Source organism: Maniola hyperantus, chromosome 28 (assembly GCF_902806685.2).
Source record: "Maniola hyperantus chromosome 28, iAphHyp1.2, whole genome shotgun sequence".
Lineage (NCBI taxonomy): Eukaryota > Metazoa > Arthropoda > Insecta > Lepidoptera > Nymphalidae > Maniola > Maniola hyperantus.
In genome coordinates this window covers 2,707,436-2,779,167 of record NC_048563.1, presented here as the reverse complement: position 1 = coordinate 2,779,167, position 71,732 = coordinate 2,707,436, and the positions used below count along the sequence as shown (strand labels likewise).

The 71,732-nt window shown below is 36.9% G+C and overlaps 6 protein-coding genes and 1 pseudogene across 6 annotated transcripts; 4 read left to right on the top strand and 3 right to left on the bottom strand.

Moving 5' to 3' along the window:
* Positions 1–11,411: 11,411 nt before the first annotated feature.
* Positions 11,412–12,135, top strand: LOC117994932 (death-associated inhibitor of apoptosis 1-like). The gene has a single exon (XM_034982908.2). The coding sequence runs from the start codon at positions 11,562–11,564 to the stop codon at positions 12,114–12,116; it is 555 nt and encodes a 184-aa protein (XP_034838799.1). The 5' UTR covers positions 11,412–11,561; the 3' UTR covers positions 12,117–12,135.
* A 1,410-nt stretch (positions 12,136–13,545) lies between these two features.
* Positions 13,546–26,628, bottom strand: FeCH (ferrochelatase, mitochondrial). Its single transcript, XM_034983218.2, has 10 exons — positions 26,357–26,628; positions 24,804–24,922; positions 23,842–24,007; positions 21,334–21,451; positions 19,611–19,712; positions 18,035–18,197; positions 16,415–16,570; positions 15,767–15,883; positions 14,405–14,532; positions 13,546–14,076 (listed from the first exon to the last, which is right to left on the bottom strand). The coding sequence occupies exons 1-10, from the start codon at positions 26,370–26,372 to the stop codon at positions 13,980–13,982; spliced, it is 1,182 nt and encodes a 393-aa protein (XP_034839109.1). The 5' UTR covers positions 26,373–26,628; the 3' UTR covers positions 13,546–13,979.
* A 452-nt stretch (positions 26,629–27,080) lies between these two features.
* Positions 27,081–36,188, bottom strand: LOC117995221 (zinc finger protein 271-like). Its single transcript, XM_069508462.1, has 8 exons — positions 35,834–36,188; positions 34,463–34,637; positions 33,875–33,967; positions 33,122–33,256; positions 32,523–33,011; positions 32,317–32,411; positions 32,157–32,218; positions 27,081–31,849 (listed from the first exon to the last, which is right to left on the bottom strand). Exons 1-8 carry the CDS (start codon positions 35,911–35,913, stop codon positions 30,171–30,173), a joined length of 2,808 nt encoding a protein of 935 aa, XP_069364563.1. The 5' UTR covers positions 35,914–36,188; the 3' UTR covers positions 27,081–30,170.
* Positions 36,189–36,844: 656 nt separating this feature from the next.
* Positions 36,845–48,180, bottom strand: LOC117994930 (zinc finger protein 84-like; annotated as a pseudogene).
* Positions 48,181–48,471: 291 nt separating this feature from the next.
* LOC138404386 (zinc finger protein 271-like) lies at positions 48,472–57,343 on the top strand. Its single transcript, XM_069508117.1, has 10 exons — positions 48,472–48,856; positions 49,828–50,002; positions 50,213–50,305; positions 50,725–50,859; positions 51,214–51,678; positions 52,360–52,454; positions 52,582–52,643; positions 53,970–54,795; positions 55,423–55,466; positions 55,537–57,343. Exons 1-10 carry the CDS (start codon positions 48,777–48,779, stop codon positions 56,301–56,303), a joined length of 2,742 nt encoding a protein of 913 aa, XP_069364218.1. The 5' UTR covers positions 48,472–48,776; the 3' UTR covers positions 56,304–57,343.
* A 1,380-nt stretch (positions 57,344–58,723) lies between these two features.
* Positions 58,724–63,907, top strand: LOC138404443 (zinc finger protein 271-like). Its single transcript, XM_069508360.1, has 8 exons — positions 58,724–59,017; positions 59,176–59,350; positions 59,516–59,608; positions 59,721–59,855; positions 59,960–60,418; positions 60,544–60,638; positions 60,767–60,828; positions 61,384–63,907. Exons 1-8 carry the CDS (start codon positions 58,938–58,940, stop codon positions 63,306–63,308), a joined length of 3,024 nt encoding a protein of 1,007 aa, XP_069364461.1. The 5' UTR covers positions 58,724–58,937; the 3' UTR covers positions 63,309–63,907.
* A 1,315-nt stretch (positions 63,908–65,222) lies between these two features.
* On the top strand, positions 65,223–70,449 carry LOC117994929 (zinc finger protein 182-like). Its single transcript, XM_069508399.1, has 8 exons — positions 65,223–65,515; positions 65,674–65,848; positions 66,014–66,106; positions 66,218–66,352; positions 66,460–66,951; positions 67,077–67,171; positions 67,362–67,423; positions 68,325–70,449. The coding sequence occupies exons 1-8, from the start codon at positions 65,436–65,438 to the stop codon at positions 69,122–69,124; spliced, it is 1,932 nt and encodes a 643-aa protein (XP_069364500.1). The 5' UTR covers positions 65,223–65,435; the 3' UTR covers positions 69,125–70,449.
* The last annotated feature ends 1,283 nt before the right edge of the window (positions 70,450–71,732 follow it).

Below are 71,732 nucleotides of genomic sequence, written 5' to 3'. Positions count from 1 at the left end.
GTCAATAACACAAACCAATATCTATTTGACGCACGCTTGCTTTGCTCTTGTAACTCTACGTGATGTGTTTGCGAACGTCTTAATATAATAGAAAGTGTTAAAATTACGAAACATTCGCTTTAGTAACTTAACATACAACCAGGGGAGACCTATATAAGGGCTTCAGGCTGCAACCCAGGGCCCCCATTGAAGACATCATCATTATTATCACCCGATAGACGTCCACTACTGGACATAGGTCTCTTGTAGGGACTTCCACACGTCACGGTCTTGCGCCGCCTGAATCCAGCGGCTCCCTGCGACTCGAGTAGTAGGGGATTCGCCGGTTCTGGCCCACCTCCTGGGCCCCCTCCCAACCTCGGCCCCCTCCGCCGGTCGGTCAACTTCGAAATCTAAAAAAAAAAAAAAAAAAAAAAAAAAAGGTTTTGGGGTGCGCTGAATCGTTTGCGCTCACTCCCGTCTTCGTATCTCTAACCGTTTAAAAGTTAGCTTTTCGTCAAAATTAATCCCTAGTTCGTTATCTACTTGCTAATGACCTACTAATCACCCTCTATTGTTCGCATGCTCACTGCTTCATTTCATGGGGATTACAAAGGAAAGTCTTATCTCTCATAAGTACTGTTTATTGGCCTCCAAATATTGATTTAAATAATTCTAACAAAAACATATCATTCTCTAGTGTATTTTTATTGAATAAATCTAAAAAATCTGAACTTGTATAGTAGCCCGTAAACATGAAATACAAATACATTATACAATATTCGCCGCAAACTGCTGTATAATCATTTTTAATCCTCCTTGTATTGAAAAACTTTGAACTTGTATAGTAAGTAACCAGCACCAATCAACCTGACTGGACATGGGCCTTCCCAAGAGTACACCACCACACACGATCCTCTGCCTTCCTCATCCACCCACTTCCCGCTACCTTCACGCTGAGCGACTTTGAATTGCTAATGACCTACTAATCACCGGTCTATTGTACGCATGCATGGGGATTTCAAAGGAAACTTCTTATATGTCATAACTACTGTTTATTATTCTTCAATATCTACCACAAAAACAAATCATTCGGTACAATATTTTTATTGAATAAATCTAAACAATCTGAACTTGTATTGTAAGTAACCAGTACCAATCAACCTATTTAGCGTTCACAGCTGGACATAGGCCTTCCCAAGAGCGCGCCAACATACACGTTCCTCTGCCTTCCTCATCCATCTACTTCCCACAGCTTAACATATTATTTTGATGTCATTTCGTACAGACTTAGCTTACATCCTGGGATAGGACGCTACTTTTTATCTCGGAAAATCAACGAGTTCTCATGGTATTTTTAAAAACCTAAATCCATGCGGATGAAGTCGCGGGCGTCATCTACTCAGAAATATATTCGTATTACACTAACGATTGCTTTTCTGCATATCGGGCATAACATTTTATCCAATGATAAAGCACATTTAGTACACGTTATAGCATGACCACATGGTCTATAACACATGCCTACTTCTTCTACAAGACAAATTTTACAGCAAAGTTTAAATGTTTCTTCAGCATTTTCTACACATAATATGTTTCTGCCTGCAAATTTAGAACTTATTGTATTGTTATTTACAAATTGTTCAGAGTCTTTTGATGTACCACAAACATCTTTGGCAATAGTTTGTATGTATGTTTCACCCATCACAAGTAAAACATAGGGGCAGGACGGAAACCAACGAGCGTGCTCCGACCATGGAAGATCTTCGATGTCCCAATCTTTGAGTCCACCATCACAAAAGTAACAAATCACTCGATCACTTTTTCCTGTATAAAAAAAACCAGCGTCTGCCATTTCTTGAGGTTTTTGATTTAAACCTTGAGGCCAGGCATCAAAACTTCGCAATCTTGCGATTTTAGTTGCATAACTAGGATATTTGGGATATAGAAACTCCATTTCGATCTACGAACAATGGATTTCGATGTTAATAAAATATATTATAACAGATTTTTAGTAAGGTTTGCAAGCTTATTACACATTATTATTTATTGAAAATTAATTCTTTAATAACGATTTTACACACATTTACTGCTATTTAAGTATATTTCGATTTTTAACATTTTTAACATTTTATATCTACCTATAAAAAAAAACATATTTAAGGTGATGGTGGATAACTTAAAATAAAACAAAAAATATCTTTTAGCATTGTTTTATTACAAACCTTAATGAAAATGTAGATACAAGTTTTGGCTTAATCTATTTACTAGATTTTCTTAACTGCTAGTATATATAATATGATAATTTTTAAAGTTGAATGAGTTTCTTTGTAAGAGTTCCTTACATTCATTTTAGCCATTTTTTTGATTTAATCATTCTTTAGTTTTAATAATTTATCAAAGCTACTAAACCGAACAGAGTGTTTTTGGTCATAATATTATTCATTTCTAATAAGGGGTCCATTTTTCCCAATCAATTTTTTTCTTTATTTTTTTAATGTGTTTATCACCACTACCCTTTGGAGTCTTTAAAGTTCCTTCGTTAGATGTAAAATTCCCTTCGAGCGATTTCATCTGCAGTTGATGAATAAAATCAGACCTTTTAGAATTTCCGATGTAAGTCAAAGGTATTTTAATTGCATGTAATGTCTTAGCAAACTTTTCCCAACCTATTGGATCACTTTTTTTTAGAGGTCTCAATGTATCATTAATTAGATCAACAATATTACTGCCGGGAATTTTTTCATTGTTTATTAACACTGTACCATCAGCATTGTGACGTTGTAAATTTTGAACTACTAACTAGCGTTTCGCTTTTAATAAAAATCAATTTTGTTCAAAGTATGTTGGTGCCACCTAGCATCAAGGTGCAGAACTACGCGTGGGTCGATGTTCAGAGTTCATTCGAGCCACAATAGATGGCGTTTGCTTCGTTGTCAATTGTCGTAAAAATAAAACAAAAATAATTAAATAAAACCATAATATCATTTGTTTATTGTTAAGTCATTAACAAAACGGTTCTTATAATATATCCTTAGGTTCCGCAAATATTCAAAAATGAATTGGCTTCATGATCAATCTAACGGAGAGCGGCCACACTCGGGTTGCGTCTGGCAACACCGATTGGTGAGATTTAGAATTTTTCTGGAGTCAACATGTGAAGACGAATTTTTTCGTTCCAGGAAAATCTCACTCCTTTTCGCCCATGGCTTCGCCTGGGAAAATACAATAGTTATAAATTTAGTCATCCTAACGTATTTCAAGGTTTCATCAATTATGGTGAGTGAAAAATCAAGTAATGTGGATTCGACAAAATGGCGGTTTGGTTAGAGAAAATCCTAATTTCATGATTTTCCCTTTCAGTTCCAGTTATTTTACCTTCCCAAATAAATGAGGATAATGGGTTGTGGGTGGACTCCTGAAAACCATTGGTGGCCAGGAGTTCAATAGGTGAGTTGTGTTTGATCGGGAAAATTCCACGTGTCGAAATTTTCACACAGCACAAATTATAATCTTGTTTTTCTTTGTTGCAGGGTTTCCGTTTTCCGTTTGCGTTTCCGTTTTTAGTTTTCGGTTTTCGTATTTATTTCTTTTGCACATTCACGTTGGCAACTTAATTTCTATGGATAAGACTTGGTGAAAATCTTTGTAATGAAACATTTCGGTTGTGAAGAATCAAATAAATTGAGTTTTGGATCTTGGCCAATGCCGTCCAGCTACCTTGCAGTCTTCGCACCTACAAGTAAGCAAATGTTTGTATCCTGGAACAGTTTAGTGAACCTTCTTAGTGTATGTGTACAGTAAGAACCCTGTCTTTACTACTGAGCTTTTATTTTGAAACAATTTTATGAATTTTACTGTGTCATTGTCTATTCCATGCCAATGGCATCTTAAATTTAAAACATAGATTTTATGTACTATCTACCTAAGGCATTCTAATGTATCTAAATTAAGTCTTGGCATTAAGCTAGAATAACTAAGCATTATTAGCCATCATTATGTATTAAGCGACCCCGGTAAAAGTTACATTAAAAACAATTTTGCCTAACATCTAGCAAATTTCATTTATAACACCTCATATACATTACAAGGGAGTCGACGGCTAGCTTCTATTCTTTACTAGGTAGATAGATCAAGTAAAGTAAATTATTATTTTCCTCTAATCTTTGTAAGGTGGTAGATTATTCCGTATCCGGGTATATTTCCATTCCGCCCAATTTACCACCCTTACAGCATGATCCCAATAAATTGCATTTTTACTCAAAGAAATCGAGTTTAATAACAACTCACCTTTTTTCAAATATGATTTTGGTATCAGACTTAAAATTTGAGTTGTTGTGTAACGTGGTTGATTATTTTCTTTTTCTGTTACATCATCTGTCGGTGTTTTGAATGACATTAAGTTTTCATTTTCTGTGTCTTTATTTTTGTAACTCTTATTTTCATTAATACTGTCAGTAATAATTGGTAACAAGATAGGTTGACGTTCTTCCTCGGTGAAATGTAGATATCTTTGTAGAATTTGTAAATATAAAATACATTTTTTACGATCTTCAATATTACTATTTAAAATCTTTTGCATTTCTACATCTAATCGGGACATGGGATTTTCAACATTGGTTTGCTGTTTGAGTCTTTCTATAAAACTAGGCTCAACAAGCAACATTTTTTTTGCATTTTCCATATTAAACTAATCCACTCAAAATAAACTCCAAAATGAAAGGTAAAAATGCTCCTACTTTTTGTATCAATATATTTTTCTTTAGTTTTTTTTCCCTTGTGATACAAAGTGCGAAGTATACTTTTAAATTTTTTAAACTTTTTCTTTTGTACATTCACAAATGCAATTTATCTCTTCTTCTCCACACGATTTTAATAATGCTTTTTGACATTTAGGTTTAAGTATATGCAATGCGAGTAACAACTTTTTATGTGTCTTCAGACTTCAGTGCATTATTTGTAAATAATAGGAATTTGACGATTCTTTAAACTTTTACTATTCTTTGTTGAAATATTATATTCTACACAAAATTCATCACAGGTAAATATTTTTGATTTAATTGGACACATCATTTGCATCTTGTTTAAGATCAATCATTAAATATCCATGTGCTTCTTTTGTTGCATCCTTATAGCCATCCTCAATGAATTTTAAATTATCTGGTGACACTTGTCTTGATAAGTATCGTATTTGGTTTTATGATATCACGAGGATTTTTAAAATAAATAATGTAGCTTTAATTCAAAGATATAATATCTATTTAATCTTTTCCATGATGAAAAAAAAATTTCAGTAAAACAAAATGACTTCCTTTAGTGAATTTGTTTTTGAGTTTAATTATTTTTTAAATAAGTTTTCAACTTTTATTTCATTCATTGAATTTTATGGAACGTGAAAACAAAGTTTTATCTCTAAATATTTTTTTGTGTTTAATTATTTTTTTAAATAAGTTTTCGACTTTTATTTTAATCATTGAATTGAATTAAATTTTAACTTGTTTTACAGAACTTTTATTTCTTCATAGAATTTTATGGAACGTGAAAACAAAGTTTAAATCATATAAATTTAAATTTCTCCAAACACATTATATTGTTAGAACGAACATCGCAAGGATTATTTCAATAAAATAAAATTTAATTCAATTCAATGATTAAAATAAAAGTCGAAAACTTATTTAAAAAAATAATTAAACACAAAAAAATATTTAGAGATAAAACTTTGTTTTCACGTTCCATAAAATTCAATGAATGAAATAAAAGTTGAAAACTTATTTAAAAAATAATTAAACTCAAAAACAAATTCACTAAAGGAAGTCATTTTGTTTTACTGAAATTTTTTTTTCATCATGGAAAAGATTAAATAGATATTATATCTTTGAATTAAAGCTACATTATTTATTTTAAAAATCCTCGTGATATCATAAAACCAAATACGATACTTATCAAGACAAGTGTCACCAGATAATTTAAAATTCATTGAGGATGGCTATAAGGATGCAACAAAAGAAGCACATGGATATTTAATGATTGATCTTAAACAAGATGCAAATGATGTGTCCAATTAAATCAAAAATATTTACCTGTGATGAATTTTGTGTAGAATATAATATTTCAACAAAGAATAGTAAAAGTTTAAAGAATCGTCAAATTCCTATTATTTACAAATAATGCACTGAAGTCTGAAGACACATAAAATGTTGTTACTCGCATTGCATATACTTAAACCTAAATGTCAAAAAGCATTATTAAAATCGTGTGGAGAAGAAGAGATAAATTGCATTTGTGAATGTACAAAAGAAAAAGTTTAAAAAATTTAAAAGTATACTTCGCACTTTGTATCACAAGGGAAAAAAAACTAAAGAAAAATATATTGATACAAAAAGTAGGAGCATTTTTACCTTTCATTTTGGAGTTTATTTTGAGTGGATTAGTTTAATATGGAAAATGCAAAAAAAATGTTGCTTGTTGAGCCTAGTTTTATAGAAAGACTCAAACAGCAAACCAATGTTGAAAATCCCATGTCCCGATTAGATGTAGAAATGCAAAAGATTTTAAATAGTAATATTGAAGATCGTAAAAAATGTATTTTATATTTACAAATTCTACAAAGATATCTACATTTCACCGAGGAAGAACGTCAACCTATCTTGTTACCAATTATTACTGACAGTATTAATGAAAATAAGAGTTACAAAAATAAAGACACAGAAAATGAAAACTTAATGTCATTCAAAACACCGACAGATGATGTAACAGAAAAAGAAAATAATCAACCACGTTACACAACAACTCAAATTTTAAGTCTGATACCAAAATCATATTTGAAAAAAGGTGAGTTGTTATTAAACTCGATTTCTTTGAGTAAAAATGCAATTTATTGGGATCATGCTGATGGTACAGTGTTAATAAACAATGAAAAAATTCCCGGCAGTAATATTGTTGATCTAATTAATGATACATTGAGACCTCTAAAAAAAAGTGATCCAATAGGTTGGGAAAAGTTTGCTAAGACATTACATGCAATTAAAATACCTTTGACTTACATCGGAAATTCTAAAAGGTCTGATTTTATTCATCAACTGCAGATGAAATCGCTCGAAGGGAATTTTACATCTAACGAAGGAACTTTAAAGACTCCAAAGGGTAGTGGTGATAAACACATTAAAAAAATAAAGAAAAAAATTGATTGGGAAAAATGGACCCCTTATTAGAAATGAATAATATTATGACCAAAAACACTCTGTTCGGTTTAGTAGCTTTGATAAATTATTAAAACTAAAGAATGATTAAATCAAAAAAATGGCTAAAATGAATGTAAGGAACTCTTACAAAGAAACTCATTCAACTTTAAAAATTATCATATTATATATACTAGCAGTTAAGAAAATCTAGTAAATAGATTAAGCCAAAACTTGTATCTACATTTTCATTAAGGTTTTTTTTTTTTTTTTTTTTTTTTTTCCTACCATAAAGCACCATTATAAAATGGCAGCTTTATTACTACTACCATCTAGCCTATGGGCTAATTAGTAATATTATTCTAGCTTAAACTTCTACTTATGATTAATTTTTAAATCTAATTTACAGTCCAATAACTGTCCTTAGTTTATTCTAACAGGTACAGTTTACAGTTCACTATGTTCTTGTGACCTAGAAAAATAAAGTAGCACAAGCACTATTACACAAACGCTGCACTTATGTACTTTTTAACACTAATTCGAACGGCTTGGTTCTTTTGAGCCTCCTTTTGATATCCATGTTATCTAGAAGCTTCACAGCCTCCAAATTAACATGATGGCGAAGTCGATGTTGGTGAGCTTCTGCGTACTTTTGGATGATTTTGTTTACGAACTCTATCTTAAGGTCCCTGTGGAGATCGTGATTTCTTACATACCAGGGTGCATTTGTTATTTCCCTGAGTACTTTGTTCTGGAATCTCTGTATTACTTGAACATTGGTCGGTTTAGTACACCCCCAGAGTTGTATACCATACGTCCATACAGGCATCAGAACTTGCTTGTATAGCATAAGTTTATTATGTAATGAGAGCGTGGAATGCCTTCCAAGCAGCCAATACATTTTTTTGTAGCGTAATTCTAACTCCTCACGTTTCTTTTTAACATGAGCTTTCCATCGAAGCTTTGCGTCAAGCGTCATACCCAAGTACTTCGCTGTATTTACGTAGGGAATAAGTTGCCGATTTAGATAAATTGGGTGATATTTTGGTAACTTATTGGTAAAATCTATATGCATAGATTTCGACTCGTTTAGCTTAATTCGCCACTTTATAGTCCAATCGTTGACTTTATTTATGGCAGCTTGAACTTTTTCTACTGCTTCTTCGTGACTTTCTCCAGTTGCTATTATGGCAGTATCATCAGCGAATGTTGCAATAGTGTTATTTTCTAGTGCTGGAATATCACAGGTGTATAATAAGTACAGGACCGGACCTAAGACACTTCCTTGTGGTACCCCAGCTTTAATTTCCTTGAGTTCAGAATACGCATCTTCTTGACGAACTCTAAACCATCTATTTGAGATGTATGATTCAAGAATATCTGCAAATGACTTTGGTAGCATATTTCTGAGTTTATAGATAAGCCCTTCGTGCCACACTTTATCGAAAGCTTGCGCTACGTCTAAAAAGACTGTAGAACACACTTTCTTATTTTCTAATGATTTCTCTATTATGTCAGTAATTCTGTGGACTTGATCTATCGTTGAGTGTTTTTCACGGAATCCAAATTGGTGATCTGGTATTAATTTTCTCTCCTCTAGTATAGGTTTTATTCTTTTGAGTAACAGTTTTTCAAATAATTTTGAAATAACTGGTAATAAAGAGATTGGTCTGTATGATGTTGTTTCATGGGGTGGTTTCCCCGGTTTAGCGATCATAATAACTTCAGCAACTTTCCATAACTCAGGTACATGTCTTAGTCTAAATGATGCATTTATGAGATTGGTAAGTTTCACTAAAGCTTTCCGAGGTAGGTTTTTTAAAATTTCTCCGGTAATGAGATCATATCCTGGAGATATTTTTTTGCTTAAATTGAACTTTATTTCTTCAGATACTTCCTTTGGTGTCACAAGTCTGATATTTTGCAGGTCATCTTGTCTTTCTTCATTCTCACTGAAATCAATTGTATGGCCCTCATTTGGTTGGAATATATCTTCCAGATGCTGAGCGAATCTATTAGCTTTTTGAATGTTATTGATAGCCCATTTTCCATTTGATTCTTTAATAGGTGGTATATGTGTGATAGGTCTTTTTAGATTACCTGTTACTTTCCAAAGAGAATAGTCAGTTTCTCGGTCATTGGTCAAGCTTCGTAGGTAATCATTTAACTTAGTGTCATTATGACTTTTGATTGCTTTCTTGATTGTTTTCGCGAGTTTGTTCAGTATTCTTTTGTCTTGTGGCGATCTCGAGGCATGCCATTTTTTTCTCTGCTTTCTCTTTGTTCTAATGAGCTGTATAATTTCCTTAGGATAGGTGGTACCCTTACTCCTTTTTTTTATCGTTGGCGTATTATTCCAGGCTGATTTTTGTATGTCTGTTATAAATTTAGCTACTTCCATATTGAGCTGGTCTTGGCATTTTAAGGGGACCTTTAGGTTTATAGTACTGTCTAACTCTATTTTAAAGCTTTCCCAGTCTGTATTGTTATTCACTAGAGTTATCTTGGTTTCTTTGAATGCAATGTTATGTTTATTCAATATTAACAATATTGGTGAATGGTCCGAATTCATGTCATATTTTCCTTCAATATTTAGGTACCTTGGTGAGATGTTCTTAGTTATAAAGAAGTCTATCAGATCTGGGGTTTTTTGAGGATCAGTAGGCCAATAGGTCGGCATACCTGTACTGATCGCGTCGCATCCCAAGTCTTTGATCGCACTCAGCAATTCTTTACCTTTTGTTGTTGTTAGTCTGGAGCCCCAGAAAATATTTTTGGCGTTAAAATCTCCACCAATTATAAATCTGTGTCCATATTGTCTCAAGAAACGCACGTATTCATATTTTTTTAGAGAATGCCTTGGTGGGCAGTATATGGCTACAATTGTAATTGGGTATCGTTCTGTTTTAATATTTACTGCCACTGCTTGGATTTCAGACTCTTCGTATTTACTTTCTTCGTAGTGACAAATACTCTCTTTTATTATAACAGCACTACCTCCTCTGGCTGAATTATTAGGATGTAGGGCGTGATATACTTTATATCCATTAAATTTGATGTAGGATTCTTTTGTGAAATGTGTTTCGGAGATCAAACATATGTCGATATTTTCAGTATCTAGGACTACTTGTAGCTCATGTTGATGTTGGAATAGTCCATTAGAATTCCATGCCAATAGTTTTAGTTCTTTTTCCATTATTTGGTTTTAAAAGGGGCTTTGTTAGTGCCATTTTCAAGTTTTCGCAGGCGATCATCGAATGATGACATAAATTTCAAGATCTCGTCTAGTTTATTTAAGGTAGGATCGCTCGTGTTATTACTGTTGGACATTTTGCTTGAGGCTACTTGAGCATATGTTACCTTTTTACTAGGATTTTCTTTGTTAATTTCGGGAAGTCGCACATTTTTAGCAACTGGAGTTTGTTTTGTAATACCACTTGTTGCTTGAGTGTTTTGAGAAGATGGTTTTTTGTATTTCCTGTTCCTGATGGATTGCATTTCCTTGGCTACTATGCAGCCTCTATAGTTAGCTGGATGAGCTTCCCCACAGTGTACACATTTAGGTTTCTGCTCAGCTGGTTTTTTGCATTCAACACTTAGATGTTTTCCAGTGCATTTGACACATCTTGGCTCTCTGGAGCAATACTTCTGGGTGTGCCCATACGTTTGACATTTTTTACACTGTGGTATGAGCTTCGATGATCTCAGTGGATGTATTTCCACTTTGCATCCAAGAATCGAGGTGATTCCATAAATTTTGTCGATGTCTTCCCCATTCGTAAAACTTAGCAGGAACATGTTTAGTGGTTCCTTGTTTTTCCACCTTAGCTTATTGACGGCATTTTCAACCTTAAACCCTTTATTCTGAAGGTCTTCGATTATTCTTTCTGGCTTACAGGTAAAATGCAGCTTTTTGGCCATGACTTTAATGGGCCTATCTTGCTTGTTTTCAAAAGAATGCCACAGGAATTTCCCTGCAGTCAATGTTTTAGTGATTGACCGATATGTATCTTCATTGTTAGCATTTATTTTAACATTGTTGCCATTTAACATTTTAATTCGAAAAGAATCTCCAGAAGGACCTTCTGTTAATAAGTCATAGAATGACTGATAATTTGTTACGTCATCTACATAAGGTTTGTAATAAAACAATGCTAAAAGATATTTTTTGTTTTATTTTAAGTTATCCACCATCACCTTAAATATGTTTTTTTTTATAGGTAGATATAAAATGTTAAAAATGTTAAAAATCGAAATATACTTAAATAGCAGTAAATGTGTGTAAAATCGTTATTAAAGAATTAATTTTCAATAAATAATAATGTGTAATAAGCTTGCAAACCTTACTAAAAATCTGTTATAATATATTTTATTAACATCGAAATCCATTGTTCGTAGATCGAAATGGAGTTTCTATATCCCAAATATCCTAGTTATGCAACTAAAATCGCAAGATTGCGAAGTTTTGATGCCTGGCCTCAAGGTTTAAATCAAAAACCTCAAGAAATGGCAGACGCTGGTTTTTTTTATACAGGAAAAAGTGATCGAGTGATTTGTTACTTTTGTGATGGTGGACTCAAAGATTGGGACATCGAAGATCTTCCATGGTCGGAGCACGCTCGTTGGTTTCCGTCCTGCCCCTATGTTTTACTTGTGATGGGTGAAACATACATACAAACTATTGCCAAAGATGTTTGTGGTACATCAAAAGACTCTGAACAATTTGTAAATAACAATACAATAAGTTCTAAATTTGCAGGCAGAAACATATTATGTGTAGAAAATGCTGAAGAAACATTTAAACTTTGCTGTAAAATTTGTCTTGTAGAAGAAGTAGGCATGTGTTATAGACCATGTGGTCATGCTATAACGTGTACTAAATGTGCTTTATCATTGGATAAAATGTTATGCCCGATATGCAGAAAAGCAATCGTTAGTGTAATACGAATATATTTCTGAGTAGATGACGCCCGCGACTTCATCCGCATGGATTTAGGTTTTTAAAAATACCATGAGAACTCGTTGATTTTCCGAGATAAAAAGTAGCGTCCTATCCCAGGATGTAAGCTAAGTCTGTACGAAATGACATCAAAATAATATGTTAAGCTGTGGGAAGTAGATGGATGAGGAAGGCAGAGGAACGTGTATGTTGGCGCGCTCTTGGGAAGGCCTATGTCCAGCTGTGAACGCTAAATAGGTTGATTGGTACTGGTTACTTACAATACAAGTTCAGATTGTTTAGATTTATTCAATAAAAATATTGTACCGAATGATTTGTTTTTGTGGTAGATATTGAAGAATAATAAACAGTAGTTATGACATATAAGAAGTTTCCTTTGAAATCCCCATGCATGCGTACAATAGACCGGTGATTAGTAGGTCATTAGCAATTCAAAGTCGCTCAGCGTGAAGGTAGCGGGAAGTGGGTGGATGAGGAAGGCAGAGGATCGTGTGTGGTGGTGTACTCTTGGGAAGGCCCATGTCCAGTCAGGTTGATTGGTGCTGGTTACTTACTATACAAGTTCAAAGTTTTTCAATACAAGGAGGATTAAAAATGATTATACAGCAGTTTGCGGCGAATATTGTATAATGTATTTGTATTTCATGTTTACGGGCTACTATACAAGTTCAGATTTTTTAGATTTATTCAATAAAAATACACTAGAGAATGATATGTTTTTGTTAGAATTATTTAAATCAATATTTGGAGGCCAATAAACAGTACTTATGAGAGATAAGACTTTCCTTTGTAATCCCCATGAAATGAAGCAGTGAGCATGCGAACAATAGAGGGTGATTAGTAGGTCATTAGCAAGTAGATAACGAACTAGGGATTAATTTTGACGAAAAGCTAACTTTTAAACGGTTAGAGATACGAAGACGGGAGTGAGCGCAAACGATTCAGCGCACCCCAAAACCTTTTTTTTTTTTTTTTTTTTTTTAGATTTCGAAGTTGACCGACCGGCGGAGGGGGCCGAGGTTGGGAGGGGGCCCAGAACCGGCGAATCCCCTACTACTGACTCGTCTAATGTCGTCCATCCATTAGTGGGGGGTCTTCCAACACTGCGTCTTCTGATGCGAGGTCACCATTCCAGCACCTTGGGACCCCAACATCTATCTATCTCATCTATCTGTCTATCTATTCTGTCTACCTATCAATCTTATCTCATCTATCTATCTATTTTTTTGGCACAAATTCTGCCCTTTGATTGGCTGTGAAAATATGTAAACAGCGAATCAACCAATCAAAGGGCAAAATTTTTTGGCGTTTACGATAACGATGAATACGTTTTTCTTACACAATCGGGGGACTGTGCGTCTCGGACGTGGCACGGCTCGGGCTCGGCACGTTCTAGCATAAATCATCCCTTAAATAAAACAAATAATAAACCATCAAAAACAACCATTTATTACACCAAATAAAATCTATCATAGCTGCTAAAGTAAACATAGAACAATTATAAAGTTATACCTAGGTATATACAAAATAACTTAGAACATAAGACAGTCAGTAAATGCAAATAGTCATCATAAATATAAAAGGGTTGACTGACTGACTGATCTATCAACGCACAGCTCAAACTACTGGACGGATCGGGCTGAAATTCGGCATGCAGATAGCTATTATGACGTAGGCATTCGCTAAGAAAGGCTTTTTGAAAATTCAACCCCTAAGTTTTGCATGCCTTTTAGCCTGATCCGTCCAGTAGTTTGAGCTGTGCGTTGATAGATCAGTCAGTCAGTCAGTCACCGTTTCTTTTTATACATTTATATTTAAGATTCTATATTTACTATTCATTTATTACTTTTTCTAGTCAGATCTCATACATTTAGATCGGGTTCGTACTCTTTGAAGTTACATAACTTTTTGTAGAACTCTTTTGAAGATTTACACCTCTCACTGACGCAGTGTGGACATCTGAAAATATACAAAAAAATATAAATAGGTATATTGTCAGCGATACAGAAAAAAGAAATTGCTCGGCTAGATAATTGCAGCTAGAAATTGCCAAGTCAGCAATACAGACCAGAAGTAAGAATGTCGGTAAAAATTGCTCGGCTAGATAATTGCAGCTAGAAATTGCCAAGTCAACAATACAGACCAGAAGTAAGAATGTCGGTAAAAATTGCTCGGCTAGATAATTGCAGCTAGAAATTGCCAAGTCAGCAAAACAGACCGAAGTAAGAATGTCGGTAAAAATTGCTCGGCTAGATAATTGCAGCTACAAACTTGCTCAGTGTCTTACCTAGACAGGTATTGCCTGCTCACACTGGGCCCAACGGTTAGATGTTGTGAGACCACGTCCGCCATTGCCGCTATGAAGGTGGGATGGTCGTTTGGTGCCGCCGCTCTTTCGATTTGAGTTACTCCAGCCTGAAAAAAAATCATCATGATCATCATCACGATCAACACATCGCCGGCTCACTACACGCCGGAGCACGGGTCTCCTCTCAGAGTGAGAAGATTTTAGCCATAATCTACCACGCTGGCCATGTGCGGATTGGTAGACTTCACACACCTTTGAGAACATTATGGAGAACTCTCAGGCATGCAGGTTTCCTCACGATGTTTTCCTTCACCGAAAAAAAAATCAAAATTGTCTAAATATATACAAGGACTAGCTTATACTCGCGACTTCCTCCGCGTGAACTACACAAATTATGTCATGTGTCAAATTATGAGCCTCAATAGCTCAACGGGTAAAGCAGTGGACTGAAAACCGAAAGGTCGACGGTTCAAACCCCGCCCGTTGCACTATTGTCGTACCTACTCCTAGCACAAGCTTGACGCTTAGTTGGAGAGGAAAGGGGAATATTAGTCATTTAACATGGCTAATATTCTTAAAAAAAAAAAATTCAAATCTCTATTTCACCCCCTTAGGAATTGAATTTTCAAAAATCTGCTATCTGCATGCCAAAAAAGCTGTGCGTTGATAGATCAGTCAGTCACCTGTTCCTTTTATATATTTAGAAATACATTTATATTAATATTTTTATATATTTTAATCGAATGTTCCCATACGAGGTCAATTGTTCGCATGCGAAGTCAATTGTTACCATATGAGATCAATTGACCTCTTGCCCCTGAACACGTACCTCTTTGGCTACCACATCATACGGGGTCTATTGTTCCCCTATGGGGCCAAATGACCCTTGCCCCTAAACACGTACCTCTTTGGCTACCTCATCGTACGGGGTCAATTGTCCCCGTACGGGGTCTATTGTTCCCCTATGGGGCCAAATGACCCTTGCCCCTAAACACGTACCTCTTTGGCTACCTCATCGCAGTACTCGATGTCCAGTTAGTGGAGGATCTCAATGTGTTTCGTTCACAAACGCTAAAGACAATAAATTGTTTTTTTCTATATCATGCATGTCCTCTACGTGAAGATAACATCATAATACTTACACTTTAGTATAAAAAATGCATCATGCGGTTTTTATCCATTGTTCCCCTAAGGGGTCAATTGTCCCCGTATGGGGTCAATTGTTTCCACATGGGGTCAACTGACCCGTTGCCCCTAAACAGGTACCTCTTTAACTACCTCATCATACGGGATCAATTGTTCCCCTATGGGGTCAAATGACCCTTGTCCCTAAACACGTACCTCTTTGGCTACCTCATCGCAGTACTCGATGTCCAGTTCGTGGAGGGTCTCAATGTGTTCGTTCACAAACGCTATCGGCACCAGAATCATGTGTTTGCACCCTTGTTTCGCGTATGCCTGTAACACAGAAACGAAATGGGCTATAGAAATTGCACATCTTCATGGAAGTCTTTTTTTTTAATTCAGATACAAGTTAGCCCTTGATTGCAATCTCACCTAATGGTAAGTGATGAAGTCTAGCCGGTTTTGTAGTATAACTAACGACCCGGCCCAGCTTCGCACCGGTAGCTTCCTACGATCTTTCTGAATGCGCTTTAGAATTGCAGCATCTACCTGAAAATTAGCTGGCTATAAAGCCTAGTAGCTACCACATCAAAACTGTTGACAATTTAGCCCGGCAGCAAAAGTTGCAGAATATTGCCCAGCTAAACATTTGCAGCAAAAATTGCTGATAAATAAAAAAATATTACCTTACAAGCAGTATAGCCAGCTAGATAATTATAGTATATTGCCCGGCTAGACAATTGCCGAAAAACTAGCCGTTATTTACCACACTGTCTCGCTGTTAATGACTTTAATTTTCTCTTGCCAGCAATATAGCGGGCTAGATAATTGCAGCGAGAAATTGCCGTAAACCAAAAAACTCACCTTTATAGCGTCGTCCGTATAGGGCTGCAGCCATGGTAAGGGCCCCACTTTGCTCTGCCACACCAGCCGGTGAGGGTTGGCCACTGAAAGGTGGGCCATAGTGGCCGCTACTGACGCGGCCACTTCGTGCGGGTATGTATCGCCCCGTGACACTGCCTGGAAAATCCATAGTAATATTTTAATACGAAAATGTGTCTATCTATGTGCTATCCTTTTTACGGCCCATCCGTCTAAAGCTCATTTCAGTCCGATCAATATGGGCGTTCCCAACATTCGTATAAATTTTTAGCTCTATGCGAATTATTGTAACCTTGGATATCCATTTTACCATTGTAAAAATGGTGAAATGGCGGCCTTGACTAGGCTGTTCTTCCCGGACGTTTATGGCGCATTCAAAGTTGTCAGAAAGACTAAGTTAACACCGATTCACGTTCAAGTGCTGACGGGACATGGAGGCTTTGGGCAGTATTTAAAACGATTCAAGTGCAAGGATGATTCAGCTTGCGACTGCGACCCAGCAAACGAGGAATCGGTGTTACACTTACTCTTAGACTGTCCCATATATGGGAAGGAACGTTTCGAACTGGAACAAAAGACAGAAGTGCAAATAAGGAAAGAAACGCTGGAAGTACTGCTAGGAGACAAAAAGTGCCAAAAAGCATTTTTAGAATACTGCACTAAAATAGCGAAATGTACTATGAAGAAAAATAAAACTAAGTAAAACTGTAAATATTTTAATATATATAATACCTGTAAATATAGATCTATAGTTGTATGCTTATTATAAGAATAAATGTGTATACTTTGATAAAAATGTATAGGTATAATATAGTTAATATAGAAAAACAAACTGTAAATAAATAATGTAAGAGACTAACAAAATGTAATACCCAAAAAAGAACTCTGACACAAATCGGAGGATTTCCGATGATTTTAATTAAAAAAAAAAACCTTGGATATCTATTTGGACCGGACTATAATATATATATTACTAGCTTATGCTCGCGATTTCATCCGCGTGGACTACACAAATTTCAAACCCCTATTTCAGCCCCTTAGGAGTTGAATTTTCCAAAATCCTTTCTAAGCGGATGCCTACGTCATATTTGCATGCCAAATTTCAGCCCGATCCGTCCAGTAGTTTGAGCTGTGCGTTGATAGAGAGTAAGGGTTCCTTTTTAGGGTATCGTACCTCAAAAGGAAAAACGGAACCCTTATAGGATTACTTTTTTGTCGATCTGTCAAGAAACCTACAGGGTACTTCCCGTTGACCTAGAATCATGAAATTCGGCAGGTAGGTAGGTCTTATAGCTGACATTTGGGTAAAAATCTGAAACACGTGAATTTGTGGTTACATCAGACAAAAAAATTAAATTGTGGTCATGAACTAATAATTAGAATTTTCAATTTTGAAGTAAGATAACTATAGCAAGTGGGGTATCATATGAAAGGGGTTTACCTGTACATTCTAAAACAGATTTTTATTTATTTTTAGGCATAATAGTTTTTGATTTATCGTGCAAAATGATGATAAAATACGATAGCAGTACGGAACCCTCAGTGAGCGAGTCTGACTCGCACTTGGCCGATTTTTTATCGTAATTTCGCTTGTTAACTTACCTTCAAAGGCAAGCTATGCGCTGTGAACATGATAAGCACTTGGTCTCGTATCTTTCTGTGGAACAGCTCCAGTTTCTCCTTGATCCTCTCAGCGAACACTTGCGCCAAGAGACGGTTGGTCGCCCACCTCTCTATCAGACTGAACCTTATGTTTGGGAGCTGCCTGGAATTGACAAACATACACATAATATAGTACACCAGCTTATGCCCGCGACTTCGTCCCCGTGGAATTAGGTTTTTTAAAAATCCCATTGAACCTCTTTGATTTTCTAGAATAAAAAACCGGCCAAGTGCGAGTCAGGCTCGCGCAATGAGGGTTCCGTACTACAGTCGTATTTTTTCGACATTTTGCACGATAATTCAAAAACTATGATGTATAAAAATAAATAAAAATCTGTTTTAGAATGCACAGGTGAAGACCTTTCATATGATACCCCAATGATATAGTTATCTTACTTACAAAATTGAAAATACTAATTATTAGTTTATGGCCACAATTTAATTTTTTTTGTGTGATGTAAGCCTAAATTCACGGTTTTCAGATTTTTCCCCAAATGTCAGCTATAAGTTCTACCTACCTGTCAAATTTTATGATTCTAGGTCAACGGGAAGTACCCTGTAGGTTTCTTGACAGACAGACAGACAGACAGACAGACAACAAAGTGATCCTATAAGGGTTCCGTTCCTTTTGAGGTACGGAACCCTAAAAGTAGCTTATGTCACTCTCCAAATCTTTATCTATACCCATGCAAATAATCACGTTAATCCGTTGCACCGTTGCGACGTGATTGAAAGACAAACCACCAAACAAACAAACACACATTCGCATTTATAATAGGGGTACTGATTGTATTGGATATTCCAATCCACGTTCAAATAAAGAATTATTGTATTGTATTATAAGAAGCTGTGATAGTCTAGTGGTTAGGAAGTCTGCCTTCTAATCGGAGGTCGAGGTCGATCCCGGGCACGCACCTCTAACTTTTCGGAGTTATGTGCGTTTTAAGTAATTAAATATCATTTTGGTGAAGGAAAACATCGTGAAACCTGCATGCCTGAGAGTTCTCCATAATCTAAATATATAAAAGGAAAAGGTGACTGACTGACTGACTGACTGACTGACTGACTGACTGATCTATCAACGCACAGCTCAAACTACTGGACGGATCGGGCTGAAATTTGGCATGCAGATAGCTATTATGACGCAGGCATCCGCTAAGAAAGGATTTTTGAAAATTCAACCCCTAAGGGGCTTAAATAGGGGTTTGAAATTTGTGTAGTCCACCATATATTATAGTCCGGTCCAAATAGATATCCAAGGTTACAATAAGTCGCATAGAGCTAAAAACTGATACAAATGTTGGGAACGGTGAAATATCGGTTTGAAATTTGTGTAGTCCACGCGGACGAGGTCGCGAGCATAAGCTAGTGTTCTCAAAGGTGTGTGAAGTCTACCAATCCGCACATGGGCAGCGTGGTAGACTGTGGCCAAAACCCTTCTCACTCTGAGAGGAAACCCGTGCTCTGTAGGGAGCGGGCGATGGGTTGATCATGATGACGATTGTATTATAAATACCTATTTTTATAGAAATCTGCAATAGCGTTGAGACTAGAGCCTGCGGTCGCGCAACTGTACTGCGGGTACTGGGAGAATATTACTGCTCTCTCAACACCGTCCCTGAAAAGACAGAACTAGTATTATAATAATCTATCCATCCATACTATCAGTGGCGTGCACCGTGCCAGGGTAGGCATTAGTTGGTTGGAGTAGAATGGGAGACTTAACAGTAGAAAATCTAATAGAAAAAATGCTAGAAAATGAGGAAAACTGGACAGCTATAACAGACTTTGCCGAAATAATAATGAAGGAAAAGGAAGAAGAAGAGAAAAGGAGAGGAAAAGAGTAAAAGACAAGAATGTTGCTGTGTTGTAGGCTGAAAGGCGGGTACACGGTCAACAAGAAGACAGCAGGGGTTTTTTAGCCGGTAAGAGTCCGGCTCTACCTACGGGTGTCTATGAGGATTTTCCCTCTGCTGTATAAAAAAAAAAAAAAAAAAGGGTAGGCATTAGTTAGGTAGAAACCAGTGGCCCTACCGCGGTTGTTTGACAGCTACAATGTAACGATCGCAATCATCTCTGATTGGTTAATGCTCGCTCACTATTGGCCACAATGCATTGTTGCAACAAGAATCGCACAAATACAGCCAATCAGAACAATTGAGATTGTAATAATGATTGATGCAGGTTTTAGACAATCGCCCTACTGTTTACTGGCAGGTCATAATGAAAAATATGCATTGAGCTATGAGCACACACATACACTCATACACACACACTCACACACGTATTTTTAAGTTTCATATTCATATCATATCACTAAATTTAGTTTTGTATAAGTGTTTATTTGTTAATGATGGAGGAGGGAGAGCGGGGACCCTGAGATACAGGTTTTGCAAACTTACTTCAGGGTCCCTGGCACAATTTTAAAAAGACCCTTTAAAACAAATAAATCATTTCATTTCAGCTATTACAACTGGGGTAAGCAGTGCATTTAAGCCACTGCATACTATACAGGGTGTAACAAGAACGCTGCCAAATGATGATATAGTATGACAATAGTGATGATATAACAGGAAAAGGTGACTGACTGACTGACTGATCTATCAACGGACAGCTCAAACCACTGGGTGGATCAGAGTGAAATTTAGCATGCAAATAGCTATTATGACGTAGGACATCCGCTAAGAAATGAATTTTGAAAATACAATCTCTAAAGGGGTAAAATAGGGGTTTGAAATTTGTGTAGTCCACGCGGACGAAGTCGCGAGCATAAGCTAGTCTATAATAATATATATAAAAGGGAAAACTGACTGACTGATCTATCAACGCACAGCTCAAACTACTGGAAGGATCCGGCTGAAATTTAGCATGCAGATTATTATGATGTAGACATCCGCTAACAAAGGATTTTTTTAAATTCAACCCCTAAGGGGGTGAAATAGGGGTTTGAAATTTGTGTAGTCCACGCGGACGGAGTCGCGACAATAAGCTAGTCTTCATCATCATCAACCAATAGACGTCCACTGCTGGACATAGGTCTCTTGTAGGGACTTCCACACGCCACGGTCTTGCGCTGCCGCCATCCAGCGGCTCCCTGCGACTCGTCTGATGTCGTCCGTCCACCTAGTGGGGGATCTTTCAACGCTGCGTCTTCCGGTGCGAGGTCGCCATTTTAGCACCTTGGGACCCCAACGTCTATCGGTTAAGCTATCGGAATAAGTTAGTAAAAATTAAATTACTTCTCCAATGCCGTCAAAGCCTCGTCAGTGAAAGGTGGCACATATCTGAACGCTATATAGTGCTTGTGTGGTGCTGACTCTGGCAACATTTGGTCTAGGGCTTTGGTTAGGAGCGTTCCTGTAACAGACAAACAGACAAAACATTTAAAGCCTAGTAATAATGGCCGCACCTCTAACTTTCGGATTGCGCGTTTTAAGTAATTAAATATCACTTGCTTCAACGGTGAAGGAAAACATCGCGAGGAAACCTGCATGCCTGAGAGTTCTCCATAAAGTTCTTAAATGTGTGTGAAGTCTACCAATCCGCACATAGCCAGCTTGGTAGACTATGGCCTAAACCCTTCTCACTCTGAGAGGAGACCCGTGCTCTGTAGTGAGCCGGCTATGGGTTGATCATGATGATGATTGATGATGATTAAGGGATGAGACGTATTTACGCTACCAGGTTTTAAAACCAGGGCTTTGCTTGGAAGTAGGGCGCCCTGGGGCGGGTGGAATTTACTTGCAAGTAATTCTTCACAAATAGGATTGTGCTCCTTATACATATGGAAACACGGACCGAATTTCTATGCAAGTATTTTTGCAAGTAATTTCCACAAATAGGAATGTGGACTTTATATGTATGATGACACGGATCGATTTCATATGTCATAAAAAGATTTCGACCTTCAACGTATTTTTTACCTGACTACGGCAAAGCCAAAAGTAAGGGTTATGAGAACGGCCGGGGCTTCGAACTTGCAAGTCTTTCTTCACAAATAGGATTGTGCACCTTAAACATATGAAAACACGGTCCAATTTTCTATGCAGTAAAAAAACTTCGAACTTGCAAGTATTTCTCACAAATAGGATTGTGGACTTTATATGTATGACAACACGGATCGATTTCATATGCCATAAAAAGACTTCGACCTTCAACGTATTTTTTCCCTGACTACGGCAAAGCCAAAAGTAAGGGTTATGAGAAGGGCCGGGGCTTCGAACTTGCAAGTCTTTCATCACAAATAGGATTGTGCACCTAATACATAATATGAAAACACGGTCCGATTTTCTATGCTTTTAATACTTTAAAGTATTTTAAAACCTGGTTTTAGACCCTGGTATTTTTACGTACTCTTACTTGGAAGCCCTGGTATTGAATTTAGCAAGTATGTCTCATCCCTATGATGATATAATATGGACGCCATTATTTACAGTTTTTTAAGGCGTTTCAAAAATTACAGATGTATAGTGCAGATATGTAGGATAATTTTGAATTTCACTGTATATTGTATAGTGAGGGAAGCAAATACTATCCTACCTGCTACTAATTGTGTATTTCCGACTTGTTCCTTGAAATGCTTGAACCAATATAATACCTAAGGGTGCTATATGATCGCGCAATTTTATTTAAGACAGCGACATCTATTGTCGGGAAAATCAACCACGCGTTTTAATGGCCAGGATATTCAGTGTCCTTTCATCGTAACTTGACGCGTGAGCGTAGATAGAATAATAGGTAGATGTAAGTACTGTGTAACCGCGTATGAGATAGCGATAGCACGACGTAACGATGAATAACACGACAATTATTATCATTGTTTAGTAGTCAATATTTGTATTAACCGATCAACAATATTTGTATTAAATAAACGTTTTTTATGTGAAAATAAGTAAATAACTAATGAGACAACTACGCCACGAGTTCTCAAAGTTTGTTTTGCAACTAAAGTTGCATTCCTTGTATGTATTCTTGAAAAAAACCAGTTACACGATAAGGGACAAAAAATAGGTCAGCTGCGTCTCTGTTTATCACATTAGTAACTTTATCTGTGCTCTCTTTTTAGTGCGAATGAGAAAGCAAATGTTCCTGCATCTACCTTTATTACTCTATCTACGCGCGTGAGTAATATGTTGGCACCATTGCTTTGTTTGCTTATTCCTTGGAGGGTAATTTGCAACGGTGCCAACATAAATGCGTAAAGTTACGATGAATTAATGACAATATTAAGTAGGGCAATGAGGAAGTTTCAGGGCAACGTTCGATAAAATTTTCATAGATACTAATACCACATAGATAGCGTAATAAAGGTAGATACAGGAACGTTTGCTTTCTCATTCACACTAAAAAGAGAGCACAGATAAAGTTACTAATGTGATAAACAGAGACGCAGCTAACCAATTTTTTGTCCCTTATCGTGTACCTAACTGGTTTTTTTTCAAACTTTGAGAATTCTGGCGTAATTGTATTTCTCATGAGTTATTTACTTGTTTTCACATAAAAAACGTTTAATACAAATATTGTTGATGGGTTTATACAAATATTGACTACTAAAACATAGTAACAATTGTCGTGTTATACATCGTTACGTCGTGCTATCGCTATCTCATAACTCTATCTACTCTACTCTATCTACATAACACCACTAAAAACGAAAAATATTACCTATATCTATATGGTCTATGCTTATCACGTGCCCGAAGAACCAGGCACACATAATTGAGTAGTAGTAACTAGTATGACAGTACCTTGGAGGTCGGTCCACTTGTAAATGGGCGAGCCTCCCCCGATCTCAGAGTACTTCTTCTTCACCTCCTCGGTACGCCTGCTGGCTATCCAAGGGCCCAGCTTACTCTGAACAGGCAGCTGGATCATGTCGCGATCCGTCATAATACGCAGAAGGTAGTCTGCCACCTGTAAAGCACAAACATACAAACATACCAGAAGTAAAGTTAAATATTAATCACGACGCGCACATGCTTATCGAGAGTTTTATAAACTGCAATATTAACTTGATTGGGGCCCAAATTGCTATTGCGACCACTCAATCAAAATATGGCGACCGCACAAAGCGACACAAAAAGCGTTTACTAGTCGTCGAGTCTAGCGTCGGAAAGAGACTAGCTCAAAAATCATCAACCACCCGTATTTATACCATCGAATCAAGATGGCTGCCTCGCCACACAATTAGATCACGCGACTTCGTTTCAAAAGCCGCCAAATACAAGTGCGATAACAAACAAGCCTTTTAAATCGGGACCCTATTACTAAGCCTCCACTATCCGTCCGTCCGTCTGTCTGTCAGCGGTAGAGGTTGTATCTCGTGAAACGTAAGAGGTAGAGAGTTGAAACTTTCAAAGAATGTTGTTGTATAACAACACATAATAAAAATTTCAAAATGGAAGCTATCAAAATTAATTTTTTTTTAAATCCCTTTGTTGTCTGTCCCACGTGTCGGACGAGAAAACCTATGGGATACTTGCCGTTGATTCCCGTAGGTCTTTTAAAGAATATTTTATGGTACTGAGTTTGTTGTGGGCTCTTCTCAGACCTGGGCGCGTTTGGAACCCTCGTAGCTTTTGTTTTTAAATTCGCGTAAAAATTATCACCACTATATCATTTTACAAATGCAACAACTGACTTGCAAAAAGTGTAATTTATTACCTATTTTGAATAAACCATTTGATTTGATTTGATTTGAACAGCTTACCTGGTCTGTGGTTTTTGGTCCGCCCATGTTTAGCATGACTATAGCTGTTTTTGGTTTCTGGACATTTTGACTCACTGATCGAATTATATTTGACCATTGCTTTGCTGAATTTCGACGGCCTGAAAGGGATTGTTTTAACTATATATCAGTCAAATTACCATACCAAATTAGATCGCCTCTTTCTCGCCTGCTTTTGAGGGTGCTGAGTCCAAATTTTATGGTTACTTATATAATATAAAATAAATTCTTTAAGTATAGGTACAGGTGTGCAAACACTTATTTTGAAATTCAAATAAAAGAATTAAGTATTTAAATGAAACAAACATGAATACAATGTTACTGCCCTGTGTATTACATATTTAATTGTTTTCTACAAGATATATTTTATACTAGCTGACCCTGCGAACTTCGTTCCGCCTAACAGTCGATTCAAATTTTTTATTTTTTTTTAAATCCCCACGATTTAGGACTTCAGTACTTTGCAGCATCAGGATTGAGGAGTTAGGATCCGAAGTTCAATGATGTAGCCTATGCTTGGTACCTAAAATAATTTTGCATCATCCGCAGTTCCTGAAACATTATAGTTTAGGAGTGCTGTACCCTACATCATCAGGGTTGAGTAGTTGAGACTTGAAGTCTGAGAATAAAGTCGTTGCTTGGTACCTACAATATGAATTCACTATGAACACTTCCTGAATCTTGATAACTCAGGCGGGCAGTAACCCTGCAGCATCAGGATTAAGGAGTTGAATCCAGAATTTTTTATGTGACCACCACGAAAACTTTTTTTGTTGATTTAAAAAAAAATCCAGAAACCTCGAAAAAATCGATGTAGAAAAAAGAACCACCTCATTTTTGACAGTCGGTTAAAAACGGATTACCTTGAAATATTTACGGAACAATTTTTAAAATATCCCCTTTCTAACAAAAAAAGAATGAATGAAATCGGACTACGCGTTAATGAATTACAACTCAGTATACATTTTAACTTTCATCCCCTCTCCTACGGGAACCATGCTGAATTTCGGGATAAAAAGTATCCTATATTCTTCCTCATAGTATGACCTCAAATCGTACCAAGTTTCATTGGAATCCATTCAGTAGTTTCAGCGTGGTGCGCGGCCGTGATACAGACAGACAGACAGACAGACAGACAAAAATGAAAAAAATTACAGTTTTGGGTTCAGTATCGATTATAGAGTGCCCTCGAAAAAAAATTTTCAAAATATCTTCAATGTACAGAATTTGACCTGTTACAGTTTTATTATAATTTTATATTTATATTATATTATGTGAGGCCACTTTAAAGCGAAGTTAACAGGGGAGTTTCAATTTTTAGGTTGTCGAATGCCGATTGTGAAACAATTAAAGTTTAGTTAGATAAATATGTGAGTAAGTACCTAATTATGAAGATAAGTATTAGTAATACGTCTAATCTTTATAATTAGGCACCAGTGGTAAAACAACTAGTTGACTACTTGAATTCAAAAGCACTTGTAAAAGTTTACTTGAATAAAAATATATTCTATTCTAATAAAATATAGTACACTTACATATGGAATTCAGCATTTTTGGTGAATTTATTTGATGGATTATTGAAATTTATAATTGTTTGATCTCTACAAGCATGCTCCAAGTTGAACTCTCCTTGTTAGTATATTGTTATGTATTTTGTGGTTGAACTACGACAAAATACTTTAGCACAAAAATAAATTAATTAAAACTTGGTTGTTTACAAAACGACTCACTTTGAAAAACTAACCTAAAACCACAGACCACTGACCAAATGTCTACGCATTAACCCAAGTTCGTGCCACACAGACAGAGGGAATGCCACGAACTCAGGTACCTATTTATTCTGAGCACGAACTGAAAAAAAATCAAGTAATGCTTCTATACACTCTCGCCGAACACTATCTCTTCTAGTATTGAGGACGATTGGTAAAGTAGGTATGGCAGTAAGTAATATACTCAAGGAACATATTATTATGTTTCTTATTATTTGGTGCTTATTTCGCTCAACGGTTGAGCCTTGCCGTTCAGCGAGGTAATAGCGCCAGTGTTTTGGGCACAATGCCCATAAATGACCATTCGGCCGGCGAATATTTTTTGTAAATATAAATTATTATTTTTTAGTGATAAGTTTTCTGTATGTATAATTGTATATACTTGTATGCCATTTTAATTATAATAATTACACTTCAAGTTTGTAAATGCCAAAAAAATAAAATTTTAAAGATCAATAGTTCAATTAATAAACAATTGTTTCTAGCAGTACTGCAGTAGCGGCCAAGCACCAGGAAAGTACAGAGTACAGCTAAAGGAGCTAAAGCATGAGTAGCGTAACGGTCTCAATTACATTAAAATATCAGCTATTATAATTACAATTTAAGAAACCCTGACTGAGCTATCAATGGACGGATTGGGTTGTTTAGCTTGCTGTGCTAATGGTATACAGTGCGACAATTGCTCTTGGCACTTGAATAACATTGACAGGGGGGCGCTGTTGGTGAACAAAGGCTTAGAATATTCAAATAAGAACAAAGGGGACACTTGACGGCAACGTTAGTTCCGATTTTCCCCACGCGCCAAAATAGCCTTGTCGAACTGTATACACTTTAATGTCGACACAAAAAATTGGTGCCGTGTGACCCAAAGAGTATTATAATGTACAGAGAATGGTGTGACCTTAGAGGGTGTGACGCAATCGACAATAGTGTCGACTGTCAGTGTCGCCGTGTATCTTTAGCTTAGAGTTCTCCATAATGTCCTCAAAGGTGTGTGAGGTCTGCCGATCCGCACTGTGCCAGACTATGGCCTAAATACTTCTTGTTCTGAGAACGAACCCGTGTTCAGTAGTGGGCCGGTGGGTTGATCATGTGACGATGAAGTAGTAAGTAGGAACAATGTGTAAAAAAACAAGTATATTTTTGAAATATAACAGTTTTTATTAAGTTCTATTAGTTACAAAAAAAATATATTAAGAAAAAACTTTAAGTGTGAAATTGTATTAAAAGATTTCGGATTTCGTCCTACTGAAAGAAAAGCACCGAATTTTGACAGCTACTTTAAGACGAGTGACAGATTCGCATGAAATGCTGATGCTGTCAGCAGAAGTCACGAGTTATTCCCGTTGAGTCAAACCCCCGTGAGTAACACTGTGACTCGACAGGATTTCTTAGGAAACGTTGTCCCGTTGAGTAACACTGTTACTTAATGCGATTTTTTTGAACGTAAGCGGCGACTTCTACTGACATCATCAGCGTTTTTTCGATGCGACTGATGCGATTGAATTGACAAATGTTTAATAATAAAAGTAGATAGATACAATAAATATACTGTTCGTTGCTATTTTATATGCTTAGCGTCATGTGGCTATGTACCTACCATTATTTACTTTTTGTTTTCCCCAAGCAAATGATGCTATCCCTCCAAGCTTCTATCCCAAAGGGGATAGGAGTTTGGAGCTACACGTATTGACAACGTAATCTTTTCCCAAGGTTAGTAAATTTACTCTAACAGTGGTACTGATTCTGAGCACAACCAAATTTTAGAGTATTCGCATCTTCTTCTTACTAATGTAATATGAAAAGGACAGACGCAGTTTGACCGTTTTAAATTTAATTTTTAGATGGTAAAACCCGTGATTTTAGCGCACAGTCACGAGCCTACTGTTTAAATTTGTAGCGTGCACTAAAATTTAGTCTTTAAATGTAAGTTCATGTTCTGTCCCTTTTAGCATTGTTAAAAAGAAAAGGATGCAGATACACTAAATTTAGTTTAGAGAAAGACAACGGAATCGGTGCCCATATTATTCACTGTGTCCTACGGAACTTCGAGGTTTCCGAAACAACTATTTGTAGAGTAGACGTCAACATAATGTTGCATGTCAAAGTACAATGGCTGCAAGGCCCTTGGAGATTATCAGAAGGTTTAAAGAAGGAAAAGTTGTATTGGCTCTATGCAATGTGTTATGTCTCGAAAGGACGATCTCATGATCCTTCCATATAATACGTTCCTATACCGGAACACACACTTGGCTCTATGAAATGTGTTCACGTCTTGTGATTCTTTCATATTCTAATGATCTTTAATAAGTACTGTAACGCATTACGCATACTTGGCTCTGTGTAATGTGTTACGTCTCGAGAAAGCAGTCTCATGATCATGTTTTAAAACGGTTCTATAAGCGAACACCCGCTTTGTTTTTTTTTTTCATTTATCTATCACCAACAACAAAAGACCATAAAAAATTTAAATACACTACGGTACGGTTGTCAATTACAGGTGAAAAAAATAATTACCTACTAATAAACTAACATGCACTAACTTAAGGTTATTTATATTGATACAAAAATTGAGCAACAGAGAGTACCTACAACATTTAGCTATTAACAGAAATTACACCTTTTACACTCTATAACAAAAACTAAGTTACTCATACAAATTGCGTTCAATTTGTATGAGTAACTTGGTTTGAGATGATGATGATGATGATGATGAGAACGGGCATTTGTCTAGACTGCCCAAATGCTTACTAAGTATTGATACGCGAACACCCACTTCCAATACGCAAACACCGTAAAGTCGTTTCCGTAGAGCCTGATGAACGCGATTCAATACGCGAACGCACACTTTGAATTGAACGGGAACGGGCATTTGTCTTGTCAGACCAAATACTTAATTAACGTTATACTCGAATACCCACTTCCACATACGCGAACTTCGTAAAGTCGTTTCCGTAGAGCCTGATGAACGCGATTCAATACGCGAACGCACACTTTGAATTGAACGGGAACGGGCATTTGTCTTGTCAAACCAAATGCTTAATTAACGTTATATATACTCGAATACCCACTTCCACATACGCGAACTCCGTAAAGTCGTTTGGGCCTGATGAACTCATTATTTCCGATTCTCTAAAAGATGTTGGTTTATTATGGACACAACATTTCAAGGGGTCTTACAGCTATACGATACACGTGCCGGGCCACTTTAAGGGAATTAATTTAAAACGTTCTCCTACTGTTTTACTCTTAATTTGATATTTTATTCTATTTTTAGTTCTTCTTTGTATGAGTAACTTGGTTTTCAGTTATGGAGTGTAAATAGTGTAATTTCTGTTAATAGCTAAATGTTGTAGGTACTTTCTGTAGCTCGAACTTTTGTATTAATATAAATAATTTTAAGTTAGTGCATGTTAGTTTATTAGTAATTTTTTTCACCTGTAATTGACAACCATACTGTTTAGTGTATTTAAATGTTATAGGGTATTTCATGCATGGAAGTTGTTGGTGATAAAAAAAACGTAATCTTTAGAAAGACCCCAAGGAAAAACAGGGTAGAGTTTCTAAGGACCCCGCCAGTTCAGTTACAAATCCTCATGTGCCTCACTAAATGATGCTTATAAGCAGTTTTATACTCGCATAACTCACAAGTATAAGGTATTCCACCAGTGTGAGTCCTCATGTGACTTACTAAATTATGTTTATGAGCCGTTTTATATTCGCAAAACTCACAAGAAAAAGGTTTGTCACCAGTGTGAGTTCTCATGTGTCTTATTAAAAAATGTTTATGAGCAGTTTTATACTCGCATAACTCACAAGAAAAAGGTTTTTCACCAGTGTGAATACTCATATGACTAACTAAATTACTATTTCGTGTAGATTTATATTTGCATAACTTGCAAGAATAGGGTTTTTCACCAGTGTGAGTTCGTATGTGACTTACTAAATTAGCTTTACAAACAGCTTTATACTTGCATAACTCACAAGAAAAGGGTTTATTACCTGTGTGAGTTCGCAAGTGGCTCACTAATAGAGTTTTACTAACAGCTTTATACCCGCATAACTCACAAGGAAAGGGGGTTTCACCAGTGTGAGTTCGCTTGTGACTTAGCAAACAACGTTTATAAGCAGTTTTATACTCGCATAACTCACAAGAAAAGGATTTTTCACCAGTGTGAATACGCATATGACTAACTAAATTACTATTTCGTGTAGATTTATATTTGCATAACTTGCAAGAATAGGGTTTTTCACCAGTGTGAGTTCGCATGTGAGTTACTAAATTACCTTTACAAACAGCTTTATACTTGCATAACTCACAAGAAAAGGGTTTATTACCTGTGTGAGTTCGCATGTGGCTCACTAATAGAGCTTTACTAACAGCTTTATACCCGCATAACTCACAAGTAAAGGGTTTTTCACCAGTGTGAGTTCTCAAGTGAATTACTAAATTATGTTTTTGACCAGTTTTGTAGTCGCATAACTCACAAGAAAATGGTTTTTCACCAGTGTGAGTTCTCATGTGCCTCGCTAAATGAGCTTTACTAACAGCTTCATACTCGCATAACTCACAAGAAAAGGGGTTTTCACCTGTGTGAGTTCGCATGTGAGTTACTAAATTAGTTTTAAGATCAGTCATATACTTGCATAACTCACAAGGAAACGGTTTTTCACCAGTGTGAGTTCTCATGTGTCGGCTAAACTTACTTTTATAATTAGCTTTATATTGGCAAAACTTGCAAGTGAATGGTTTAATGTCAGTGTGTATCTTAAGGTGTTTAACTAAGAGATTTTTTCTTTGAAAAGTATTCCTACATAAGTCACAAGTAAACATTTTCTTCTCAATAAATAAATAATTTTTACAATTGTCACTTTTGGAACATTCGCTTTCACTTTGTAAAGTTTTTGAAACACAATGCTTATTAACTTTCACTTTATAAGTGAAAGGAGCAATATCTTCTATCGTATCTTTCATGTCTTCATTCTGACTGTTGGAATCTTCAGTAGTTGTTCGTTTATTCACCAGCGTTTCGTCTCGTATTAGTAAATCTTTGTCATGTGTCTTGAAAATATCATATAACTTGACTACACAATTAGTTAATCTATTAATGTTTATCTTACTATTGGTATCGGCACATTGGTTAACTAATTCACTACTGTTAAGTATCAACACTTGTTTACTTTTCTGCACTGTACCGGCGTCTTCTGATCGCACTTGGTGTTCGTTGTTCGTCGCAAGTCCCGCGGATAAAAGAGCATCTGAAACAAAATATATCTCTCATTATATACTAGCAACCCAACCCAGCTTCGCGCGGATGCAATTTAGTTTATAATATATATATAAAAGGAAAAGCTGACTGACTGACTAAATGAATGACACCGCTCAAACTACTGGATGGATCGGGTTGAAATTTGGTATGTAGATAGCTATTATGACGTAGACATCTGCTAAAAAAGAATTTTTAAAATTCAACCCCTAAGCGGGTAAAGTAGGAGTTCGAAATTTCAGTAGTCCATCCATCGCCGGGATAAGCTAGTGCTATATAAAAGACCACTGGTCTCTTACCTGAGGTTAGAGCTGAGTCTGTGGAAGGGAGAGAGTCATCGTTCAGCTTCTGAATGTCCTGCCTGTAAGATATATCAGAATGTATCTAGAGTGCACTGCAGGGCAGCCGGTAGAAAAACGTTTATAGTACAATACTTGTATAATTGGTAGGTATACTGACTTGTTCTCAGTGAGGAGTGAAGAGTGTGAGGAGCTAGAGCTCACAGCTATATGAGGCTTGCACACTTGAGACGTGCCACAGTCACTATCAGCATTCTGCCAAATACAAAACAAACTCATTTCTGTCTTTCGAGTGTGTGAGTCCTCCGACTGAACAAGCTATCATATGAACTAAATGAAAGTGTTTCATAGTGAAGACTGTCTCACCTGGATATGTGTGCTCGTATGTCGCATGTACTCAAGTTCACAGACAAACTCCTCAGAACACAGAGTACATTGGAAGGGAACACTTTCACACTTTACCGACTCCTGTGTTTCAGCCACTTGTTCTGCAACTGCTTGCTGTCTCCCGAGGGCTTCGAGAATAGCTTCATCCAGAAGTTTTGATGCCAACTCTATGCTATCGTCAGATAAGTATCCCTCGTAAGACGCAGCAAACTCATCATTAACATTGTCTGCATTATTGTCATCTTCATTTGCCACTTCCACATCTTCATCAACCGACATACAGTCATCACTTTCCTCTTCCCCTTTCACTTCAACTCTGTGTGTGATTGCCTCTGATTCTGTCTGTTTGTCTTCTGAGAGGTCTGATATGTATAAGTCACAGGGGTTGGGTCCTAGTGTTGTCACCACAAAATTACTCTTTAGATGGTTTTTTGTACGGTTTATCATTTTTACAAGTTGTGTTGTAATCTGTAGGGAAACAAATTTACTATTGAATTAAAACATCATTTCCAGTCAAGTGGTTCAAAAAAAGAATGCAATGCTGGAAACTTATGAAGTAGCATGCATTAAGTACTCACAAATTCATGTTTTTCAACTAACTCCATCATCAGTGCACGGGCTCTCAAGCTCTTGTCTCTGAATCGACTAAAGTTTATCAATCTCTGAGCACATTGTACACAAAGTGTTTGTTTTAGGTTTCCTTGATCACACAACTGAAAAAACAATATGTATGTAAACAACTTTGTTTATATGATTCTATTCTGCATATAATATAGTGAAGAATAGAATAGAATATGTTTTATTCACTTATCAAAATCTGGTCTTTGGTCTTAAAATCTAACTTAAGTAGGTCTAAAAAATATGTTGAGCCAACAAAAAGACCTGAAGTTAGCTAAATGTATTATGTTGTAGATACAAAGTGTAAACACGACGCTGTTATTCTATTGGAGCCTAAACGAGGGAAGTTCTGGCCTTAGTAACTGTTATATATTGTTAAAATTAAACAAAAAATTACACAAGATTACAAAATAGAAATTTGTGTTCTTTATCTAAAATATTAATTGTATTAAGAAAAAAAAATATATAAGCTAGTTTTTTTAGTAGGTTATGTTGATCAGATTGGCACAATTAGCTTACTGACTTTTGAGCTTTGAGTAATCGGGCACTAGCCACTGGGGCTGATTCTCTTGAACACGTACACAATCTCTAAACTAAACTAAATTAACAGGTCTAAATCTAGTGCTATCCCCATTGATTCTAAATTTATATTCAAAAAACTAATGTAGAGAAAAGGTGGGAGATTGCTACAGATGAAAAAAATAACAACTTACAGGATGTCCAGTTAAGTTTTCATATGCTTTTTCTAATTTGTGTTTACGCAATACAAACATCTTGCTGTCAGTGTCTAGGCATATCATGCAAACCTGTGAATATACTACTAGTTAATTCTACATTACTTTTCATACAATGCTGCAACGTGTGAGAGTTGAGAGGGAAAAGGCACATTCAGATTCATCGAACTGCTCAGCCATATAATATTGGTAACTTTAATTAAATTCATATCTATGCTAATATTACAAAATATGCGAAAGTGTGTCTGTCTGTCTGCTAGCTTTTCACAGCCCATCCGTTCAACCGATTTTAACGAAATTTGGTGCAAAGATAGCTTGAATCCCAGGGAAGGACACAGGCTACTTTATATACTAGAAAATTAAAGAGTTTCCACAGGATTTTTAAAAACCTAAATTCACATGGACTATGTCTCTGGCATCCCTTAGTAATAAATAAAATAAAAAAACTTTTATTCAATTAAACTTTTACAAGTACTCTCGAATTATCAAATGAATCTACCACTGGTAGATAGATGGTAGGTTTAGATTTACTTACTAATACATAACATGACATTATGAAGAAGTTACCTGCACCGTTGAAGGAATAGCACCAGTAACTATCTGCTTTAAGCCACTTTCCGTTTCGTAAATGTCATCAGCTAGAAAATGCTGCGAGCAGACCACAGCAGGGTCTGGTAGATGACTGTCTTGTTTGCCGAGGGCTCTGAGCCAAGCGGCACGGAGACCCACATCACTCGGGAAACTGGAAATTACCATTATGTTATCATTGCTGTAGCCAGCATCATGAAGCTTTCTCAACAATTAGTGTTCTACATAACAGTGAAACTCTCTCTAACTCTAAGGGGCTTCAATATAGTTCTCACACTGACTCTCTCCTTGGTGTGAGTGTAAACTGACAACACACCAAGGCCTCAGTGTACGCTGATGTCGGTCGCGCGTACTATTTCTACTGTGGTCAGCGTCGCAGTGTGACGTGGGCACGTACGCGCGACCGACAGCAGCATAGGAGGAACTTAATTACCACAGAACACTATTACTTTATTTAAATTCTGGAATTTGACAAAAACAGGTGCAATTCTACGACTTACGAGTCAACTGCAATCAATTACATATCTACACTAATATTATAAAGAGGAAAACTTTGTTTGTTTGTTTGTTTGTTTGTTTGTTTGTTTGTTTGTTTGTTTGTACTGAATAGGCTCAAAAACTACTGGACCGATTTTAAAAATTCTTTCACCATTCGAAAGCTACATTATCCACGAGTAACATAGGCTATATTTTATTTTGGAAAAAATAGGGTTCCGTAAGATATTTGGGTTTTTCGGACACAAGGTGTAAAAAATCAACCAGAAAAGTTACTTATTTTGCGTACGCTGCCTAAACTATAAAAGATAGAACCATAAAATGTTCTAATTAATTGTAGATCTTATAAATATCTACAAAAAAGTCCGCGACACACTATACCCATCTATGTCGAGTGAGGCACAGCAACCATTTTTTTATTTAAAAATCTTGAAATTTTTTTGGACTACATTTAAACGCGTTTATTTTACTCATGCTATTAATCCTTATCAAAATAAATGATTTCATCACTAAGAACAGTTTATGGAGATAATATTTGGTCTTTGAATGATTAAAATTGGACGTTTGGTTTTGAAGTTATGGCGAAATTAAAATATTACGATTTCTGCTGCACGGCCCGTTGTATTATATAAAGAGGTAATGTCGTTAAGTTTGTTTGTAGGGGGTAATCTTTAGAACTACTGAACCGATTTTAAAAATTCTTTCACCAGTAGAAAGCTACATTATTCCTGAGTGACATAGGCTATACGGGATCTTTAAAAACCTAAATCTACGCGGGCGAAGCCGCGGGGATCAGCTAGTAATTTATATAATGCTCTTTGACAGCAATGGGTAGTAAGTATAGAAAAAACTCACGCGTGAAAAATAATCCCTTTCCTCTCTGACGGGGACACATCGTCGGAAGTGTTTTTGCAGAAAGGCACAGAACACCGCATTTTCAATGTTTACCGTTTACCATAAAATTGTAATGGTTTTGTTTTGTGCGAATTTTACTTTTCATTCCTTTTAGTAGTTACCTTATTATTATTAAACTATTGACAATTCCATATTCCACCACTAAATACTTGGCACTTGGAAGCAAGCAAGGAAGATTAATATCTTATTATCACCTAGGTACCCGAAAAAAGGCCATTAATTCTCGTCTCGTATGTAAAAATAACGAAAGAACTCTGAGAAAAAGACAATGCAAAGAGTATAATCCAATAATCATGTATTTCACGTATTTATTCTATTATAATGGTACTCTTTGGAGTTTGAACAAACCCATAGATTAATATGTATACCTGAAAAACAAACCACAGAACAGTTCCACAGAGTATCGCAAGTACATCGATATAGAAAGTAATAATAAAATTTCTTTTTTATTTTATTTTACGGCACTGAATATCAGTCCTTTAAGGCCTTAAAATCCGTCAATGTCTTCATCGCGCACATCCAGCAAACAATCCATACTAATATTATAAATGCGAAAGAGTGTCTGTCTGTCTGCTAGCTTTTCACGGTTCAACCGATTTTGACGAAATTTGGTACAGAGGTAGTTTGCAACCCGGGGAAGGACATATAGGCTACTTTTTATCCCGGAAAATTTAAGAGTTCCCACAGGATTTTTGAAAACCTAATTCATAGCAAGCCTATTCACGGTCTTTTTGCATCGTGCATCGTGCATGGCCTTGGCGGGACGTACAACAAGATGGATGGTAAATGGATTTACGTTATCAAATCGTGTTGTTACCCTAAAAGAAAAAGACACTCCAATTTACTAGTTTTTGGCGTCTCAGTGCACAATCATGTTTAGATAGCACGTCTACTAGGGTTCTTCTTAACTTTTTTCTTTGAAATTCAATAGGTTTAAAATAAAAGAACAGAAACACAAAAAAATGATTTTATTTATAGTTATAAGACTTCATTCAGTAACTAAAGGTCCTACTAATCACCTAAGGTATACAGCTTTCAAATAAACATCATTTAGAATAATATTAATTCATTTGAAATTAATATCCAATCCAAATATCTATATATATAAAAGGAAAAGGTGACTGACTGATCTATCAACGCACAGCTCAAACTACTGGACGGATCGGGCTGAAATTTGACATGCAGATAGCTATTATGACGTAGACATCCGCTAAGAAAGGATCTTTGAAAATTCAACCCCTAAGGGGGTGAAATAGGGGTTTGAAATTTGTGTAGTCCACGCGAACGAAGTCGCCAGCATAAGCTAGTATTATATCAAACGTCAAATCGCGCACTTAGTACCTATGCGAATCTATGAAATACATATAATGTGACGTCATATCATAATGACGTACTTTTTTAGAGTGATCGATAATTATTCAAAATGGTTATTACACTTAAAACTAACGAAGGACGTGGATTTTACGTATTTTGGAAGACCCACTATTTAATAATCTCTGAGAAATCATTTATTTTTGATGTAGTCAAATACCGAATTCACAAGAATAAAGCATTTCACCACTATGAGTTCTCATGTGTGTAGTGTTTTGCCGCACATGAGCTTAACCAGTGTGAGTTCTCATGTGCCTCACTAAATGACATTTGTGAGCGGTTTTATATTCACATATCTCACAGGAAAAAGGCTTTTCACCAGTGTGAGTCCTCATGTGCCGTACCAAATTACCGCTGTATGTGCATTTGTATTTACATAACTTGCAAGAGTAAGGTGTTTCACCAGTGTGAATCCTCATGTGTCGCACTAAATTAATATTTTGAGCAGTTTTGTACTTGCATAGCTCACACGAGTAAGGCATTTCGCCAGTGTGAGTTCTCATGTGTGTCACTAAATTAGTTTTCTGAGCAGTTTTGAATTCGCATAACTCACAAGAAAAAGGTTTTTCACCAGTGTGAGTTCTCATGTGACTAAATAAATGGGATGTCTTGGAAGTTTTATACGCACATAGTGTACATGAATATTGTTTTTCACTAGTGTGAGGTTTCAATAGGCTACTATTACTGTTTGGGATACTCTTGGTATCGGATGATTGGTTGCCTATTCCGCGATTGTCAATTTTAAACACTTGTTGACTTTTGTGCACTGTATTGGCGCCTTCAGCTTGCACTGTGTTTTCGTTATTCGTCGCAAGTCCCGCGGAAAAAGGAACGACTGAAACAAAATATATTTCTTATTTTTGACTAGCTTATGCTCGCGACTTAATCCGCGTGGACTACACAAATTTCAAACCCCTATTTCAAATTTTCAAAAATCCTTTCTTAGCGGATGCCTACCCGTGGTCACCTGATGTTAAGTGATTACCGCCGCCCATGAACATTTTCAGCACCAGTGGAACCGCCAAGGCATTGCCGGCCTTTCACGAATTTGTTGGTCCGCCCCTTGAACCCCATGTTATAATCTAGTGGAAACACTACCAAAGGGAATTGAATAAAACACCTTTTATTTCTTGCGCCGGCGGTGGAGTGGCGCGTCAGGTGCACTTGATAGCAGCTCATCACCAGTGTGAGTTCTCATGTGTTTCTCTAGATTAACCTTTTGACCATACTTATAGTTCCACAACTTACAAACAAAAGGTTTTTCACCAGTGTGCTTTCTCATGTGCCTCGCTAATTTGTGGGAATGAGTGTAATATTTTATAATAAAATTCCACAAACAATTTTAGACTTGCCTTTACACAAATTTAAAAGATGTGTTAAAAGTATACTCCTAAAAAAAGCATATTATACAGTCGAAGACTATGTAAATGATAATAAAGCTTGGATTTGACTCGCTCGACTTTGAGCGACTCAAATCCTTTTTTATCAGCAAGCTGCAATGGCTTGTATAGTATGGTATAATAACATTGTAAATTGTAAAATTAAAATGAGCAACCGCAGAGTTTCTTGCTGGTTCTTCTCGGTAGGAACAGCATTCCGAACCAGTGGTAAATTAAAACTACCCAACGATCGAAAGCGCTTATAAAAAGTCTACTTGAATAAAGACATATTCTATTCTATTCTATTATAATTGCTATCTTGTGCACATTTGTACTCATACACCCCACAGGAAAAGGGCTTTTCACCAGTGTGAGTGTTTACATGCTTCAGTAATTGAGCTTTACGAGCAGTTTTGAACTCGCATAACTCACAAGAAAACCGTTTTTACCAGTGTGAGTTCTCATTTTGTATCCACTATAGATGTATTTGTTGTTGTTATTGTTACTAACACATAATGGATCAATTGTTGTCCGATTTAATAAATAAATTGAAATTAAAATTTTACGATTCAGAAAGTACTTGTAAAAGTTTTTTGAATCAAAAACCTGTCTGCAGTGCGCGGCCGAAAGTAGTGTACATCGACCTTTAGAAGGAGATAGCAGATTTTTTTAGAGCGTTGTCCCTGTCGTTGAGACCGACAAAACGTCATATGAGTGACAGAGACAACGCTGTACAAATGTCATTCTAAAGGCCGATGTACATTACTTTCCGCCGCGTACTGTATTTTTATTTATTGCGCCGGCGCAGGTGGAGTGGCGCGTCAGTTGCACTTGATAGCAGCTCATCACCAGTGTGAGTCCTCATGTGTTTCTCTAGATCAACCTTTTGACCATACTTATAGTTGCACAACTTACAAACAAAAGGTTTTTCACCAGTGTGCTTTCGCATGTGCCTCGCTAAATTGCTATCTTGTGCACATTTGTACTCACACACCCCACAAGAAAAGGGCTTTTCACCAGTGTGAGTGTTTACATGCTTCAGTAATTGAGCTTTACGAGCGGTTTTGAACTCGCACAACTCGCAAGAAAACGGTTTTTCACCAGTGTGAGTTCTCATGTGCGGTATTAGATTATATTTTTGTACACATTTATAGTCGCACAAATTACAATTATAAGGTTTTTCACCAGTGTGAGTTCTCATGTGAGTCACTATATAATTTTTGTGAATAGTTTTGTACGGGCAGTATTTACAACCGAATGGCTTTTCACCAGTGTGAGTCCTCGTGTGATACACCAGATTAGGTTTTGTAACAGTTGTATAGTCGCATAACTCACAGTAATACGACTTTTTAACTTTAAACGCTTGTTTTCTTGGCGGGATTGAGTCGGCGTCTCCAGTTTGCGCTTTGTCTTCTTTATTCGTCGCAAGTCCCGCCGGCAATGGGGTGACTGAAACAAAATATATTGCTTATTTTATCACTACTTTTAATATATCTAAATATATAAAAGGAAAAGGGACTGACTGACTGACTGATCTATCAACACACAGCTCAAACTACTGGACGGATCGGACTGAAATTTGGCATGCAGATAGCTATTCTGACGTAAAATATTTTTGAAAATTCCATGCCCATGCGGACGAAGTCGCGAGCATAAGCTAGTGCTATATAAATTACCACTGATTACTCACCTGAGGTTAGAGCCGAGTCTGTGGAGGGGAGAGGGTCATCGTTCAGCTTCTGAATGTCCTGCCTGTAAGATATATCACAATGTATCTAGTGTGTACTGGGGAGACGGCAGAGAGGAAAGGTCTATGATACTATAACAAGTGTATACTTTGAAAAACGTTTATAGTACAATACTTGTATTGGTAGGTATACTGACCTGTTCTCAGTGAGGAGTGAAGAGTGTGAGGAGCTAGAGCTCACAGCTGTATGAGGCTTGCACACTTGAGACGTGCCACAGCCACCATCACTGTTCTGCCAAATACAAAACAAACTCATTACATTTCTGTCCTTTGAGAGTATGAGCCCACCGGCTAAACAAGCAGACATACCATTATCATAATGATTAACTCATCATCGGCTCACTACAGAGCACTGGTCTCCTCTTAGACTGAGAAGGGTTTCGCCCATAATTTACCACACTGGCCAAGTGTGGATTAGCAGACTTCACACACCTTTGAGAACATTATGTAGAACTCTCGTGGCGTGCAGGTTTCCTCACGATGTTTTCCTTAACCGTTAAAGCAAGTGATATTTAATTACTTTAAGCTAACATATGAACTTGAACCTTTGAAAATGTGAGCCTCTGACTAAACAAGTTACCATATTATAGCCTCAATAGCTCAACCGGTAAAGGAGTGGACTGAAAACCGAAAGGTCGACGGTTCAAACCCCGCCCGTTGCACTTTTGTCGTACCTACTCCTAGCACAAGCCTGACGCTTAGTTGGAGAGGAAAGGGGAATATTAGTCATTTTAACATGGCTAATATTCTTTTTAAAAACAAAAAAAAAAAAAAAAATATGTTAAAAATATTAACTTGTTGGGCAACCCCGGCTGACTTTGGTATGAGCTCTTCTCAGACCTGGGCGCGTTTGGAACCCTCACAGCTTTAGTTTTAAGTACGTATTAATTATCACCACTATATCATCATACAAATTAACAATTTCGACGATCAGTAAGCGTAACATTTTACCTATTCTGAATAAACAATTTGAGTTTCAAGTTTTGAGTTTTAGGTACTCTATTCCTCGATGTACTGGGGTGTTACGTGGCGTAGGAATGACAACTGCTTACTACTTGAAAATACTATTTATTTACTGACTTAAACAAGACGGGTATAGTTAGATTCAAACTTTATGGCGGCTGAGAAGTTAGTTAGTTGCGGGCACAGGTGCGCGCAGGTACAGGCGAGTCAAGACAAGTTTAACTAAAATATTATATTTTCTGTTAGGGTTATGAGGTTGAGGTTAACATGGGAGTAAGTATATTGTAGTTACATTGAGTTATAATTGTTTTGGAACCGAAGCGTAGTTTTTATTATTCTTCGTAGACGACTTATTTAATTTTTTTTTAATATTCTTATTTTATTAAACTGATAATTTTTATCTTTCTATTACGGAAATTCTTAAAAACTTAACAGAAAAATAACAATAAAAAACTTAACGAAGCAATAACAAAACAACAACAAATCTTTAAGTGGTAAATTAAAACTACCTGACTATTCATAAACACTTGTAAAAAGTTTACATGAATAAAAAAAAAACATTCTATTTTATTTAAGAGCTCGACTGTACGTGGACAGCAACGTGCGCGTGTGAGTACCTATACGGATACAACTACACACTCACACTACGACGCGATGGCGGCTGCGGGTGGCAGGGAGCGCGCGCGGGGGTGTGCCCGCCGCCTCATCCTGCCACGTCCCGCTGATACCTTATTTTGTGTTCTGCGCATCGGCTTGCGCCAAGCTCTGAGCCGCCAAAAAGTTTGAATCGAACTTATACACTTTAGCGCATATTTAGTTCCTAAAATATTTAATGCAATCGGTTGGGCTGGGGAGGATATCGATAGGCTCAGTGAGGGAGTCCTTAAGAAGAGGTTAAAGAAACACTTACTTAGGGACTCTCTAACTGACTATCGGGCTTCTTAATTATTTATTTGTATTTTTGTGTTTTCTTTGGTTATTTATTAGTAAGTTGTTAGAATACTCAATTGTGTTAGTTTATCTTTTAGTGAAGTAGGTAGGTTTAAATTAGTATGTAGTACAGTTTTTATTATAAGAATAGATATAGGTGTATGAATAGCGTTAAGGAAATATAGTAGTAAGTTATGTACTTAGTATTAAGAGCGCCACCTCGCCAACAAACTGGCCCACCAGTTTGGCGAGATAGATATGTAGGAAACTTTGTAAAATTATTATGAATAAATAAATTTAAAAAAAAAAAAAATTGGGGTCGGCGCGGCAGAGACTAAAGCTCTGGCTCGCGTGCCCGTTTTATTATACTTACAATGTAAGGTAGTGTTCCCACAAACTCAACAAATTGATTAAAGTGTTTCATAGTGAAGACTGTCTCACCTGGAAATGCATGTTCATATGTCGCATGTATGCATGTTCATGAACAAACTCCTCAGGACAAAGAGTACATTGGAAGGGAACATCTTCGTACTTCAAAGGGTCCTGTGTTTCAGCCACCTGTTCTGCATCTGATCTATATACCTCGCGAGCTTTGCAAGGCGTTTCATCCAGAAGTTCTGATTCCAACTTTATGCTATCGTCAGATAAGTATCCCTCATTAGACGCAACAAGCTCAGCTTTGACATTGTCTGCGTTATTGTCATCTTCATTTGCCACTTCCACATCTTCATCAACCGACATGCAGTCACCACTTTCCTCTTCCGATTTCACTGCAACTCTATATATAGTTGGCTTTGATTCTGTCTGTTTGTCTTTTGAGGGGTCTTCTAGTATGTATAAGTCACAGGGGTCGGGTCCTAGCATTGTCACCACCAAATTACTCTTTAGTTGGTTTTTGGTGCGGTTTATCATTTTTATAGATTGCCTTGTTATCTGTTGGTCAAAACAAGTTCACAATTAAATGAGTACATCATAATTTAAGCTCAAAAAAATGAAAAAATAGGGCTTATAATCTTATGTTTTTAACTATTTAATTTATATTTATACTAGAAGCTGCCCGCGACTTCGTCCGCGTCCGCGTTTTTTGTTAGAGAGTTATGGACGGTACTAGTCAAATCAGTGACTTTTTATCAAACGTCAAAACGCGCGCTTAGTATGCGAGATTCTATGAAATACTGGAATGTGACGTCACATCATAATGACGTACTTTTTGGTTTAATCGATAATTTAAAATGGTTATTACACTCAAACTTAACAAAGGACGTGGATTTTACTTATTTTGAAAGATCCTCTATTTAATAATCACTGTGAAATAACTCAGAATTTAATCAATTTACAACTGTAATTCGTAAATTGATTGTAAATTTAATTAAACATGTTGTATTCGCAAAGAGGCAGTTATGTCAATGATTTAAGTACTTACAAAATCATGTTTTTCAACTAACTCCATCATCAGTGCACGGGCTCTCAAGCTCTTGTCTCTGAATTGACTAAACTTTATCAATCTCTGAGCACATTGTACACAAAGTGTTTGTTTTAGGTTTCCTTGATCACACAACTGAAACAACATGTAATTAAATACAATGCATAAACAGTTAGAGCCTCGATACTTTACAACGGTTAAAGGAGCGGACAGAAAACCGAAAGGTCGCCGGTTCAAATCCCACCCGTTGCACTATTGTCGTACCTACTCCTAGCACACGCTTTACGCTTAATTGGAGGGGAAAGGGGAATATTAGTCAGCAATTAACTTAGCTAATATTATTTAAAAAACAAAAAAAAAAGTTTAATTAAATATGGCTAAGTCCTAGCTTATCCCTGTGACTGCATGGACTACACAAATTTCAACCCCCTATTTTACCCCCTCAGGGGTTGAATTTTCAAAAATCCTTTCTAAGCATATGTCTGCATCATAATAGCTATCTGCATGCGAAATTTCAGCCCAATCCATCCAGTAGTTTGAGCTGTGCGTTGATAGATCAGTCAGTCAGTCAGTCAGCTTTTCCTATACATATAGATCATGTCTGTATACAATACATAACTAACTATATATCATAAATTAACAACTTACAGGATGTCCGGTTAACTTTTCGTATGCTTCTTCCAATTTGTGTTTACTCATTGGAAACATCTTGCTGTCAGTGTCTAGGCATATCATGCAAACCTGGAAATATACTTCTAGTTACACTTCTACATTACAGTTCCCATACAATAAATACTACAACAGATGTAAGAGGGAAAGGGCACATTCTGATTCCTCTAATTCCTCAGTCTTTTTCTTTTTCCTTACCTTATCCCAAGCTATGGGAGGTCGGCACAACATGTCTTCTTCTTTGATTTACTTACTAGCAATACATATAACATTACATTATGAAGAAGTTACCTGCACCATTGAAGGAATAGCACCAGTAACTATCTGCTTTAAGCCACTTTCCGTTTCGCAAATTTCATCAGCTAGAAAATGCTGCGAGCAGACCACGGCAGGGTCTGGTAGATGACCGTCTTGTCTGCCGAGGGCTCTGAGCCAAGCAGCACGGAGACCCACATCACTGGGGAAACTGGAAATTACCATTTATGTTATACTTAGCAGTGGCCCGCAACATGAACAAGTGTTCTATGGTAACAAACACCCCTTTAAATCTTCCCTATGAACAAAGACTAATAAAACTTGGACTCAGCACTCTCAAAAGCAGGCGAGAAAGAGGCGATCTAATTGAAACTTACAAAATATTAAATAATTATTATAATGTCCCAAATTTTGAGAGCATGTTTCCAAGAAGGAGCAATCCTGGATTTAGGGGACATGATATGAAGCTACAATATGATACTGGTGACGAATTCAAGCAGTACGTTCAACTGTTTTCCAAAAAGTTTAAGAGAGATTGCATTGCAGCCAAGTCAAAATATATCCAGGCAAAAATTAAAAACAGCTCCAATGTAGTAAAAACTACCTGGAAAATAGTTAACGAAGAAACAGGAAGAGTGACACATAAAACTTGTAATTTTGAACTAAAATATCATGACAAGTTGATTACGTCAGACCCCGAGGTTGCAACCGTTTTCGAGACCTTCTTTACAGATATTCCTGTTTCTACTACAAAATCATTGAACTCTTCAGCAGCCGCCGCTCTCTCACTATTGGAGGATAACGTGCCTGAATGTAATAAAATGTTTGAATTCAGTCACGTTAGTTGCTCTGACGTTATCAAAGCTTTTAAATTAATTAATAATAAGAAAACAAATGATCTGTGGGGCATTTCCGTTAACGTTGTGAAATCATTAATTGATATTGTTGCACCCGAGTTAGCATTAATATTCAATAATTGTGTTGACTGTGGTGAGTTTCCAGACTTAATGAAACATAGTAAAATAATTCCATTATTTAAATCAGGTAGTACTAGTGACCCCACTTACTTCAGACCGATATCTGTACTACCCACTTTTAGTAAAATCTTTGAAAAAATAATTTTAACTCAACTGCTTAATTTTTTCAACATTAATGATTTATTTCACACCAAACAGTTTGGTTTTACACGGGGTCGCTCAACAACCGATGCTGGTGTTGAGTTAATACTAAATATATTTGAAGCCTGGGAGGAATCACGTGATGCGCTTGGCGTTTTATGTGATTTATCCAAGGCTTTCGACTGCGTTGATCATGAAACATTGGTCGCGAAATTGCACCATTATGGAATTAGGGGTGCAGCATTGGAATTGATGAGTTCTTACCTAAATGATAGAATACAAAGGGTAGACGTGAATGGAAAGCGATCTCCCGGATCCGTTGTAAAAATGGGGGTGCCACAAGGTTCCATCTTAGGACCTTTTCTGTTCCTTATTTACATCAATGACCTTCCTTACCTCGCTAAGGACAATTACGGGATAGTCTTGTTTGCTGATGATACATCACTTTTATTTAAAATCAATCGATACTTAACAACTTTTGATGAAGTAAACAATTCTCTCACCAAGTTAGTACAGTGGTTCGAAGCTAATAACCTGCTTCTCAACGGGAAAAAGACAAAGTGTATTAAATTCACTTTACCAAATGTTAAGCAGGTGAAAACCACTGTGCAACTTAATAATGAGGAATTAGATTTAGTGGATACCGCTATTTTTCTTGGAATAACGTTAGATGCAAAACTTCAATGGGGCTCTCATATAAATAACTTATCGAACAGACTTAGTTCTGCCGCATATGCGGTAAAAAAGATTCGCCAGTTGACAGACATAGAAACTGCGAGACTAGTATATTTTAGTTACTTTCACAGCATTATGTCATATGGTATATTATTATGGGGTAATGCTGCTGATATTAATTCTATTTTTGTGCTGCAGAAAAGGGCTGTTCGAGCCATATACAGTATGGGGCCACGAGAGTCGCTGAGAACTAAATTTAGGGAAGTTAAAATTATGACAGTGCATAATCAATATATTTTTGAAAATTTACTGTACGTACATAAAAACATAAATAAATTTAAAAAAAAAAGTGACTGTCATAATATAAATACTAGAAATAAAAATAAACTTGTAATTCCCGCCTCTAGGCTCAGTAAAGTTAGCAATTCATTTGCTCGTAATTCCATACGTTTCTATAATAAGCTTCCAGAAGACATATTGGAGATGTCTCTCAACAAGTTCAAAGTTTTCATAAAACGTAAACTAATTGAAAAATCCTATTACAATGTAAAGGATTATTTAAATGATAAGCAAGCTTGGGAATGAGTTGCTTAACGACTTTGTGATAGTTCTAATAAGTTTCAATAATTTTGTAAAGTGGTGATAATAAAAAGAATACCCGGCTGAGTTTGTTGTGGGCTCTTCTCAGACCTGGGCGCGTTTGGAACCCTCGTAGCTTTAGTTTTAAGTTTGCGTTATAATTATCACCACTATATTATCTTACAAATCTAACACTATACCATATATAATAAGAGTAATTTATTACCTATTTTGAATAAATCATTTGACTTTTGACTTTTGACTTTTGACAATATCAATTGCCATCGTCAAATCCAATAAAACACTTTCTGACCAACAGAGTTGTTTACATCTAAATATATAAAAGGAAAAGGTGACTGACTGATCTTGGGCTGAATTTGGGCTGAAATTTAACAAGCAGATAGCTATTATGATGTAGGCATCCGCTACGAAAGGATTTTTGAAAATTCAACCCTTAAGGGGATGAAATAGGGGTTTGAAATTTGTGCAGTCCACGCGGACGAAGTCGCGAGCATAAGCTAGTATGGAATAAATTGCCCAAGGATGTGGTTATGTCAAGTTCTGTAATCCAGTTCAAGAATAGATTGGACAATCATTTGGAAAACTCGAAGCACTTCTGATACAGAGGTATCAGCGAAAGCTGCTTAGTCTATTAAATATAATAAGAAATAATAAAACTCCTGAATCAGACCAGCATTCAGCACAGTATAAACTGACTAAGACGACAGGCCTCAATGTCTCTTATGCTATGCTGATGTTGGTCGCCCGTACTATTTCTACAGCTTGTAGTGTCATAGTATTTATACGATACGCACATGCGTGCATGACGCGTAGGAGTAATTGCCAAGTGATTACATGTAATAAAAATAGCGAGCAGGCGGGTCACCTGTTGTTATGTGATTACCGTCGCCCGTGAACATTTGCAGCAGCTCAGTGGAACCGCCAATGCATTACCGGCTTATCGAGAATTTGTCGAATGATGCATAATGTACCCAATGGCCGCAGCCCACAGGCATAATCTATGTGCAACATTCAGTCTCAAAAACGTAGAAGTAGAATATTCAGATCGCTGACAATATTGATTACACTCACCCATGAAAATTAATCCCTGGGGACACATTATCGGAAGTATTTTTGCAGAAAGGCACACAACACTCCATTTTCAATGTTTTTATTATTTTTACCACAGATGACAGAGCACTATGCACTATGCGGGCAGGCGAAGCTTTCGTATAGCAAAACTTTTGTATGAAATGGATGACTGAAATGGACACAGCAGCAACCACAGAATAATGACTCATAAATTAGGTTAGGTTAGGTATTCTCTTTGACTCTTTTATAAAAATTTACTCTGTGCCAGCTCTGAGCAAAAGAGCTTTGGTTGGACAGGAGTTCACTTCTGAGGGACTTTGACAAATAGTGATTCTTTGGTGATTTGATTATATTATTATACTCTTTGTTGACGAATAAAACGTATTTTTTATTATTACAAAAACGTAGTGAGTGAATAGGTGAATAGTGATTATATATTCTCTTTGATTATTGACGAATTTTCTGGTGGTTGGTGTTGATTTAGTGTTGATAAAGAATTTGTTGATAGTTTTTATCACAGGTTGTTTTAATATTCTCTCCAAGGCATATTGATTCTCTCTGATATTATCCCCTTGGCTTTCCTGACTCCGATCTGCATTTGTATCTGAAATGTTCCTTGGGCTACGCCTACGTCCTCGAAAGAATTAATAGGATAATTGGTAAAACATTGGAAACATTGACAATGCAGTGTTGTGTACCTTACTGCAACAATAGTTGCGATAATGTACCTCCAACAGGAAGGAAGGGGATTAGCTTTCACGGGTGAGTTTATTCAATCTAATAATAATCCATACTTCATATAATCAGGGCCCTCTTTCCCTCTGGGCACGTGCCCAGGGCCCACAATCGATAGGGGCCCACTAATCCCTACCACCAACCGACCGATATTTTATTACCGAAAAACCTATTTATTTCGATAAAATCAAAGGTCAAAAAGGTCTCTTAAACAAACGACGATAGAGATTGTTAACTAATCAAGACTGACTTATATCCCACACTTGGCGGCTGCTGGACTATTATCTACTTTCTTTGCATATTCTAAGAAAATAGCACCTACTCTCTCAAGATCATAGGGGCCCCATTATTCTAATGTGCCCAGGGCCTCCAAATTCCAATAGGTTAAAGATGGCCCTGCATATAATATTACTAGCTGACGCCCGCGACTTCGTCCGCGTGGAATTAGTTTTTAAAAATCCCGTGGGAACTCTTTGATTTTCCGGGATAAAAAGTAGCCTATGTCACTCTCCAGGTCTTTATCTATACCCATGCAAAAAATCACGTCAATCCGTTGCGACGTGATTGAAGGGCAAACCAACAAACAAACACACTTTCGCATTTATATAAGGGTACGGATAAATGCGAAAGGGTGTCTGTCTTCTAGCTTTTCACGGCCCATCCGCTCAACCGATTTTGACGTTTGGTACAACCACAGGTAGCTTGTAAGTTGTATCCCGAAAATGGACATAGGCTACTCTTTGAGCAACCAACATCAGCATAAAAAGAAAGAAAATGCATTTATTTGTTATTCGTGTCACAGATAAAAACAATGTACAAATGTAACATTTCCATCTCAGCTCAGCATAATGTCTTGCACCATAATATACATTAACACCAATAAAATGCAGGACGCTGATTTTCAGCTGGGACCTGGGTGACGCCACAGTTACAATCGTAAATTTGTGTAGTGCACACGGACGCACAGTGTAGTGTGTAACATAAATGGTAATTTCCAGTTTCCCCAGTGATGTGGGTCTCCGTGCTGCTTGGCTCAGAGCCCTCGGTAAACAAGACAGTCATCTACAAGACCCTGCTGTGGTCTGCTCGCAACATTTTCTAGCTGATGACATTTACGCAACGGAAAGTGGCTTAAAACAGATAGTTACTGGTGCTATTCCTTCAATGGTGCAGGTAACTTCTTCATAATGTCATTGTTAGTAAGTAAATCAAAGAAGAAGACATCCGACAAGCCGACCTCACGTAGCTCGGGATAAGGTAAGGAAGAAGAAGAAGACTGAGGAATTAGAGGAATCAGAATGTGTCCTTTCCTGCTTACATCTGTTGTAGTATTTATTGTATGGGAACTGTAATGTAGAAGTGTAACTAGAAGTATATTTCCAGGTTTGCATGATATGCCTAGACACTGACAGCAAGATGTTTCCAATGAGTAAACACAAATTGGAAGAAGCATACGAAAAGTTAACTGGACATCCTGTAAGTTGTTAATTTATAATCTACTAGCTGATGCCCGCGACTTCGTCCATGTGGATTTAGATTGTTAAAAATCCCGTGGGAACTCTTTGATTATCTGGGATAAATAGTAGCCTATGTCATTCTCCAGGTCTTTAACTATATCTACCCTTGCAAACAATCACGTCAATCTGTTGCACCATTGTGACGTGGTTGCAGGACAAACAAACACACTTTTGCATTTATAATAAGAGTACTGATTTATTTATTTATTTTTAACGTTTTTTTTTGTGGTATCATGTCAGTAATCATCAGTACTATCACCTGTCTTCGTTTTTGCCAGCGTTTTCGTTACAACCTGTATAACGAAAGTTATTTAAGGAATGTTTGAATACTTTAATTACATTACATTTTTTTTATATAAAAAAAAAATGTTGTTTCAGTTGTGTGATCAAGGAAACCTAAAACAAACACTTTGCATACAATGTGCTCAGAGATTGATAAACTTTAGTCAATTTAAAGACAAGAGCTTGAGAGCCCGTGCACTGATGATGGAGTTAGTTGAAAAACATGAATTAGTGAGTACTTAATGCATGTCAATATTCATTTTAACCCTTGCTTTCTTCCTTTGTGTTTTGCTTTCTTTTCTAACAGCCGTACTCAGAGTCGCTTAATCGTTACTTAAGTTTAGTTAAAACGAGACAGAGCTATATCTCTCACATAAATCTGGCTCGCGGACCGCAGTCACAGCCGCGGCGCGTGCGCGAACAGACTCCCTTGAAAAAGTACCCCGAAACTAGGGTTCGAAACTAGTCAGGCTAACGTTGACTAGACACGTAAGTACAGCCGGGATAGATATTATTTATAAATCTGTCTTGTTTTAACTCAATCTTAAGTAACGATTCTCATTTAATAGTTTTGTTTCCCAACAGATTACAAAACAACATGTAGAAATGATCAGCCGTACAAAAAACCATCTAAAGAGTAATTTAGTGGTGACAACACTAGGAGCCGACCCCTGTGACTTATACATACTAGAAAATTCTTCGGAAGACAAACAGACAGAATCAATGACAAATGTATTCAGTGTTAAAGTGAAAAAAGAAGAGAGTTTTGACTCTATGTGGATTGATGTTGGAGTTTCAAATGATGACAAAAATGCAGTCAATGTCAAGCATGAGATTGACATTGTTGCATGTAATGAAGGCTTAAGTGGCAAAAGCATAAAGATGGAATCTAAACAACTGTACGATGCTCTTTCCAAAGCTCCAGAAAGAAACCCAGCAGTTGCAGGACAAGTTGACACCGAGGTGCCGATAAAGTGTGAAAGAGATCCGTTCCAGTACACTCTTTGCTTTGAGGAGTTCATCCGGGAACATGACTCCAGGCATCTCCAGGTGAGGCAGTCTTCACTATGAAATTCACTATGAAGAGCCTCAATAGCTCAACCGGTAGAGGATTGGACTGAAAACCGAAAGGTCGACGGTTCAAACCCCGCCCGTTGCACTATTGTTGTACCTACTCCTAGCACAAGCTTGACGCTTAGTTGGAGAGGAAAGGGGAATATTAGTCATTTAACGTGGCTAATATTCTTTAAAAAAAAAAACTGGGTTCCCGTTGAGCTTTTCCATTCCCGGTAATACTGATATAAGTCCCGCAAATTGCTAATGCCCGTGGCCGACATTTTAGTGACGTGAGCACTAGACTGAAGTTTGGGTGTTTCGAGCTGATGGTACATTTTTATATCGGCTGACGTCAAAATGACGTCATTTCGATGTTAATGAGACACAGTTCCAGCGCAATAGCAATTTGCCTGACTTATAAACTGATACTACAGTACGCGGCAGAAAGTAATATACATCAGCCTTTAGAATGACATTTCGGCTTTGTAGAGCGTTGTCTCTGTCACTCATACCTCATAGGTGCCGATAAAGTGTGAAAGAGAGCCGTTCCAGTATACTCTTTCAGTAGTCAGCTGGTGATGAGTTTATTATGATGATGATATATTAGCTTGTTCAGTCTGAGAACTCACACACTTGAAAGACAGAAATGCAATGAGTTTGTTTTGTATTTGGCAGAACAGTGATGGAGACTGTGACACGTCTCAAGTGTGCAAGCCTCATACAGCTGTGAGCTCTAGCTCCTCACACTCTTCACTCCTCACCGAGAACAGGTCAGTATAAGTACCAATACAAGTATTGTACTATAAACGTTTTTCAAAGTATACACATGTAATAGTATCATAGACCTTTCCTCTGCCGTCTCCCTACACTTTAGATACATTGTGATATATCTTACAGGCAGGACATTCAGAAGCTGAACGATGACCGTCTCCCTTCCACAGACTCGGCTCTAACCTCAGGTGAGTGATCAGTGAACTCCGTAATATAAAACTAGCTTATGCTCACGACTTCCCAAATTTCAAACCCCTATTTCAGCCTCTTAGGGGTTGAATTTTCAAAAATCCTTTCTTAGCGGATGCCTACGTCATAATAGCTATCTGCATGCCAAATTAAAGCCCGATCCGTCCAGTAGTTTGAGCTGTGCGTTGATAGATCAGTCAGTCACCTTTTCCTTTCATATATTTAGATTATGTATCATTCTTATAGAACATATAGTAAAATAACAATAAAGAAAAATGTAGAAAAAGCAATTGTAGAATCAAAAAAGAACTAAAAAAATTAACAGGCCTAAAGAGTTGGGTGCCAAGCATCATTAACTAAAATGGAAATTAAATGCAAATCATGAGAACCACCTCCTTTTTGAAAGTTGGTTATGAAATGAAATGAAATGAAATGAAAATCTTTTTTATTCGTATAAACTTTTACAAGTGCTTACGAATAGTCGGATGCATCTACCACTGGTTCGGAATGCCTTTCCTGCCGAGAAGAACCAGCAAGAAACTCGGCGGTTGCTCTTTTCAAATATTTGATATAGGTACAAGATTATGCCATGTATAAAATAGTATTTGCAGTCTTGTGCGTTGCTGGAACGAGCTGCAGGTCAAATCCACGCTCTTTTATCATTTAGATAATCTTCAATTGTGTAATATGCTTTTTTCAATGTAATATGCTTGTTAAAAAAGGGAGTTGAATAGGGGATGAAAGTTTGTATAGAAGTTCGTCATTTTTCAAGTTATTTGCATGAAAATTTGTTTCTGGGTTTTCGGTCACAAATGAAGAAATACATGTTTCAGAATTTTTGAAAATTCAACCTCCTCCTCGATTTTTAGGGTTCCGTACCTCAAAAGGAAAAACGGAACCCTTATAGGATCACTTTGTTGTCTGTCTGTCGGTCTGTCAAGAAACCTACAGGGTACTTCCCGTTGACCTAGAATCATGAAATGTGGTAGGGAGGTAGGTCTTATAGCTGACATTCGGGGAAAAATCTGAAAACCGTGAATTTGTGGTTATATTACACAAAAAAAAATTAAATTGTGCTCATGAACTAATAATTAGTATTTTCAATTTTCGAAGTAAGATAACTATATCGAGTGGGGTGTCATATGAAAGGTCTTTATCTGTGCATTCTAATACAGATTTTTATTTATTTTTATGCATCATAGTTTTTGAATTATCGTGCAAAATGTCGAAAACCTTGTCGGAACCTTCAGTGCGCGAGCCTGACTCGCACTTGGCCGGTTTTTTTTAATTCAGCTAGTTAATAAAATAAGAATTCTTTATTTCAGTCGATCCCTTGTCCGCAGAACATACGACGAATAACGAAAACAAAGTTCAAGCTGAAGACGGCGGTGCAATCCAGAAAAATAAACAAGCGGTTAAAATTAAAACTACTTTACAGTGTCACATGAAAACTAACACAGATAAAAAAACATATTCTTGTAAGTCCTGCGCGTATAAAACTATACATAAACGGCATTTAGTTAGTCACATGAGGACTCACTCCGGCGAAAAGCCTTATAATTGTAACCTATGCGACTATAAATGCGCCAAAAAATATACTCTAGTCCAACACACGAGGATTCACACCGGTGAAAAGCCGTTTTCTTGTGAGCTATGCGACTTTAAAACTGCCCGAAAGCGTCTATTGGTATCCCACATGATCAGTCACACTGGCGAAATGCCGTACCTTTGCGATTTCTGCGCGTACAAAACGTATAAAAAAGTTCATCTAATAACTCACATTAGGACTCACACTGGTGAAAAGCCTTACAACTGTACGTTGTGCGATTATAAATCTGCTAGGAAAGCTAATCTGGTATATCACATGAAAACCCACTCGGGCATTAAAGCATATTCATGTCAGTTGTGCGAATACAAATGTTATGAAAATTATATACTAGTGAGCCACATGAGCACTCACACTGGTGAAAAGCGTTTCTCTTGCGGGCTGTGTGACTACAGATGTGCACAAAATAGTAATTTAGTGAGGCACCAGAGGAAACACACTGGCGAGCGGCCGTTCGCTTGTGAGTTGTGTGACAATAAATACACTCAAAAAAGTCATTTAATAAAACACGTGTTGAGGATTCACACCAGTGACAGCTCACGACAGTTAGGGAACTTGTAAAACCTCAGAATAAATACCTGTAAAAGTAGGGCTACTGTGACTTACTGTTAGAGCGAGATAGCTAAACGCTAAGCTCTTATTAGGCTCTTATTAAGCTATTATGCGAATACGAATGTTATTAAAATTATATTTTAATGAGCCACATAAGCACTCACGCGTCACGAAAAGCGTTTCTCTTGCGGCCTGTGTGCCTACAAATGTGCACAAAACAGTAATTTAGTGAGGCACCAGAGGAAACAATAAATACACACAAAAATGTCATTTGAAGGAACACGTGTTGAGAACTCACACCAGTGACAGTTCACGAAAGTTAGGGAACTTCTAACAAAACGTCGAGACTTCGACGTCACTGGCAGGCGTCAAACGTTAGTACATTTGACGCAGGTAGCCCTAAAGTAGCCCTAATTTTTTTTGAATTATGAATTGTGAATTATTATGAATTATGAATTATGAGATCCGTAATGGACTGCCTCCCATCAACTTAAACCCCCCCCTGTTTTATATTTTGCCTCTCTTCTACCATCGATTATCAATATCCCCGCCATTTTGATCTACCACAATCTGTTGCCCCACAAAATTAAAAAAAAAATAAGAAATATATTTTGTTTCAGTCGCTCGTTTGCCCACGGGACTTGCGACGAACAACGAATACAAAGTGCAAGCTGAAGGCGCCGATACAGTGCACAAAAGGCAACAAGTGTTAAAAATTGACAATCGCTGATTAGACAACCACTCATCCGATACCAAGAGTATCCCAAACATTAATAGCAGCCTATTGAGGCCTTGCAGTAGTGAAAAGCAATATTTATGTAAGCTATGCGAGTATAAATCTACTAGAAAAGCTAATTTAGTAAGGCATATAAGAACTCACACTGGTGAAAATCCTTTTTCTTGTGATATGTGCGAGTTCAAAACTGCTCTTAAACCTCATTTGATCAGACACAAGAGAACTCACACTGGTCACAAACCATACTCTTGTGAGTTATGCGTATATAAAACTGGTCAAAAAGCTAATCTAGTAAGGCACATAAGAACTCACACGCATGAAAGTCCTTTTTCATGTGACATGTGCGAGTACAAAACTGGTCATAAACCTCATTTAGTGAGACACTACAAAACACACAGTGGCGACAAACCATACTCTTGTGAGTTATGCATCTATAGAACAGCTCAAAAAACTAATTTAGTAAACCACATGAGAACTCACACTGGTGATAAGCTGTTTTCATGTGACGCATGCGAGTACAAAACAGCCCATAAACCTCATTTAGTGAGGCACAACAAAACTCACACTGGTGAAAAGCCGTACTCTTGTGAGATATGTCAATATAAATTTGCACGAAATGGTGATTTAGTAAGGCACATGAGGATTCACACTGGCGAAAAGCCTTTTTCCTGTGAGCTATGTGAGTATAAAACTGCTCAAAAAAGTCATTTAGGAACTCACATGAGAAGTCAACATCATAGTGGGGGAGCCAAAGAAGCTAAATAGGGATTTACTCGAGCGTCGTGAGGACCTATTGGGATTGTGAAGATTAGGTGCTAATAAGAAAAAAGGTTATATGATGTAACCCCTTTCACTGGCGAAGCGCGTACAGGTTTTCAAAAATATAAAAAAAAAATATAGTCACAAAGAAATACTCGAGCGTTTTAGATGCGTCCCACTTGTTTTTTTATTGTAAAAATATTTATCTGCTGATTTGCATGGTGGTAGTGGTCGTATGAAGGTAGCGCTCCATCTTAAGCTACATTATCACTTTCCACCAGGTCTAATTGCAGCCAAGCGCGAGTCTATAAATTTAACAAAGAAAAAAGAAAATAGACCCAAAAATATTTATCGAACGGTGAGATATTGAGAAGGGATGTTAAGTGAACATTCAGCAAGCTCCTATTCAAAAATCGGACGATTTATCAAATCAAACCAAAAGTCATGGCTGATTTTTGAAACTTTGTGACTCTCCCATTTCCTTATGTCACGCTCAAATTGTCAGATCAATGAAATGCACACTTTTCTGCATCTAATTAACTTACCTTGTCTTAATCTGACGCGCTCGAGTGAATCCCAAAATACCCTCTTGGGCTCCTCTACCATTAGTTAAGGCCTTACGCTTGTATAGTTCTTGCAATTTACGAAGGCGAGTGCACTTTACTTGTGGTTACGTCTTCGTCGTGGACATTGCGTAAGTGTGTGTGCGTGTCGGACCAATCAGTCGCGAGCAAGCCTCACCTGGTGGTAAGTCATGATGCAGTCTTACGATGGTAGCGGGCTAACCTGGAAGGGATATGGTAGTTTTTATTAAACCCATACCCCTTTGGTTTCTACGCACGAACGCCTCGCGCACTCGCACGGCTCGCGCGCTAACCCGGTACGGGCGAGCGCGGGTGACGTGCGGGTCCCCCGCCTCATACCCCGATTGCCGTCTCAACCTGGCGCAGACTATATCTCTTTAAAATATTAGTATAGAAAATAAATAGTTAAGTGTTATTTAATTTTATTGTAACCAATAGAACTCAATAAAAACTTTTTTACTAAAATAGACTTTTTTTAATATATTTCTGAATAAGTTAAAATACAAATCGAAAATTGCAGAACCGGCAGGATTCCCAAATTCCAGGGTAGGCAGGTTCGTATCCTGCCGGTTTTGCAATTTTTAGGGTTCCGTACCTCAAAAGAAAAAAGGATCACTTTGTTGTCTGTCAAGAACGGAGTACTTCCCTTTGACCTAGAATTATGAAAGGCAGGCAGGTAGCGCTTACAGCACACGGAAGAATTCGAAAATCGTGAATTTGTGGTTATGTCACAAAAAAAAATTAAAATATTATGTTCATGAACAAATAATTAGTATTTTTAACCGATTTCAAAAAAAGGAGGAGGTTCTCAATTCGTCGGAATCTTTTTTTTTTTTTATAGTATGTAGGTACCACATGGGGTATCATATGAAAGGGCTTTACTTGTAGATTCTAAAACAGTTTTTTATTTATTTTTAGAACAAATACGATTGTAGTACAGAACCCTCGGTGCGCGAGTCTGACTCGCACTTGGCCGGTTTTTTATTTGTATTTAAAGTTATTTAGAAGTTTCCTGGGAAAACACTGTCATAAAAATTACAAAATATGTATAGTTTTCACTTCTAATGCACGTAATACTTGGATCTTACTTGGATGCATATAGGTACCAACTAGCTTATGCTCGCGACTTCGTTCACGTGGACTACACAAATTTCAAACCCCTATTTAACCCCCTAGGGGTTGAATTTTCAAAAATCCTTTCTTAGCGGATGTCTACGTCATAATTGCTATCTGCATGCCGAATTTCAGCCCGATTCACTCAGAAGTTTGAGCTGTGCGTTGATAGATCAGTCAGTCAGTCACCTTTTCCTTTTATATATTTAGATGTACCTGCTTAGATAAATTATTACCTTGACAAAGAGTATGAAATCACTACTGTACGCGGCCGAAAGTATTGTACATCGGCCTTTAGAATGACATTTCGGCTTTGTAGAGCGTTGTCTCTTGTCACTCATACCTATTTAACGTTTTGTCGGTCTCAATGACAGAGACAGTGCGCTACAATGCTATCTCCTTCTGAAGGTTGATGTACATAACTCTCGGCCGCGTACTGTACGTGGGTTTATTACTATTTAGTACTCTGTGGTTTAGGTTTAGATATTAGAGTAATTAGACACTCAGGTTAGACCCACGTTAGACCATATTAAAGATATTAAATACTTCAACTGGGTTAGACACAAAGCTATCTCTTTCACCATACTTTATACTCTTTGTCTATGACGCAGAGTATATAAATAAAAAAAATTAAAGGACTGACATCCAGGGCCGTGAAAAAAAATATTAGACATATGACCACAGAACAATAACATATAATTATCATATCACGTAGTGATCATACTCTTTGTATCATATCGTATCGATCAAATAATTTCAGGCTTTTATCTTTGGATGAAATGCTTTATGCTTATATCAATTTCAGGGACCAAACAACATTAAAATTTCACTGTAATCAAAATAACTCGTCAATATAATTAAATAAAAAAAGAAAAAGTCAGAACCACACAAATAACATCAAGTATTTTAAGAGTAAAATAGTTGGTGAGGTTAAACATTGAAAATGCGGTGTTGTGTGCCGTTCTGCAAAAATACTTCCGACGATGAGTACCTGTCAGACAAGAAGGGGATTACTTTCCACAGGTGAGTATATAATGCAATATTGCAGTTGATTCGTAAGACGTTAGGGTTAAGTTATCAGTTTCAGTCATTTGTCAAACTCCAGAACTTAAAGTGAGCTACGCTGCTGGAAGGTTCATATCGCTGGCTACTGCTAGTATAACATAAATTGTAATTTCTAGTTTTCCCGGTGACATGCGTCTCCGTGCTGCTTGGCTCAGAGCCCTCGGCAAACGAGACCGTCACCTACCAGACTCTGCGGTGGTCTGCTCGCAGCATTTTCTAGCTGATGACATTTATGAAACGAAAAGTGGCTTAAAGCAGATAGTTACTGGTGCTATTCCTTCAACGGTGCAGGTAACTTCTTCATAATGTCATGTCATAGTAAGTAAATTAAAAGTATCCGAGTCAGATAATGTGTGGCTGAGGAATTAGGGAAATCTGAATGTCTTTCCGATGATACCTGTTGTAGTACAGTATGGGAACTGTTATGTAGAAGTGTAACTAGTAGTATATTTACAGGTTTGCATGATATGCCTAGACACTGACAGCAAGATGTTTCCAATGAGTAAACACAAATTGGAAGAAGCATATGAAAAGTTAACTGGACTTCCTGTAAGTTGTTAATTTATGATAATCTACAGTTATGTATTGTATACACTCGGGATAATCATATAACAAAGCTGTTTATGGAATTTTTGAAGTCTTCAACTACATGTTGTTTCAGTTGTGTGATCAAGGAAACCTTAAACAAACACTTTGTGTACAATGTGCTCAGAGATTGATAAACTTTAATCAATTCAGAGACAAGAGCTTGAGAGCCCGTGCACTGATGATGGAGTTAGTTGAAAAACATGAATTAGTGAGTACTCACATTACAACTTATTCATTTCTACCTTTGCTTTCTTCCTTTCTGTTTTGCTTTCTGTATTTAGGTTTTCATTCAATAGTTTTGTTTCCCAACAGATTACAAGACAACATGTAAAAATGATAAACTGCACAAAAAACCAACTAAAGAGTAATTTGGTGATGGCAATACTAGGATCCGACCCCTGTGACTTATACATACTAGAAGACCCCTCAGAAGACAAACAGACAGAATCAGAGGCAACCACACACAGAGTTGCAGTGAAAGAGGAAGAGGAAAGTGATGACTGCATGTCGGTTGATGAAGATGTGGAAGTGGAAAATGAAGATGACAATAACGCAGACAATGTCAATGATGAGTTTGTTGCATCTAATGAGGGATACTTATCTGACGATAGCATAAAGTTGGAGTCAGAACTACTGGATGAAGCGCCTTGCAAAGCTCGCGAGGTATATAGATCAGATGCAGAACAGGTGGCTGAAACACAGGACCCTTTGAAGTACGAAAGTGTTCCCTTCCACTGTACTCTTTGTCCTGAGGAGTTTGTACATATCCAGGTGAGACAGTCTTCACTATGAAACACACTTGCATTTTGTTAAGTTCATATGATAGCTTCTTCAGTCGGAGGACTCACACACTTGAAAGACAGAAATGTAATGAGTTTGTTTTGTATGTATTGTAGAACGGTGACAGTGACTGTGGCACGTCTCAAGTGTGCAAGCCTCATACAGCTGTGAGCTCTAGCTCCTCACTCTCCTCACTCCTCACTGAGAACAGGTCAGTATACCTACCAATACAATTATTTTACTAGTTAAACGTTTTCAAAGTATACACATGTTAGAGTATCATAGACCTTTCCTTTGCCGTCTCCATACACTTTAGATACATTGTGATATATCTTACAGGCAGGACATTCAGAAGCTGAACGATGACTCTCTCCCTTCCACAGACTCGGCTCTAACCTCGGGTAAGTGATCAGTGAACTCCTTTATAATTGCATTATTTATAATTAAAATAGAAATATTTAAAATAACTTTAGATAGTGTTTTTTAGTTTAGTAAGCGAATATTTAAAAACTGTAATATTTACAAATATTTTGTAGTATTGCACGCCACAAAGTGGCAAACGGTTAGAACTTTATAACAATTATAACACCTAATGTACCTACACAGTTAATGCAATATTTAATCTATTCTATTGTATTCTATTCTATTCTATACATTTTGCACATTACTTGAATCAGGCTAAACCTAAAGTACAAGAAAGTAGTCAAAATGTTTCGTTTCTGCCCACGAGACTTGGAACAAATCCATACTAATATTAAATTTGCAGAAGTGATTCTGTCTGTCTTCTAGCTTTTTGTAGACTATTTTGATGTTTGGTACAGAGATAATGTGCATATCAGGGATAGATATAGGCTACTTATTGCCCTGAAAAATCAAAGAGTTCCCACAGAGTTTTAAGAAAACCTAAATCCACACAGTCGCGGGTATTATCTAGTAAGAATTATATTTTGTTTCAGTCGCTCGTTTGCCCGCGGGATTTGCGACGAGCAACGAATACAAAGTGCAAGCTGAAGGCGCCGATACGATGCACAAAAGTCAACAAGTGTTTGACATTAACAATAGTGTATTAGATAACGATTCATTCGATACCAATAGTAAAACAAATAATAATAGATTAACGAATTGTGTAGTTAAATTATATGATGTTTTCAAAAACCCTAAGAAAAGTGAAACCATATCTGAGTTGTGCGATTACAAATGTGTAAAAAATAGTAACCTATTGAAGCCTGTGAGAAGTCACTCTATTAAAAAGGTATACACTTGTGAGTTATGCATATTTAAGACTGCTCAAAAAACTCATTTAGTGTCACACATTAAAACTCACACTGGTAAAAAGCCCTTTTCATGTGAGTTATGTGAGTATAAATGCACTCGGAAATTTCATTTAGTGAGCCACATGAGAACTCACTCTGGTGAAATACCATTTCCTTGTGAGCTATGCGACTATAAAGCTAAGCATAAACACAATTTAGTGAGGCACATGAAAACTCACACTGGTGAAAAGCCTTTTTCATGTGAGTTATGTGCCTACAAAACTGCTCATAAATATGATTTAGTTAGTCACATGACAACTCACACTGGCGTAAAGCCTTTTTCTTGCGAGTTATGTGCCTATAAAACTGCTCAAAAATCTCATTTAGTGAGGCACATGAGAACGCACTCTGTAGAACTCTTTTCTTGCAAAATATGCAATTATAAATCTTCAAAAGAAAGTAATTTAGTATCTCACATGAGAATGCACACTGGTGAAAAACCTTTTTCTTGTCAGCTGTGCCAGTTTAAAGCTGCTCAAAAAATTAATTTGGTAAATCACATGAGAACGCACACTGGTGAAAAGCCCTTTTCATGTGAGTTATGTGCCTATAAAACTGCTTATAAGTCACATTTAGCTGGTCACATGAGAACTCACACTGGTGAAAAGTCTCATACTGGTGAAAAACGTTTTTCCTGTGAGTTATGTGAGTATAAATGCACTCGGAAATTTAATTTAGTGAGCCACATGAGAACTCACTCTGGTGAAATACCATTTCCTTGTGAGCTATGCGAGTATAAAGCTGCTCATAAACATAATTTAGTGAGGCACATGAAATCTCATACTGGTGAAAAGCCTTTTTCATGTAAGCTATGTGCCTACACAACTGCTCATAAATATGATTTAGTTAGTCACATGACAACTCACACTGGCGAAAAGCCTTTTTCTTGCGAGTTATGTGCCTATAAAACTGCTCGAAAAACTGATTTAGTGACACACAATATGACAAAACACACTGGTGAAAAGCCTTTTTCATGCGAGTTATGTTCCCATAAAACTGTTCAAAAATCTCATTTAGTGAGGCACATGAGAACGCACACTGGTGAAAAACCTTTTTCTTGTCAGCTGTGCCAGTTTAAAGCTGCTCAAAAAATTAATTTAGTAAAACACATGAGAACGCACACTGGTGAAAAGCCCTTTTCATGTGAGTTATGTGCCTATAAAACTGCTTATAAGTCACATTTAGTTGGTCACATGAGAACTCACACTGGTGAAAAGCTTCAAAAACGTTTTTCCTGTGAATTATGTGAGTATAAATGCACTCGGAAATTTCATTTAGTGAGCCACATGAGAACACACACCAGTGAAAAGCCTCAAAAACGTTTTCCCTGTGAATTATGTGAGTATAAATGCACTCGGAAATTTTATTTAGTGAGCCACATGAGAACTCACACTGGTGAAACACCATTTCCTTGTGAGCTATGCGAGTATAAATCTGCTCATAAACACAATTTAGTGACACACATGAGAACTCACACTGGTGAAAATCTCTTTTCATGTGACTTATGTGCCTATAAAACTGTTTATAAGTCACATTTAAACACACACATGAAAACTCACACTGGTTAAGTCCTTACGTTTGTTACTCCCCACTGACGAATTCCGTTATGGATTGTATCGTATACCAAGAGACGACCTGCAACACGTGCACGAGACGCACGTTATGCAGTTTTATACGTGTGTACAGTCCAACAAGGCTCTTTTGGCACTTGAATGACATTGACAGGGGGGCGTAGTTGTAGACTCCAAGTCCCAACTCCTCAACCCTGATGATGTAGGGTACAGCACTCCTAACCTATAGTGATACTGGAACTGCGGATGATGCAATATACCCAACTATCCCAACTCCTCAATCCTGATGCTGCAAGGTACTGAACTCTTAAGCCGTGAGGATTCGGGAATTTCTGATGGTGAATTGACATTTTAGGTATCAAGCAAAGGCTTCATGATTACACTCCCAAGTCCGAACTCTTCAAACCTGATAATGCATGGTACAGCACTCCTAAACTATAGAGATTCAAGAGCTGTTCTTGCTGAAATAATATTGTAAATGCTGAGCATAGACTTTGTCATTTAATTCCAAGTCCCAACTCTTCAATCCTGATGTTGCAAGGTACTGAACTAGTTATATTAGTATAAATAAATAGTTAAGTGTTATTTAATTTTATTGTAACCAATAGAACTCAATAAAATCTTTTTTACTAAAATAGACTTTTTTTAAATATGTTTCGTTTGTTGCAGGTTCGTATCCTGCCCGTTTTGCAATTTTTAGGGTCCCATACCTCAAAAGAAAAAAGGATCACTTTGTTGTCTGTCAAGTCCCTATGACCTAGAATTATGAAAGACAGGTAGGTAGCGCTTACAGCATACGAAAATAATATCCGAAACCGTGAATTTGTGGTTACATCACAAAAAAAAATTAAAATATTATATTCATGAACAAATAATTAGTATTTTTATAATATGTACCACACAGGGTATCGTATGAAAGGGCTTTACTTGTAGATTCTAAAACAGTTTTTTATTTATTTTTAGAACAAATACGATTGTAGTACAGAACCCTCGGTGCGCGAGTCTGACTCGCACTTGGCCGGTTTTTTATTTGTATTTAAAGTTATTTAGAAGTTTCCTGGGAAAACACTGTCATAAAAATTACAAAATATGTATAGTTTTCACTTCTAATGAACGTAATACTTGGATCTTACTTGGATGCATATAGGTACCAACTAGCTTATGCTCGCGACTTCGTTCACTTGGACTACACAAATTTCAAACCCCTATTTAACCCCCTAGGGGTTGAATATTAAAAAATCCTTTCTTAGCGGATGTCTACGTCGGGATTCCAACATCAATGTCTACGTCATAATAGCTATCTGCATGCCGAATTTCAGCCCGATTCACTCAGTAGTTTGAGCTGTGCGTTGATAGATCAGTCAGTCAGTGACCTTTTCCTTTTATAATATATTTAGCTGCTTGGATAAATTATTACCTTGACAAAGAGTATGAAATCACTACAGTACGCGGCCGAAAGTATTGTACGTCGGCCTTTAGAATGACATTTCGGCTTTGTAGAGCGTTGTCTCTTGTCACTCATACCTATTTAACGTTTTGTCGGTCTCAATGACAGAGACAGTGCTCTACAATGCTATCTCCTTCTGAAGGTTGATGTACATAACTCTCGGCCGCGTACTGTACGTGGGTTTATTACTATTTAGTACTCTGTGGTTTAGGTTTAGATATTAGAGTAATTAGACACTCAGGTTAGACCCACGTTAGACCATATTAAAGATATTAAATACTTTAACTGGGTTAGACACAAAGCTATCTCTTTCACCATACTTTATACTCTTTGTCTATGACGCAGAGTATATAAATAAAAAAAATTAAAGGACTGACATCCAGGGCCGTGAAAAAAAATATTAGACATATGACCACAGACCAATAACATATAATTATCATATCACGTAGTGATCATACTCTTTGTATCATATCGTATCGATCAAATAATTTCAGGCTTTTATCTTTGGATGAAATGCTTTATGCTTATATCAATTTCAGGGACCAAACAACATTAAAATTTCACTGTAATCAAAATAACTCGTCAATATAATTAAATAAAAAAAGAAAAAGTCAGAACCACACAAATAACATCAAGTATTTTAAGAGTAAAATAGTTGGTGAGGTTAAACATTGAAAATGCGGTGTTGTGTGCCGTTCTGCAAAAATACTTCCGACGATGAGTACCTGTCAGACAAGAAGGGGATTACTTTCCACAGGTGAGTATATAATGCAATATTGCAGTTGATTCGTAAGACGTTAGGGTTAAGTTCTCAGTTTCAGTCATTTGTCAAACTCCAGAACTTAAAGTGAGCTACGCTGCTGGAAGGTTCATAGCGCTGGCTACTGCTAGTATAACATAAATTGTAATTTCTAGTTTTCCCGGTGACATGCGTCTCCGTGCTGCTTGGCTCAGAGCCCTCGGCAAACAAGACCGTCACCTACCAGACCCTGCTGTGGTCTGCTCGCAGCATTTTCTAGCTGATGACATTTATGAAACGAAAAGTGGCTTAAAGCAGATAGTTACTGGTGCTATTCCTTCAACGGTGCAGGTAACTTCTTCATAATGTCCTGTCATAGTAAGTAAATAAAAAGTATCCGAGTCAGATCATGTGTGGCTGAGGAATTAGAGAAATCTGAATGTCTTTCTGCTGATACTGGTTGTAGCACAGTATGGGAACTGTAATGTAGAAGTGTAACTAGTAGTATATTTACAGGTTTGCATGATATGCCTAGACACTGACAGCAAGATGTTTCCAATGAGTAAACACAAATTGGAAGAAGCATACGAAAAGTTAACCGGACATCCTGTAAGTTGTTAATTTATGATAATCTATAGTTATGTATTGTATACACTCGGATAATCATATAACAAAGCTGTTTATGGAATTTTTGAAGTCTTCAATTACATGTTATTTCAGTTGTGTGATCAAGGAAACCTAAAACAAACAGTTTGTGTACAATGTGCTCAGAGATTGATAAACTTTAGTCAATTCAGAGACAAGAGCTTGAGAGCCCGTGCACTGATGATGGAGTTAGTTGAAAAACATAAATTAGTGAGTACTTAATACATGTCTACTTATTCATTTCAACCTTTGCTTTCTTCCTTTATGTTTTGCTTTCTTTATTTATGTTTTCATGCAATAGTTTTGTTTCCCAAAAGATTACAAGACAACATGTAAAAATGATAAACTGCACAATAAACCAACTAAAGAGTAATTTGGTGATGGCAATACTAGGATCCGACCCCTGTGACTTATACATACTAGAAGACCTCTCAGAAGACAAACAGACAGAATCAGAGGCAACCACACACAGAGTTGCAGTGAAAGAGGAAGAGGAAAGTGATGACTGCATGTCGGTTGATGAAGATGTGGAAGTGGCAAATGAAGATGACAATAACGCAGACAATGTCAATGATGAGTTTGTTGCATCTAATGAGGGATACTTATCTGACGATAGCATAAAGTTGGAGTCAGAACTACTGGATGAAGCGCCTTGCAAAGCTCGCGAGGTATATAGATCAGATGCAGAACAGGTGGCTGAAACACAGGACCCTTTGAAGTACAAAAGTGTTCCCTTCCACTGTACTCTTTGTCCTGAGGAGTTTGTCTGTGAACTTACGTACATGCAACATACGAGCACACATATCCAGGTGAGACAGTCTTCACTATGAAACACACTTGCATTTTGTTAAGTTCATATGATAGCTTCTTCAGTCGGAGGACTCACACACTTGAAAGACAGAAATGTAATGAGTTTGTTTTGTATGTATTGTAGAACGGTGACAGTGACTGTGGCACGTCTCAAGTGTGCAAGCCTCATACAGCTGTGAGCTCTAGCTCCTCACACTCTTCACTCCTCACCGAGAACAAGTCAGTATACCTACCAATACAATCTCACAATAAAATGTTTTATTAAGAATTGTATACTTCTCAAAAAAAAACTGAATCACTTCCAAAACTATATAAGGTGTTGTATTTTTTATGGGAAGTAAATTATCATAATACCCTTTCCTCTCTGCCGGCTCTGTACACTCTAGATACATTCTGATATATCTTACAGGCAGGACATTCAGAAGCTGAACGATGACCCTCTCCCTTCCACAGACTCGGCTCTAACCTCAGGTGAGTGACCAGTGAACTCCTTTACGTATCTTTATAAATCGTAAAAAATACAATAAATACTAAGTAGGCTGTTGTTGTTTGTAGTCCTTGTGTACATTTTGCACATTCCTTGAATGAGACTAAACTTTTAAGTACAATAAATAAAAGAATCAAAAGTCACTCTTCTGCCCACGAGTCGTCGAACAAATCCATTCTAATTGTTGTTCTGTGTGTGCTAGCTTATTGCAGCCCATCTGTTTAACTGATTTTGATGTTTGGTACAGAGATAGTTTGCGTCCTAGGGACGGATATAGGCTACTTGTTACCCTGAAAAATCACAGAATTTTTAAAAAATTACTGGAGTATTAATTTCAGGTTTGGAATCCATATTCCATATTCATTAAGGATATAGAATTGTTAGACAGGGTGTAGAGGCGAGCCGCCAAGTTGCCTAGGGAACTGAAAAATCTCCCCTATGAACAAAGACTTAAAAAAACTTGGACTCAGCACTCTCAAAAGCAGGCGAGAAAGAGGCAATCTAATTGAAACATACAAAATACTAAATAATATCCCAAATATAATGTCCCAAATTTTGAGAGTATGTATTCGAGAAGGAGCAATTCTAGATTTAGGGGTCATGATATGAAGCTACAATATCAATTGCCATCGTCAAATCCATTAAAACACTTTCTGACCAACAGAGTTGTTCACATATGGAATACATTGCCTAAGAATGTGGTTATGTCAAGTTCTGTTAACTAGTTCTAGAATAGATTAAACATTTGGAAAACTCGAAGCACTTCTGATATAGACACATTAGCGAAAGCTTCTTAGTCTATTAAAAATATAATGATAATAATAATAATAACGATTCTAGCATTGGCATCAGGTATCACCTAGTAAGAATTATATTTTGTTTCAGTCGCTCGTTTGCCCGCGGGGCTTGCAACGAACAACGAATACAAAGTGCAAGCTGAAGGCGCCGATACAGTGCACAAAAGTAAACAAGTGCTTGACATTAACTATAGTGTATTAGATAACGATTCATTCGATACCAATAGTAACGCACATATTAATAGATTAACGAATTGTGTAGTTAAATTATATGATGTTTTCAAAAACCCTAAGAAAAGTGAAACAATATCTGAGTTGTGCGATTACAAATGTGTAAAAAATAGTAACCTATTGAAGCCTGTGAGAAGTCACTCTATTAAAAAGCCATATACTTGTGCGTTATGCATATTTAAAACTGCTCGAAAAACTAATTTAGTGATTCACATGAGAACTCATACTGGTGAAAAGCCTTTTTCTTGTGAGTTATGTGAGTATAAAACTGCTCGAAAAACTCATTTAGTGACACACAATATGACAAAACACACTGGTGAAAAGCCTTTTTCGTGTGAGTTATGTGCCCATAAAACTGCTCAAAAATCTCATTTAGTGAGGCATATGAGAACGCACACTGGTGAAAAACCTTTTTCTTGTCAGCTGTGCCAGTTTAAAGCTGCTCAAAAAGTTAATTTAGTAAATCACATGAGAACGCACACCGGTGAAAAACCTTTTTTTTGTCAGCTGTGCCAGTTTAAAACTGCTCAAAAAAGTAATTTAGTGTCTCACATGAGAATGCACACTGGTGAAAAACCTTTTTCTTGTGACTTATGCGAGTATAAAGCTGGTCATAAAAATCATTTAGTGAAGCACATGAAAAATCACACTGGTTAAGTCCTTATTGGTACTCCCCACTGCAAAGAGTATATAATCACTAATGAATTCCGTTATAAGGATCGCATTCCAAGAGACAGAGTACTTTGTAATATATGAAACTAAGAGACGACCCGCAACATCTGCACCACATAAAAGATCTGCACGAGACGATAATGTACTCTGTGACACGTGACGAGACGCACGTTATGCAGTTTTATGCGTGTGTACATATACCTATGTGACAGTGTTTTTAAAGAATAACTTAGACTAAGGACCAAATGGACTTGTCAGACGCGTATACCAGAAAGGGACAAAACAACAAAAGAAATAATACTTACATATGAAAGGTTATGTTTCATAATTTGCGTTCGCTACAACTTTTACACAGCAATGCACCATAAATGGCTTCTACACACCTTCAATACTAAATTTAAAACAGAAAACTAAATAAAAACACGTACAGTAGGTTCGCGTGTGCGTGCTAAAATCACGGGTTTTACCATCTAAAAATTAAATTTAGAAATGTCAAACTGCTTCTGTCCTTTTCATATTACAATAGTAAGAAGAGGGTGCGAATACTCTAAAATTAGGTTGTGCTTAGAATCGGTGCCATTGTGGCTAATTCCATTGTACACAATCTCTAAACTAAACTAAAATGTCACACCTAAATCAATTGCTATCCCTTTCATAATGTTGCTTACGGGAAAGGATGGCACTAGATTTAGACCTGTTAATTTAGTTTAGTTTAGAGATTGTGTACAAGAGAATCGGCTTCATTGTGGCTAATTCCATTGTACACAATCTCTAACCTAAACTAAAATGACACGCCTAAATCTATTGCTATCCCTTTCATAATGCTTCTCGCGGAAAAGGATGGCATTAGATTTAGACCTGTTAATTTAGTTTAGAGATTGTGTTCAAGAGAATCGGCCCCATTTTCGCAATAAATTACTATCACAGAGGTTTGTTGGGCACAGATGAGAACTGTGTAAATCATAATTTTTTTTAATCATTCTCTCTTTAATAATGAATAAACTGCCGCTATACAAAAATCACGTCATTTTATTACTACAGTCCAAGACCCTTTTACCAAGGGGCTTTAATAACCTAAATCCACTTGGACAAAGTCGAGATCATCATCTTGTATTTCATATTTGGAAATTCGACTGCATCGGTGGCATCGAAGCGATGCTGATGATATTAGAGGTGCGTGCCCGGGATCGAACCTTCGACTTCCGATTAGGAGGCGGACGTCCTAACCACTAGGCTATCACAGCTTAAGTACTACCTACTGTAAAAAAATTAGAATTTGTAATATAAAATTAAATAAATGTTATTTATATATAGACTCACGATAGTTTAAACGCTAAAATGTTATTTACTTGAAACCAATTTTTCTAAAAATGGACTTTTTTTTTACTCATTGTTCCCACTAAAGTGACTTATCTGCTATGTAAAATAAAAATATGTAACATATTAGTCTAAAGTGAAGGTTTAAGCGCATTTGGGTCACATTGTTAGATAGCTATCTCTTTTACTCTAGTGCGTTTTGTATCTTCTGTCTTACTCAATATCGAGAACGGATTTTATAAGCCATATTGTATTATGAACGTAAGTATCTATGGTATGATAGCCTTGGTGTAGGTACCCAAAGATTTGGTGTCAATTTATAAAGAAATTACTACCTCAGGTTTGTCCTTCAATCACCTCAAATCAGTCACGCAACGCATCGTTGTGATTTTTGCACGATTTATCATCTTGAAAAATTACGGACTTTCATAAAAAACATCATATCATATTCCATTTAACCCCTGGACCCTACACTAGGGAAGATTTTTTTGAAAATCCTTTCTCAGCGAGTGTGACACCTTACAAAGAAGGTTTAAGTTAACTATTTAAACTTTCTAGACACATCCGTCTAGGCTGGGCATTAATAGATCAGCCAGTCAGAGGAGTCAGGACTCAGGGTATTTTTGAATAGGTATTATTATTATCATTAAAACGCAAAACTTAGAATCTTACCCCCGACTAATGTCTATCATACCTACCAATGTTACCCGTTTCTGCTGTAACACATGTCCACAAATGTAAATCAAATATTAATATATGTAGGTTCGTGCCGTGCACATGTCATGGTCTTGGTCTAAGAATTTGTGATGACATATTTTTCTATATTATTGCTCATTGGTCTGTGGTGCTATGCACAGAGTACATTATATATACTGGTATAGAGACGTCAGCTAATCTTTCGTAGTGGCGCCATCTGTTTCTAATTGCAGTAACTATTGTATGTAATTTATTTTTAATTTTTTCCGGCCTTGGATACTAGTTTTTTAAGGTCAACTATATAGCTATATGTATAACAGGTATAACACGTGTGCAGGTTTGATTCATATATTATTTTTATAGGTAGGTAGTGACTTCAAAGAAAATACGAATCAAAAATTATAATCCCGCTTAGGTACACGTCGCAATATGGCAGAAATTCAGTCTTATTCTTAGTTCGGCCGCATTATTTATTATTTTATACATTGAAAGAAGTACTTTCAGTACTAAAAGTTGAGGTAATAAAACAAAACCCGTAATTTATTATTTAAAACTAAATTTTCTTTTTTTCTTTACACAT

Excerpts from the sequence above, each read along its gene's own strand:
- LOC117995221 (XM_069508462.1), bottom strand. The coding sequence starts at position 35,913 with ATGCGGTGTTCTGTGCCTTTCTGCAAAAACACTTCCGACGATGTGTCC. Across the intron at positions 33,968-34,462 it reads CTATTCCTTCAACGGTGCAG|GTTTGCATGATATGCCTAGA; the intron begins GTAACTTCTTCA and ends GTATATTCACAG. Across the intron at positions 33,012-33,121 it reads TAGTTGAAAAACATGAATTT|ATTACAACACAACTTGTAAA; the intron begins GTGAGTACTTAA and ends GTTTCCCTACAG.
- LOC117994929 (XM_069508399.1), top strand. The coding sequence starts at position 65,436 with ATGCGGTGTTGTGTGCCGTTCTGCAAAAATACTTCCGACGATGAGTAC. Across the intron at positions 65,516-65,673 it reads AAGGGGATTACTTTCCACAG|TTTTCCCGGTGACATGCGTC; the intron begins GTGAGTATATAA and ends TGTAATTTCTAG. Across the intron at positions 67,172-67,361 it reads TCACTCCTCACCGAGAACAA|GCAGGACATTCAGAAGCTGA; the intron begins GTCAGTATACCT and ends TATATCTTACAG.
- LOC138404443 (XM_069508360.1), top strand. The coding sequence starts at position 58,938 with ATGCGGTGTTGTGTGCCGTTCTGCAAAAATACTTCCGACGATGAGTAC. Across the intron at positions 59,018-59,175 it reads AAGGGGATTACTTTCCACAG|TTTTCCCGGTGACATGCGTC; the intron begins GTGAGTATATAA and ends TGTAATTTCTAG. Across the intron at positions 60,639-60,766 it reads TCACTCCTCACTGAGAACAG|GCAGGACATTCAGAAGCTGA; the intron begins GTCAGTATACCT and ends TATATCTTACAG.
- FeCH (XM_034983218.2), bottom strand. Across the intron at positions 21,452-23,841 it reads CAAGTGGACCGACCTCCAAG|GAACGCTCCTAACCAAAGCC; the intron begins GTACTGTCATAC and ends TGTCTGTTACAG. Across the intron at positions 18,198-19,610 it reads GCAGATTTCTATAAAAATAG|GCAGCTCCCAAACATAAGGT; the intron begins GTATTTATAATA and ends TGTCAATTCCAG.
- LOC117994932 (XM_034982908.2), top strand. The coding sequence starts at position 11,562 with ATGGAGTTTCTATATCCCAAATATCCTAGTTATGCAACTAAAATCGCA.
- LOC138404386 (XM_069508117.1), top strand. The coding sequence starts at position 48,777 with ATGCAGTGTTGTGTACCTTACTGCAACAATAGTTGCGATAATGTACCT. Across the intron at positions 54,796-55,422 it reads ACCAGTGACAGCTCACGACA|TCGCTCGTTTGCCCACGGGA; the intron begins GTTAGGGAACTT and ends ATTTTGTTTCAG. Across the intron at positions 55,467-55,536 it reads CGACGAACAACGAATACAAA|ACAACCACTCATCCGATACC; the intron begins GTGCAAGCTGAA and ends ATCGCTGATTAG.